A 72089-nucleotide genomic window follows, 5' to 3' on the forward strand; every position below is an offset into this window, starting at 1 on the left:
CATGTAATAAATATGTAGGTAGTTGCATCTATGGAAATAGTTATTTATGTTGATCGTATAAGGAGAAGTGGAAGGTGAGTAACCTGGGGTTCCCAGCTGCGATGCACTTCATGAGATGAGCACATGGTGGATCATGTGAATGTAAAAAATGCTCCCAACAATTTTGTTGAGGATGACCATGTGGCATAAGATAATGTTGTCCCATCATTAACCACATAACCACCATCAACCATAGTCTAAGCTACAAGTTTAGGTAAGAAAATCGATGCTATAAGAGGTTGGAAAAAAGAAGACATGTTAGATGCAATTAATGATATAGACTTTAATCACTATTCAATTTAGGAATTTGCAAAAAACCATGGTATTTCTCCCTCATCAATACATTATTGGATAAATGGGCTCACTCATACAAAATGTAGAAGGCCTCTTGTAGTTATGACTAAAGAAGAGGAGGCCAAGACGATTAATTGGTGTAAGGAGATGGCCTAATTGGGACATGGTCTATAGTTTATACAACTGAAATCCATAGTTTCTCAAATCTTTCGGGGGAGGCCAAGCTCATTTAGACATAGGTTTCCTGGTAAATCCTAGTGGTTTGGATTTTAAAAAAGGCATCCGAACCTTGTATTTCATACAAGCGATGGCCTTCACATAGACAAATATTTAAATCGATGCCATACAATTGTGTCTAAGATCTACGAAACTCTTTATAGTGCACATGAGAAACATTCTTATGCTCCAAACTATGGAACTGTGACCAAACCTGTTTATAGGGAGGAAGGAATTACGACATGCATGTAATTTCCAAGAGAGGGAGCCGAAACATGCCAAAGATTTTTCCGAAGAGAAGGAAGTGGATAACTATTCTATGTTGTGTCAATGTAATTGGTGCTTCAATCCTAGGATTTTATTTATTCAAGGGTGAATCTCAACTGAAAAACTATATACCAAATTGTGAACTAGGTTCACACATTATTGCTCATCCCCATGCATAGATGACTAAATAACTTCTTTTGAATTGGATTTTTCAGTTTTTAGCATTTATAGCAAGTGGTGTCTCACCTGATAATAGACCTCTATTGGTTTTAGATGGACATGGAAGCCACATTGTTGTGAAGACAATTGAGGAGGGTAACAATTTGGGCATTGACTCGTAACAATTCCTACTCATGCCACTTACATATTTCAACCCCTTGATGTGAGTGTCTTTTGGACTTTCATGAACTATTTCAAGTCAAAACGAGCTTATGGATGGAAAAAAATTGAGGAGTTGAGGTGAAAAGGTTTGAACTAGTAGAGATTCCAAGTAAAGCCTTTAAAAGGGCTCTCACACCATGAAATATCAAGGTTGGATTTAGGACTGGAATCTAACCAATAAATAATGACACTCTTATGCATGATACTAGTTGCAGCGAGGCATTTCATGTGGGTGGTCAAGAAGAAAGGAATTTCCAAATAGATGTTGAAGTGCAAGAAGAAGTGGATGAATAGGAAGATGTAGTTGTAGCTGATAATATGATTTCCCTCTCTTAAGGACACTTATATAATGATGATGATGACCATTTAAGTGAAACACAATATAATAATGAACCAATTGACAATTGCATGCATTTTTTTCTACCAACTGAAGCACATGAAACTTCTACATGTGATATTATTAATGACTTTGTTGATCATACAACTAATAATGAGAAGTGGTTGAAAATGTGGTTGAGAATGACATTGTTGAAATTGCACTGGGATATTGAAAGGCAAGTGTCAATAAATGACATGGAAGTGCTAGGGAAGAAGTAGTTACTTATTAAGTTCTTGAAGCTACTAGTAAATAGAGTGTCAATGAAGGAACAATAGGTACTCTTCATTTGGATTGAAGTTCAAAGTTACTCAGCTCATAAGACTATATAAAACTATTAGTTGAGTATGAGAAAATGAAACTTGAAATTCAAGAATTAAAACATAAAAAGAAGCATTTAGCTAATGCAATACCCTCCTCCCTCATCTACCCACGTAATTGGCCATCTGGGGGAAACATGTGACGAGATGCCACTATGATATGATTTGACCTCCTAAGTCAAATTAGGGAAGTGGAACTGATAGAAACACACCATAACGACATCCAACATCATCAAGAAAACCCTCAAAGGACATGTCATACACTCAGACAGCCTATACCTTGGTCCCAATATTGTTTTAGGTCTCTTGGGCCATATTCGATCTCATGATATAGGCAAGGAAGTGACCAAAAACCCAAATTCTCTCTCATAGGTATGCCTGCCAGTGATTGTGGACCAGAATTGCCAGTGTTGTGCTAGCGACCCCGGGATTTAAGCCACTTTTTTAGGCTCAAAGCCCAGGTCACTGCTTAGAATTGATCCCTCTCCTCAAATCAACAATATAACATGGAAATGACAGTACTAAATAAAATACCTATTCAATACCTTGACTAGACCCCCACTCGCCATGACAAGCATTTCGTAAAACATATTGCAAATATGTAATCTACAGGTGTAATTCACAATTCTGAGCATAGGGGTCTTATACTTAGTTGAGAATCGTTAAGAACCATTGTTGCCTCAACGCATCACCTGCCATTGCAATCATTAGGTCATAGATACATTGATAATCTAATTATAAGTAAAAAATGATGAGAGCCACACATGGTTTTTGTCATAAAACACACACATAACCAACATAATAAAAGAAGAAAATACTCATGAAAATACAACCATACAGATCACATATAATCCATCAAAATTATCATAGAAATACAAGGAGAAATAACCTTTCATTAATCATTCAAAATCCAAACCTGGGATGGGACTTCCATGCTCCACCTGACTGTAGAATGGTTGAGCCAAATCTCTCTTCAATCATTCACCCTCATACCATATTCCAAGAATGAATGTGGGATCTCATAGAACACATCAATCAAAACTCATCCAGGGCTTCCAGAGCCCATCCACCTCAACTGATCAAACAATGATTCCACCTCATGGTCAGACATCACAAAACCATCATCACAGTCAACTCCATCCAAGCTTTCCAGGGCTTCCAGAGTGTTCATTCCAACCAAGGCTTCCAATACTAGTATCTCAACCCACAACTACTGCCGAGCTTCTAGAGCGTTTGTCCAATCAAGGCTTCCAGGATTAGTAACTCAACCCACCAAGGGCTTCTAGAGCATTTGTCTAGCCAAGGTTTCTAGGACTAGTAACTCAACCGAAGTTGTTACATGGCTTCCAGATCGTTTGTCCAACCAGGCTTCTAGGAACTAATAACTCAACCTAGGTAAAGGAAACATGAGAACCAACCCAAAACAAATAATGAAAGTGAAACCAAAATCACCATGGCTATCCAGGAAATGGCAAGACTATGAAATCTAGTGTCAATCCAGGAAATCCTCCATGCCAATGACAGATCACAACAAAGAAACCACATGCATGTGCCATGCATGCCAAAACTAGTGAAGGAAACATACATGCAACTCGACACCTGCAAGAAAATGTGATGTAGCTATTGATCCTAATGCCTCCTTATGATTTCCTGCTTTTCCTTTCCTTTCTTTCTCGAAGAATCCAAGTATGACACACCCTCCAAAAGTTCTCCAAGAAAACTCTAAGTGTCCAAGAGTATGAAAGAGAGAATGATGAGAGAGAGTTCCAACACTGAACTGACAAAGGTTACCAACTGACCCTCGAAACCCTTTTTATGGATGAGGCCTCTATTTTCTTCATTTTCCATTATTTTCATAAATAATTGAGCTAAAAATGCCATTTTTCCTTTGCAAATGAACACCCCCTACGATGTTTTTCCCAACATTCAACTTGGAATATGTGTCCCATCAACCGCGATTAATTCTTCTTAACTTTTATTACATGCAAGTTTTCACTAGGGTTGTTACAGAACCCTCCCCCTTGGGTGACATTATCATCGGTGTTCAATCACACATATACCTCAAAAACCTACTGAAAGAAGACATACTTCTTATGGATCTTTATAACACAATTCGATGTAGCATTTACAATGAAAGATCTGCTCAAGTGAAAAACAACATGAGAACATACCACATAGTGGAGCTTTAAAACACAACTCATTATGGTATTTACAAAGATCATCTTGCTGAATGCCAACTCATATAACATCATAACATTATGATAAGATAACCACATGATAGCATAATAACATGACACCTATAATGCATAGTGGATCTTTATAACATATTTGGTTACAGTATTTACATCAATACGTGGGTGTACATATAGTAACATCATCAAAAAATAGATACCATATTATATGCCAAATCATATACCAAAGCATATATCAAAACATATACTAAAGAACATGTCTAAGCATATATGAAAACATCATATAGCATATATGAAACAATCATAAAGTATATATCAACCACTATAAAGTAATAGCAAAGCATCATAAAGCATATACCAAACCATCATAAAGAAAATACAAAACCACCATAAGAAAATACCAAACCATCATACGAAAATACAAAACCACCATAAGCATATACCAAACCACCATGTCAAGCTGCTTTGCCTAACCCAACAAACAAGGAAGGATACATAGTCGACATATGATCTGCCATCTCCCATGTAGCTTCATCGGTTCCAAAGTGCTTCCATTGCACTTTAACTTGCTTGATTTCTTGGTTCCAGAGAATGAGCACCTTTTTCTGCAATATACACTGAGGCTTCGACTCGAATTCTCCATCTGGTTCCACTTGCAATACAGACTAGTCAATTACATGATCAACATTCTTAACATACTTCTTAAGAAATGAGACATGGAAAACATCATGGAATTTCATTGTCAGAGGCAGTGCAAGTCGATAGGCTACTAGCCCAATCCTCTCAATAATGTTGAAGGATCCAAAAAACCATTATGCCAGCTTGGAACATTAGACAATCCGTAAGAAGCTCTTCTTCAGTTTGATGTGCAAGTACACCTATTCCCAAACTTGGAACTCCTTGAACAACCTATTCGTATCTGCATAACTCTTATGCCTATCCTGTGTTTCTTTTAGATTCTTCTTGATTGCCTGCATTTCTTGTTCCATGTCTGCCAACATATATGGTCCAATCAATACCCTACTAACTAGATCACTGTAGCTGCTAAGAGTGTTACAACTCTGCCCATACAGTGCCTCAAAAGGACTCAACCTCAATGAATCCTGATATTCGTTGTTGTATGTGAAATCTACCAAGGGGAGATACTCTTCCCATTTCCACTACTGATGCATCACATACATCTACAACATGTCCTCTAATATCCTGTTGATCCTCTCTGTCTGTCCATCTGTCCGTGGATGATAACTTGTGCCAAAGGCCAACTTTGTGCCCAAACCTGCAAACAAAACTTTCCAAAACATGGAAGTGAACTTCGCATCCCTGTCTAATACAATATTCTTTGCAACATTGTGCAGTCTAAACACATCTCTGATGAATACCTGTGCCACATCCGTAGCTAAGAACATAGAATTCACTGAAATGAAGTGTGCAAACCTTTGTTAACCTATCCACAGTGACCATGATGGAATCATGTTGCTTCATTTCCTTTGGAAACCCTATGAAGAAGTCCATGTAAATGACCTCCCATTTCCATTCCGAAATCATGATTAGATTTAGCAGTCCACCTGGATGTTTAGACTATTTTCTCTTATTGACAGCAAAACATATAGCCAAAAACTCTACTATATCCCTCTTCAAGTTTGGTCAATAGTAAGGTCTCTTCATTTTTGTCAGTGTCTTCTGGTAACCTGGGTGACCTGAATACGGTTTCTTATGAAACTACCTCAACATCACCTTCTTGAGATCACTGTCATCTAACACATATATACCATCTCGGAACCTGACCAATTCATTTGTTGTAAAACAGTAGTCTAACTCCTGTGCACCTACACCTATACCTGTAACACTACCTGTACATGTACTTGCACCTATACCTAGTACCATCACATGTACCTGTACCTATACTCTACTACAACCTGTGCAAAATCTCCATATATTTGACATCATGTTGTCTTGCCCACAATATCTTGTCCTGTAAATCTATCCCATAAGAGCTCATAGTTGTTAAGTGATTCACCTGTACCTTCATGCTAAGAGCATTTTTCACTCTATTCTCCTTGCCCTTGATGTATTTGATCTCAAAGTTGAGCTCACTGATCGTGGCCAACCACCAACCCTGCCTACCATTCAGATTTGGTTGGTCAAATACATACCTCAACCCACTGTGATTACTCATCAATGTAAAACTCATTTCTAGAAGATAGTGTCTCCACATCTTCAATGGTTGTATAATTTTTTCCAACTCAAGGTCATGCCTAGAATAGTTATTCTCATTCTCATTCAATTTCTGCAACTCATAGAAGACTACCTATCCATCCTGCATAATAACTCCACCAAGTCCTCTCTTGCACACATCTATCAACACAACAAGCTCTCTGTCTAGGTCTCCAATCTTCAACACTCGTGCATGTGTTAACAACCTCTTGAGCTGCTCAAAACTAGCCTCACATTCCTTTGTCCATTCAAACTTCTTACCTTTTCTTTGCAAAGATGTCATAGGATAAGAAATCTGTGAAAAGTTCCTGATGAACCTCTCCTAATAGCCTTCCAGACCCATGAAATATCTCACCTTATCCACATTCTTAGGAGATACCCACTCCATGATGGATCTTATCTTTTCTATATCTACTGTAATGCCTTCCTTGGAGATGACATGCCCCAAGTAATGTACCTCAGTCTGAAAGAAACTGAATTTTCTAAGCTTATCATACAATTGATGCTCTCTCAACAATTTCAACATTGTTGCTAAATGCTTGGCATGCTCTTTTTCATTTTTAGAATATACCAATATATCATCAATAAACACAATAACAAACTTATCCAAATATGGACACAATACATTATTCATCAAGCACATTAATGTAGCTACAACATTAGTTAAGCCAATTGGAACTACAACAAACTCATAATCCCCATACCTAGTCCTGAACACAGTCTTGTAAATGTCTTCTTCCTTGATGTGTACCTGATGGTATCCAGATCCCAGATCAATATTTGAGAACAGTGTTGCCCCCTTTAGTGGATCAAACAAGTCATCAATCCTCAGCAAAGGGTACATGTTCTTGATAGTCACTTTGTTCAACTCCTTGTTATCAATGAATAATCTAAATGTACCATCTTTCTTCCTCACAAACAAGAACGGTGCACCCCATGGTGATACACTTGGCCTAATGTATTGTTTGTCCAACATTTCCTTAAGCTATTATTAGATTCAGTTCTACCAACTCAGGTGTGCTCATCGCGTGAGGTGCTTTTGATGCTAGAGCTACCGCTCGCACTAACTTAATAGAAAAGTCTACCTCCTTGTGAGGTGCAAACTCTATAATGTACTTAGGAAATACATCCATGAACTTCTATAAAACTCGGCACTTGTTCAACACATCTGCATTCTCAAACTCCTTACCCTTCTTACTAGAAATGTGCATTGTGAATAGCTTGCACCCTTTCCTAAGGCTATGCTTTGCTTGCATAATTGTCACCATCCTAACTAATGTGGCCTTCTTCTTACTTTATAAGAATCTTGGTTCTCCATTATCATCAACACACTCAATAGCTTTGCCATAGCAGTCTACCTTGGTTCTATGTAGATACAAACAATCCATGCCCGATAACATACTGTATGATCCCAACAAATATGCTATTGTAGGCACACCATTTTATTCAAATGTGAAATATCTTACCCAATGATAATATCACTTCTTTATACCTATAGCGAACTTCACTAACCAAGATTCTTTATGGAATTCCTTACTCAAACCACACATATCGACCAAGTCAAGACTAATATATCTATAATTAGATCTAGGGTGAATCAAAATAGAAATAACTTGATCACAAATCTTATTTTCCATATCGATGATAGATGCCTAATGCTCTACCTGTTTGTTATCCAAGGCTACATAGATACGTGGAATACTCTAACCAACATCTCGAACAGTATGCACCTCCTGTGCACTGTATATTTGAGGTCTACCACCGTGATTCTGCAAACAATCTCTTCTGTAATGATCTTTTCCACCAGTCCAACACTCTATAGATTTATTATTTTCTTTAGATTTATGTCCTTATCCTCTATATGATGCATTGAGCCTCTTAGGTGGTGCAACATTCTCCTTCTTATCTTTACCCTATGGTCTTGCTTGCTTTTTATCACATTTTACATTGTTCTTTATATTACCTTTCTAGCTTAGCTTAGTTTCAGTGTTGCGCTTCAATCTTTCATAACAATGCTTCAGCTTTCCAATGGTAACCTCTAAATATCTAGTCTCATCAAACTTAATCACGTCTTCGAATGCAACCGGTAACCTGGTAATGAACCTCTGAATCTTGGCCTTCTCCTCTGTGAGGTAAGTCACATATCTTAGTAACTCAAAGAACTTACTAGTGTACTCGTCATCTGTCATGGAGCCCATCTTTAGTTCATAAAATTATTTTTCTCTTTCATCAAAGGACCTTTCTAACAAGTACTTCTTCTTAAATAGTCGCTCAAACTCACTCCAAGACAAATCTTCCTCATGAATATGCCTAAGATTCTTCACATCTTCCCACCAAATGTTCACATTACCTTTGAGACTAAAGGTATCTACTCTAGCTTTCATGTTCTCTGAATAATCATGCAACCTGAAGAACTTCCTCATGCCAAGAAACCATGCCTCTACATCCCGTGGTTTCTTCATTCCCCCATCATAAGTAGGTGGATTCACTTTCTTAAATTCATTCAAAACATATCCCCTATCACTCCTCCTGTAAGGATGATACTGATGATGATCATATGCTTATCTAAATCTTACATGTGTCTATCCCTTCTCCTCTCTGGAGTGTCCAACAATCTTCCATCTCAGATTGTGTCATCTCTATCTGATCATTGAATGCCATGCGATCTATTTCCATATTCCCCATTAGTTTTTTTCTCCTACTCATGAATGATTCGAAGCGGCCCCTGTCGCTAAAAATCTGACAAGCTCTGAAGTATGACTACATTTACCTTTGCTAGCGTTTCCTGTGACTATATGATTCTATCATCATTTGCCTTACAACTCCTTATCTCCTCCTTTAAGCTTCTTAGTGTCCTTGCTAAATCAAAAGAGTTCCCAACACCATAATGCTCTTCGGATTCATAGGGATAGTCTTTGTTGTCAACCATCTTGCTAGCCATTCGATGTTTCTTCTTGTAAGGTATATCATGTTAGCTAAACCAAATCACAATAAACCAAATACCTTATTATATCTTGGGGAGGATACCTTGTCTACAAGATCAACAAATCAACATGATACATGTATAGCATAATCATAACAATATACACAAATAATACATAAGGATATAACCACACAACAGTCATTCTAGCTAGGGTCAAGTCATCAATACATGACCTTAACACCACACACACTACAATCTCATGCATGACAACATACACTACATCACAGAACACTTGACCACATGCTAACATGAAAATGCATAAGCATTAAATAACCATACATACCATGACCTTATGCATGATGACATAAACCATACCATTGTATGTGGACCATTCACAACCACAATGTAGACAATACACCAGCCTACATGCAGAGATCACTCAAGCACGATTACGGGCTGTTCCCACACATAACACATAAAATCAAGCATAATTGAACAACACCCATATGTAGCATAATGTAACCCAACACACAAGAATGATACATATGACCAAAAATACAACAACGTAACCAAGAAACCCCATGATACATGTAAGTGATATATAACAACACATAACCAACCATATACTCACAGTGATGCATCCTGCAAAATCACACTAAGTTCCTCATGACGACATCAACACAAGAATGATCAACATCGTGCAATTACAACAAAATATGTAATGCAAGTGTGAGCGAAACACATGTAATTGACATGCATGCATGACCAACACATAGGCCATCCAGTTTGAGGGGTGAACCATGCTCTGATACCACTTTGTACTAACCTCCTCTCACATCTACCCAAGCAATCATACAACAAGGGTAAACATGAGATGAGAGGCAACTATGATATGATTTGACCTCCTAAGTCATATTAAGGAAGTGGAATAGATGGAAACACACCATACCTACATGCAACATCATAAAAAAATACCTCATAGGACAAGTCAGCCACTTAGAGTGTAGGTTTTAACCCCGTACAGAAATTACCTGCATACAAATTCTAAAAACACAGAAAAATAAACAATGCGAGAGAATAACACATAAAACACATATACACAGAGATTTTGCCAATGGATACCAAAACCGGGACTACCAGCTTGATTTTTCATTATGTTCCTTTCAATGTTATAATACATAGTTATACATGCCGAAGCATCCAATACCATGGACCGAAAACCATCACATCCAATACCATGGACTGAAAACCATAGCATCCAATACCATGGACCGAAAACCATCGCATCCAAGGCACCGAAAAACCATCACATCCAAAAAACATATGCGAAAATCATGCACAAAACCGTAGGTGGGTCCGCCCAATCTAACATAGGGTCCAAAATCAAAATTTTCCGAGCACTTCCCTGGACCCCATAAAGTGGGGTTACGGGTACCCCTCAAACCCCCTGTTAACTATGTGGAAAGAATACAACACAACCCAACATTCTCCCACTTGTTGTTTTCTTTCCACAAGGGACCACGGGAGAGCTTAGTCATTTTTCCAGCCCTGAAATGCCCATTGTTTCTCTACACCAGGAGAACTTCTCAGAGCTCACAGATTTTGTCAATGCATCTGCAGTATTCTTCAAAGTGTCCACCTTTACCAACAACACCTTTTTGTCTTCTATCATATCCCTCACAAAGTGATACTGAACATCAATGTGCTTTGTCTTTGAATGATAAGCAGGGTTATTTACCAAGAAATTGCGTTTTGGCTATCACAATCTATCCTTATAGCTCCCTATACTAACCCCATACTTGAACACAATCTCTGCAACCAAATTGCTTCCTTGCTTGCATGAGTGGCTACCATGTATTATGCCTCTGTAGTTGATAGTGCCACTATAGATTGTTTCTTACTCATCCAACTGACTTCACCTCCAAATAGGTTAAAAACATACCCACTTGTAGATCTTATCTAATCCAAATCTCCAACCCAGTTTGCATCAACAATCCTGGTCTTCCTTGGTAGCACAAACCATAATTACCAGTGCCACGCAAATACCTGAAAACCCGCTTCATTGCTATCCAATGCTCTTTCCCTGGTTTTGACATAAACCTACTCAATACTCCCATTGCATGTGCAATGTCTGGTCTAGTATAGATTACCGACTACACTTGCATATGGAACATAGGACATGTCCTCTTCCTCTTCTTGTGTCTTGGGACACTATTCAGCAGATAACCTCACACCTACAGGAATAGGAACCTTCACCGGTTTACTATCCTATATATTAAACCTCTACAGTATTGTCTCAACATACTTCCTCTGGTTTAACCAGAGCTTCCTCTTTTCCCGATCTCTTTTAATTTCCATTCCCAAAATATAGTTTGCAGCACCAAGATCTTTCATGTTGAATTTGGAGGACAATTGGGTCTTCAAATCCTAGATAATTTCTTTCTCATTTCCAACCAGCAACATATCATTCCACATACAAGACCAAATAAATAACACGGTCCTCAATTAATTTAAAATAAACACAATGATCTGCTTTGCTTCTATTAAAGCCAAGTCTCTGTATAAATGTATCAAATTTCTGATACCATATCCTTGGTGACTATTTTAACCCATACAGAGACTTCTTTAACTTGCATACCAGTTCTTTCTTACCCTTCACCGCAAAGCCTTCAGGTTGCTTCATGTAGATCTCCTCTTCTAGATCCCCGTGAAGAATTGTTGTCTTCACGTCCATATGTTCTACCCCAAAATAAAAAGCAACAACAACAGATAAAAGTAATCTAATAGAAGTTACCTTGGCAACAAGAGAAAAAATATCACCAAAATTAATTCCCGGCACCTAGGAATAACCTTTTGATACCAACCGAACTTTGTATTTCTCCACTTTTCCTTCTGCATTTGTCTTCTTTTTGAATGCCCATTTGCTACCAATGGGTTTCCTTCCAGCTGACAACTCCACCAGATCCCAAGCCTCATTTTTGTTCAAAGATGCCATTTCATCAACCATGGCCTCTTTCCAGAGTTTTCCATCCTCTGAATCCACTACTTCCTTCATGGTTTTGGGATCATCGTCAGTAACAGAAAAAGCAAAATTTGAACAGAAAGCAGATGGACTATACCTTTCTAGCTACCTTCTTTCTCGAACCGATCTTCTCACAGCCGGAGTTTGTGGCTCTTCATCTTCTGATTCCTCCTCTACTATAGAGTCTGATTCTTCCTCCTTTAGCTCAAACTCTATCTTCTCAGGTTCCTTTGGTTGGTATTCATGTTTAATAACATATTTTACCTCTCTGAACACCACATCTCGGTTGTACACAACCTTCTGTGTGGCTGGGTTCGAAAGCTTATAACCCTTTAAACCATCCTTATACCCAATAAAGATGCACTTTTCAGATTTACTATCCAACTTGGTTCGTTTCTCCTTTGGAACATGTACATATGCATCACATCCAAATACCCTTAGATGTGAAAGAGAGGGTTTCTTACCAGTCCATACCTCTTATGGAGTCGTATCCTCCAACGTTGATGAAGGTGACCTGTTGACCAAGTAACATGTAGTATCCACCACCTCTGCCAAGAATTCATGTCCTAACCCAACACCACGAAGCATACTTCTTGCCCTTTCCATCAACATCTTATTCATTCTTTCTACAACTCCATTTTGCTGAGGTGTATATGGAGTAGTCTTCTGTCGTGGTATACCATACTTCTTACAAAATTCTTCAAATTCCTTGTTGCAAAACTCTCCACCATTATCTGCCTCAACACCTTTATCTTCTTCTCTGTCTGATTTTCGACAAGAGCCTTAAATTCTTCAAACCTGTCAAAGAATTCAGATTTCTTCTTAAGGAAATATATCCATGTATTCCTTGAGAAGTCATCTATAAATGATACATAGTACACAGACTTACCGAGTGATGGAACCTTCACAAGTCCAAACACATCACTGTGCACACGCTCTAATATCTGTTTCGCTCTCTTACCACCAGAGGGGAAACTCACCCGATTCGGCTTCCCATATACACAATTTTCACAGAAATCAAAATCCAGATAGCTATTACTCATACCTTCTACCATACCTTTACAATGAAGTATTTGAAAGCCCTTCTCTCCAATATGTCCAAGCCTTTGATTCCACAACATGGTCTTCTCTCCAGAGACCACTAGATTTTCTGCTCCACTTTCAGGAACCACATAACTGTTGCACCCATCAACAATAGAGATAACTTGTAGCTTGTACAGAGTTCCAATCTGAACTCCATGCATCAATACCAGTGCTCCCCGAACCATCTTGCAGGTATCCTTCTCGAACACTGTTTTTACACCTGTATCATCCAGCTTGCTAACAGAAATCAGATTTCTGGCTAATGCAGGAATATGCAGAACACCCAGAAGTTTTCTAACCCTTCCACCTTGCAGCTTCAACTTTACTTTTCCACAACCAATGATTTTAGCCTTCCTGTCATCCCCTAAGAAGACATCACCATCATCATATTTCTCATACTAGTAGATCCACTCTCTATGGGAGTGAAGTGAAAGGATGCACCCGAGTCAATCAACCATGCCTTATGATCTATATGTGTACTTGAAGAAGCCAAGTACACATCCCCACCTTCATCTGAGGTGGTTTTCGCCTCTGCAGAAGGAGTATCATCAGATCCCTTTCCTTTATCAGGAGCTTTAGATTTATAGTCCCTTTTGTAGTGGCCTTCCTTTCCACATTTCCAACACACCATCTTTACAAGTTTTCCGGGAGATTTAGATCTCCCACTCGATGACTTATTTTCGTTTCTATTCTGGGACCGTCCTCATATAGATAAGGCATCAAAATTCTGGCTCTCCATATTTTTCCGTCTGATCTCCTCCATCAGCAAGGCTGAGACTATTTCATCAAACTATAAGGCAGTTGCATTGCTACCTATTGCAATAACTAGACTATCCCACGAATCTAGTAGAGAACACAACAAACTGATGCACTTATCTTCATCTGAAATTTTAATATCAACAGATGCTAACTGACTTACCACAGTATTAAATGCGTTCAGATGCTCTATCACCAAGTCTCCATCTTTCATCCTCAGGTTATACAACTTTTTCTGCAGGAACAGTTTATTCACCAGATGTTGGGTTGTGTTATATTCTTTCCACGACTAACCTACATAGTGAACCAGGGGGTTAGAGGGGGGTGGAGCCCCCCCTTCATTGCATCGATTTCGCAGCGGGGAGGTCACACGGGGGTTGGCAGCCCCCCTGTCCGGGGGTTTTGAGGGGGGCGGGTAGCCCCCCTCTACGAGGTCCGAGGCAGCGCCCTGGGAAAAATTATTTTGGACCCTATATTAGGCTGGCGACCTACCTATGGTTTTCATTCCATGGTTTTGGATGCGATGGTTTTTCGGTCCATGGTATTGGATGCTTTGGCATGTATAAATATGCATTGTAACATTGAAAGGAATATAATGAAAAATCAAGCTGGTAGTCCTGGTTTTGGGATCCAGGGGAAAATCTCTGTGTATATGTGTTTTATGTGTTATTCTCTCGCATTGTTTATTTTTTTGTGACTTAGAATTCGTATGCAGGTAATTTCTGTATGGGGTTAAAACCTACATTTGGTATCAGAGTTGTTTTGGCTTCAAGGGGACGCCTTTGTTGCTGAGGGGTTTCGCTCGGGCCTGTGGTAGACCCTGTTCAGTGGGAGATCTGCGAGATCGATTCTGGTGGTGAAAGAAGATGGCGAGCAGCGGAAAGATAGAGATCGAGAAGTTCAATGGTCAGAGTTTCGAGTTGTGCAAACTCAAGATGGAGGATCTGTTGGTGGATAAAGATCAGTGGATCGCGGTAGATCTGGGTACTAAACCAATGGGAGTGACCGATGAAGAATGGAAGAAGTTGGATCGAAAGGCAAAGAGCACAATACGATTGTGTGTCTCAGATTCAGTATTTTTGAATGTATCAGGGGAAGCTACGGCGAAGGCTTTGTGGGAAAAGTTAGGGACTTTGTACCAATCTAAGTCTCTGGTGAATAAATTGTTCCTGCGGAAAAAGTTGTATAACTTGAGGATGAAAGATGGAGACTCGGCGACAGAGCATATGAACGCATTTAATACTGTGGTAAGTTAGTTAGCGTCTGTTCATATTAAAATTTCAGATGAAGATAAGTGCATCTGTTTGTTGTGTTCTCTACCAGATTCGTGGGATAGTCTGGTTATTGCAATAGGTAGCAATGCAACTGTTTTGCAGTTTGATGAAATAGTCTCAGCCTTGCTGACGGAGGAGATAAGATGAAAAAATATGGAGAGCCAGAATGGTGATGCCTTGTCTGTACGAGGACAGTCCCAGAATAGAAACAAAAATAAGTCATCGAGTGGGAGATCTAAATCTAGAGGGAGATCTAAATCTCTAGGAAAACCTGTAAAGGTGGTCTGCTCGAAATGCAGAAAGGAAGGGAACTTCAAAAGGGACTGTAAATCTAAAGCTCCTGATAAAGGAAAGGGATCTGATGATGCTCCTTCTGCAGAGGCAAATACCACATCAGATGAAGGTGGGGATGTATACTTGGCTTCTTCAAGTGCACATGTAGATCATGAGGCATGGTTGATTGACTTAGGTGCATCCTTTCACTTCACTACCCATAGAGAGTGGTTCTGCGAGTATGAGAAATATGATGGTGGCGATGTCTTCTTAGGAGATGATAGGAAGGCTAGAATCATTGGTCGCGGAAAATTAAAGTTGAAGTTGCAAGGTGGAAGGGTTAGAACACTTCCGAGTGTTCTGCATATTCCTGCATTGGCCAGAAATCTGATTTCTGTAAGCAAGTTGGATGGTGCAGGTGTAAAAATAGTATTTGAGAAGGATACCTGCAAGATGGTTTGGGGAGCACTGGTATTGATGCGGGGAGTTCGGACTTGAACTCTATACAAGCTGCAAGGTAGCACTGTTGTTTATGGGTGCAACAGTTCTATGGTTCCTGAAAGTGGAGGTGAAAATCTAGTGGTCTCTAGAGAGAAGACCATGTTGTGGCATCAAAGGCTTGGACATATTGGAGAGAAGGGCCTTTGAATACTTCATGGTAAAGGTATGGTAGAAGGTATGAGTAATAGCTCTCTAGATTTTGATTTCTGTGAAAATTGTGTATATGGGAAGCAGAATCAGGTGAGTTTCCCCTCTGCTGCTAAGAGGGCGAAACATATATTAGAGCTTTTGCACAGTGATGTGTTTGGACCTATGAAGGTTCCATCACTGGGTAAGTCTGTGTACTATGCATCATTTATAGATGACTTCTCAAGGAGTACATGGATATATTTCCTTAAGAAGAAATCTGAAGTCTTTGACAGGTTTAAAGAATTTAAGGCTTTGGTGGAAAATCAGACAGAGAAGAAGATAAAGGTGTTGAGAACAGATAATGGTGGAGAGTTTTGCAGCAAGGAATTTAAAGAATTCTATAAGAAGTGTGGTATAGCACGACAGAAGACTACTCCATATACACCTCAGCAAAATGGATTCGCAGAAAGAATGAACAAGACGTTGATGGAAAGGGCAAGAAGCATGCTCAGTGGTACCGGGTTAGGACAGGAATTTTGGGCAGAGGCAGTGGATACTGCATGTTACTTGATCAACAGGTCACATTCATTAGCGTTGGAGGATAAGACTCCACAAGAAGTATGGACTGGTAAGAAACCCTCTGTTTCACATCTGAGGGTATTTGGATGTGATGCATATGTACATGTTCCAAAGGAGAAACGAACCAAGTTGGATAGTAAATCTGAGAAGTGCATCTTTATTGGGTATAAGGATGGTTTAAAGGGTTATAAGCTTTGGAACCCAGTCACACGGAAGGTTGTGTATAGCCGAGATGTGGTGTTGAGAGAGGTAAAAGATGTTATTAAACATGAAGTCCAACCAAAGGAACCTAAGAAGATAGAGTTTGAGCTAAAGAAGGAAGAATCAGACTCTGCAACAGAGGAGGAATCAGAAGATGAAGAGCCACAAAATCCAGCTGTGAGAAGATCAGTTTGAGAAAGAAGGCAGCCAAAAAGTTATAGTCCTTCTGCTTTCTGTTCAAATTTTGCTTTGTCTATTACTGATGATGATCCCAGAACTGTGAAGGAAGTAGTAAATTCATAGGATGGAAAACTCTGGAAAGAGGCCATGGTTGATGAAATGGCATCTTTGCACAAGAATGAGGCTTGGGATCTGGTGGAGTTGCCGACTGGAAGGAAACCCATTGGCAGCAAATGGGTGTTCAAAAAGAAGACAAATGCAGAAGGGAAGGTGGAGAAATACAAAGCTCGGTTGGTAGCAAAAGGATATTCCGAAGTGCCGGGAATTGATTTTGGTGATATTTTTTCTCCTGTTGACAAGGTAACTTCTATTAGATTACTTTTATCTGTTGCTGCTGCTTTTGATTTTGAGGTAGAACAGATGGATGTGAAGACAACATTTCTTCACGGTGATTTGGAAGAGGAAATCTACATGAAGCAACCTGAAGGCTTTGCGGTGAAGGGTAAGAAAGAACTGGTATGGAAGTTAAAGAAGTCTCTGTATGGGTTAAAATAGTCACCAAGGATGTGGTATCATAAATTTGATACATTTATATGGGGACTTGGCTTCACCAGAAGCAAAGCAAATCACTGCATGTATTTTAAATTGATTGGTGACCGTGTTATTTATCTGGTCTTGTATGTGGATGATATGTTGCTAGTTGGAAATTACAAAGAAATTATCTAGGATTTGAAGACCCAATTGTCCTCCAAATTCGACATGAAAGATCTTGGTGCTGCAAACTATATTTTGGGCATGGAAATTAAAAGAGATCGGGCAAAGAGGAAGCTTTGGTTAAACCAGAGGAAGTATGTCGAGACAATACTGCAGAGGTTTAATATGCAGGATAGTAAACCGGTGAAGGTTCCTATTCCTGTAGGTGTGAGGTTATCTGTTGAACAGTGTCCCAAGACACAAGAAGGGGAACAGGACATGTCCCGTGTTCCATATGCAAGTGCAGTCGGTAGCCTAATGTATGCAATGATCTGTACTAGACCAGACATTGCACATGCAGTGGGAGTATTGAGCAGGTTTATGTCAAAACCAGGGAAGGAGCACTAGACAGTAGCGAAGCGAGTTTTCAAGTATTTGCATGGCACTAGTGATTATGGTTTGTGCTACCAAGGAAGACGAGGATTGGACAGAGTGTTGGATATTCATGGCTTTGTTGATGCAGACGGGGCTGGAGATCTGGATCAGAGAAGATCTACAAGTTGGTATGTTTTTAACCTATTTGGAGGTGTAGTTAGTTGGATGAGTAAGAAACAATTTGTAGTGGAACTATCAACTACAGAGGCAGAATACATGGCAGCCACTCATGCAAGCAAGGAAGCAGTTTGGTTGCAAAGATTGTGTTCAAGTTTAGGGTTAGTACAGGGAGCTATAAGAATAGACTGTGATAGCCAAAGTGCAATTTTCTTGGCAAAGAACCTTGCTTATCATTCAAAGACAAAGCACATTCATGTTCAGTATCACTTTGTGAGGGATATGATAGAAGAAAAAAAGGTGTTGCTGGTAAAGGTGGACACTTTGAAGAATACTGCAGATGCATTGACAAAATCTGTGAGCTCTGAGAAGTTCTCTTGGTTTATAGAAACAATGAGCATTTCAGGGCTGAAAAAATGACTAAAATCTCCTGTGGCCCCCTGTGGAAAGAAAACAACAAGTGGGAGATTGTTGGGTTGTGTTATATTCTTTCCACGACTAACCTATGTAGGGAATCGGGGGGTTAGAGGGGGGGCGAGCCCCCCCTTCGTTGTGCCGATTGCACAGCGAGGGGGTCACGGGGGGGGGCAGCCCCCCCTGTCCGAGGGGTTTGAAAGGGGCGGGTAGTCCCCCTCTACGGGGTCCGAGGCAGCACCCCGGGAAATTTTTTTTGGACCCTATATTAGGTTGGGCGAACCTACCTATGGTTTTCAGTCCATGGTATTGGATGCTTCGGCATGTATAAATATGTATTGTAACATTGAAAGGAATATAATGAAAAATCAAGCTGGTAGTTCCGGTTTTGGGATCCAGGGGAAAATCTCTGTGTATATGTGTTTTATGTGTTATGCTCTCGCATTGTTTATTTTTCTGTGATTTAGAATTCTTATGCAGGTAATTTCTGTACGGGGTTAAAACCTACACCAGAGACTTAGATTGGTACAAAGTCCCTAACTTGTCCAACAAAGCCTTCGTCATAGCTTCCCCTGATACATTCAGCAATACAAAATCTGAGACACACAATCATATTGTGCTCTTTGCCTTTCGATCCAACCTCTTCCATTCTTCATTGGACACTCCTGCTAGTTTGGTACCCGGATCTACCGCAATCCACTGATCTTTATCCACCAACAGATCCTCCATCTTGAGTTTCTACAACTCAAAGCTCTGACCATTAAATTTCTTGATCTCTATATTTCCACTGCTCGCCATCTTCTTTCACCACCAGAATCGATCTCGTAGATCTCCCACTGAATAGGGTCTACCACAAGCCTGAGCAAAACCCCTCAGCAACAAAGGCGTCCCCTTGAAGCCAAAATGGCTCTGATACCAAATGTAGGTTTTAACCCCATACAGAAATTACCTGCATAAGAATTCTAAAAACATAGAAAAATAAACAATGCGAGAGCATAACACATAAAACACATATACACAAAGATTTTCCCACTAGATCCCAAAACCGGGACTACCAGCTTGATTTTTCATTATATTCCTTTCAATGTTATAATACATATTTATACATTCCGAAGCATCCAATACCATGGACTGAAAACCATTGTGTCCAATACCATGGACCGAAAACCATCGTGTCCAAGGGACTGAAAAACCATCGCGTCCAAAAAACATGTGCGAAAATCATGCACAAAACCATAGGTGGGTCCGCCCAACCTAACATAGGGTCCAAAATCAAAATTTTCCGGGGCACTGCCCCGGACCCCATAAAGTGGGGTTATGGGTACCCCTCAAACCTCCTGTTAACTACGTGGAAAGAATATAACACAACCCAACATAGAGAGCTTGTCCCTAGGTCCCACTATTGTTTTAGGTCTCTTAGACCATATTCGCTCTCATGTTATGGGTGAGGGAACAACCAACAACCTAAAGTCGCTCTCATAGGCCTGTGTGCCAGTGACTGTGGACCAAAATTGCCAGTGTTGTGCCAGCAACCCCGAGATTTAAGCCAACTTTTCAATCTCAGAGCCCAGGTCAATGCCCGTAATTGGCCCATCTCTTCAAGTCAACAGGATATCATGGAAATGACAATACTAACGAAAATATTTGTTCAAGGCCTTGAGTATACCCCTACTATCCATGAAAGCATTTCGTAAAACATAATGCAAATGTGTAATCTACTAGTGTAATTCACTGTTCTAAGCATAGGGGTCTTATACTTAGCTGAGAATTGTTAAGAACCATTGATGCCTCAACGCATCAACTTCCATTCCATCCATTATGTCATAGATACATTAATCATTAAATTATAAGTAAAAACATGCTGAGAGCCACACATGGTTGTTTTCATAAAACACATACATAACTCGGATAATAGCAGCAAAAAATACTCATGAATGTATAGCCATATAGATCACATATAATCCATCAAAATGCTCATAGAAATACAAGGAGAAATAACCTTTCATTAATGATGCAAAATCAAAACATAGAATGGGACTTCCATGTTCCACCTAATCGTAGAATGGCTGAGCCAAATCTCTCTCTAGCCATTCACACCTGTTTCATATTCCAAGCTTAAATGTGGGATCTCATAGTTTAAGACATCAATCAAAACTCGTCCACAACTTCCAAAGGCCATCCACCTCAATCCATAAAATAGTGATTCGACCTCATGGTTGGACATCACAAAACCATCATCAGATTAGTCTCCATCCAACCCTTTTATGGATTCTAGAGCATTTGTTCCAACCAAGTCTTCCAGGACTAGTAACTCAACCCACAGCTCTGTCAGTCTTCCATACCGTTTTTCAAACTAATGATTCCAGGACTAGTAACTCAACCCAAAGCTCTGTCGGGCTTCCAGAGCGTTTTTCCAACCAATGATTCCAGGACTAGTAACTCAACCCACTAAGGGCTTCTAGAGTGTTTGTCCAACCAAGGCTTCCAGGACTAGTAACTCAACCCAAGTTGTTACTGGGCTTTCAAAGTGTTTGTCCAACCAGGCTTCCAGGAACTAATAACCCAACCCAAGCTAAGTAAACATGAGAACCGACCAAAAACAAACAATAAAAGTAAGCCTACAATCACCATGGTTATCCAGGAAATGGCAAGGCTAGGAAATCCATTGTTAATCCATGCAATCCTCCATGCCAATGACAAATCACAACCAAGAAACCACATGCATGTGCCGTGCATGCCAAAACTAGTGAAGGAAACATAAAAGAAACTTGGTACATGCAAGCAAATCTGATGTAGTCGTTGATCCTAATGCCTCCTTGCAATTCCCTGATTTTCCTTTCCTTTCTTTCTCCAAGAATCCAAGTATGCCACACCCTCCAAGAGTTCTCCAAGAAATTTCTAAGTGTCCAAGAGTATGAGAGAGAAAATAATGAGAGAGAGCTCCAACACTAAACTGACAAAAGGTTACCAACTGACCCTCATAAGCCTTTTTATGGATAAGGCCTCTATTTTCTTCATTTTCTATTATTTTCCTTCATTTTCCTTGTCACATGCAACTTGTGACCTTTCACATCATTTTTCTCCTAATTTCCATTATTTTCATAAATAAATGTGCCAAAAATGCCATTTTACTTTTCCAAAGCCTTAGCCATTGCATTTGCCAATTTCCTTAGCCATAGAGAACCAAATGAGCACCACCAAGGATGTCTTGCCCACCATTCAGCTTGGAATAAGGGTCCCATCGAATGTGGTTATTTTTTTAACCTTTTATTACATGGAATTTTTCACGAGAGTTATTACATCTAAGGAAAATGAGGAAGCAATGATTTTTGCAGCACAACATCAGGTAGAGGAAAGGCTTGAAAGAGAGAAATTAAGGAAATATAAGGACCATAAAAAATAATTGGAAAGCGAGAAAAATGAATCAAGAAAGGATCAAGTGCTTCAAAAATAAAACGAGATTCAATATAAGGATGACAATAATGCAAGTAGAGCTAATGAAACCAGGATGATTCCAAACACATTGGATCATACTGCAGATAGTAGACCATTATTCAAATACCTCATAAACATCCAAGTCTTTTAAGTATAGGGATCTCTACTTGAATGGTTGATAAGGCACAATACTTGCTAAGGTTTTGCAAATGGGGTAGCAAGCTAAGTGGGCTTGATTGTGGGGAAAACTCCACAGTTAAGCGCGCTTGAGCCAGAGGAGATCTGGGATGGGTGACCTCCCAGGAAGTCCTAGTTACCGGGTGCAAGCCCTGGAAGTGATGATTGATGCTATGTGATTTATTTCACCAGTTTCAATCCCACTTCTTCACCCCTGTGAGCATCGTGCTAAGTGAACTATTCAAATCATGAGAAAAGTCACTTACGACTACCTCTCATGGAAATGGTCATACGTGAATGACTTACTTAACGCAGTTGAAGCCCAAAAAATGATATCTAATCCAAGTCTTTTGCTATCAAAATGAAGGTTTTCCAACTTGCATATTCCTACTAGTGCATGTGAAATCTAATTTATGATTATTAGACACCTTCACTTAATGTTAGGGATAGTAGTGCAAGTGTGAGCTATGGTTACTCAATTCCTCCATGGATATAAGGGGAAAATTGGAATCAATCATATCTCAAGAATCCAACAAATCCCAATCAACCATTAATAGGTAGTTGAACCTACTTGGTTCAAGCAGGAAACTCAACAAGTTTTGGCACTGCAGATTTCGGAGGCCATCAAGCATAGGGTTATCATATTTTTTTTGTTGTAACCACATTAGGATGTGGATTTTAGATGTACTACCTCTTTTCATTGTTACATGAGGCTTTGATATTAAATCCTAGGTCATTTTATTTCATACTAATTGGGGCATTGTAATCAAAAGCCATTTTAGAAGCAACATTCATAGTCTATTATAATGGAGAAATTCTAGTTGAGAACAAAAATTGATTTTTTTTTCTTCCTATACATACCAAATGATTTAGAACAAATCATTTTTATTTGAGTTGTTAAATAAATGAAAAGTGAGGGAATAATGAAATCTTGAACAACTCACTTCTTATAATTTGAAAACTCCATAAAACAGTGAACAATAATAGTAAACAATAACCATATCAGTAGCAGTAAACAATAGTTGTAACCGTGAATTGGTTTCAACATGGCTAGAGGCTCACTAACCACATGCCCTAGCCTTTAAATAGTGAAAAATAAGAGTAAAGAGTGAGAAGTAACAGTAAATAGTAGCCATAAACATGAGTGGGTTTTAATATGGCTAGAGGCCCGTTAGCCCAATGCCCTAACTCTCACATGGATAGGTTGTTTATGAGTGGAACATGGTCCTATATGAAGAACTCCCCTTCTTTGGCTTATATTTGGACCTTTGAAGATAAATTGACATCAAAGAGTCTTCCACACAGATGTGTTCATTTGGAGCATCATATGAAATTTAATTTCAGTACTTCATGATTCAAAATAATTCATGAATCACACAAATTTACAAAAGATAATACAATACTGGGTTGCATTTTGCTTCCATTTGACAAGATGGCTTATGATAGAGGTTCATATTTCAGGAGGAGGAGAACAATATTTTGAATTATAGATATTTCTTGTTTGTAGACTGATATTATGGTCGTTCAAGCTCAATATCCATCCAATGCATTCATCCTAGAGTTTCTTTTTTGTTCTTTTAATTTAAATCAGTATCAATATATTTTATTATTAAAATAAGATATATATTAGAAGTGCAGGCCAAAATTTGGCCTGAAAAAGATTAAGAAGCACATCATGTCACATCGCTTATAAACACACTCAACAAAGGTAAATACATCAAGCAACATAAGTTTGTTCTCTCTCCTTGTGGACTCCATCGATCGGGTAGATCACTCGCTTCATTTCTTCCTATGTACACCAATGAACACAACTAGTTGTATTCCTTCGGTTCACATAAACTAGAGAATTAGAAACCTCTATTTTTCTTCTCTGAATGGGATGAATGATAGATACTCAGAGAAGAAATAAGGATTGGTTTAATATACAATTGTTGCTTATGAATGAATAAAGAAAATGAAGAACACTTATATGGGATATTAGCCAATAAAAGTCCATTTCTGCTGCGTTTGATTAGTGATGCACAAAAAAGAAAGTAATATTCATCTATCTCTATCATTTGGGAAAAAGAGAGTGAACTAATTTTCCAAACATGCGAGTAATAAAGAACCCTATTTGAAATTCTTGAGCCAACTCTCATCATTGATTTGATGATATTTTTCATCCTTCTGATGTGTTGGAATTTGTTATTCTTTCATAGTGACATTTTTGGTTCCTCGTGACATGTTGGATGTTCTTATTCAGTCATAGTGATATTTTTGTTATGATGCAGGTTATGTAAATTGCTAACCATCTTTATGAGTTCACAATTCTTTTGTGATGGTGAATTCTATCCCATTTTTTCAACTTATTGTCCAACATTCTCTCCCATCTCTCCCATCCTAAATACTTTTATTTCCATACTTCTACATTTTTTTTCTTGCAATAGGATGTGCCCAATGGAAATTACCACCCAAGACCAAAATCATAGTGTATGCCTGAAGCTTTTCTGAAAAAAAACTATAGTGTTTATGATCTTAACGCTGGAACTTTCACAACTTTTGAAAAGATGTTTCATTTTTTGAATATAGTCCAACATTCCACTGTTGTCATATTTTCTTCTTTAGGATTCCCTAAATGTGAATCTTAGATTGATCAATAGTGCAGAAGCAAAAACGATGTTCTCTCACATCAAAACACCATAGACATAACGTGAAATGAACTTACGTGCCTACAATCTTGGATCTAGCCATAACATGAAATGAACTTATGTGCCTACAATAGAGGCACACTCCTGCTCCCATCCAGTTGGACAATCGTTTCTAGTTTTTGAAGTTTGCAGGTGAGATGAATGACGAAATGGTTAATTCATGGATACCCAGTCTCTCTACCTACTTTAAGACAACTCCATATCTGGATGAGGAAGTTAAGCTCTAGATTGATAGCCTTCATCTTGAAGCCATTGCTCAGACTAGTTGAGGTGCTCAATTGGATTAGCCTCGTTTGGTGGTGGATTTGTAGTCCATTTATTCCTTGACCTCTACCTCCCATCCTCTCCATACTTGGGAAAATTTCCGCCAGGCCTTGGGAAACCACTTTTATCCACTAGGGCATCGACAAAACTTGATGTCTAGTTGGTTATAGCTTTGACAACAGAATGGTCAGTCAGTGTAGAATTACTTCGACCTCTTTTTCACGCTCCATAGCCACCTCCACATCTATGATCCAGAAGGGGTACTTATACACAAATTTCATTATGGTCTACAACTTATGTTTCAAGAGAACTTGAGCCCTTTTACAGTACCACCTTGGACAATGCCTTTCTATGGGCTCTTGTTGTTGACCGCAAAGTGTCTCCCTAGCTTCAATCTCCTCAATCTTGCCCTACTCCTTCTTCCTCTTCAAACCCTGCATCACCCACCTCTCCCAAATCTTGAGCTTGGTGTACCTTCCACCATTCTCATTTTCACTCTTATGCTGAGTGTCGGCCACCCAAGAGTCAACATCCTACTAAAGCACTATTTTCTTATACTCTTGAGGCCTCCACTAGTACTCCCTCACCTTCTAAAGTATTTTCACTCAATAATAATATAGCCCCTGACCCTTCCTTGCTCCTCATGACTATTGAAATGATGCGACCTCCATGACCCCCCTATTTACTCACAATTGTAAAATGAAACACATTCTTGCTATGTGGATTTAGGACAATGGGTGTTAGTAGAATCTTGTCACTCAAGACCTAGGGCAGCACCTTGATCTCCCCACCACTCCTCACCTAATGCCTTATCAACTGGGATGGGTCCATAAGGATGGCCCTTGCGTCATGGTATCCTAACGTTGTGTCATCTCTTTCGCTATTGGTCCCTTTCCTGATACCATGGTCTATGATGTGTCTCATCTTGATTGTGTTGACCTTCTACATGGCATTCCCTATCAAACTCAATGCCAAGCTATCTATCACACCCGCACTAATCAGTATCACCTTCAGTAAGATGGCCGAACATTCTTCCTCACCTCTTTACACTAAAGACTCCTTCTCTCCTTTAAAAAAATGAGGCCATTCACCAAGTCATTCTTAACAGATTCATCTCTCTATTTCTGGTGTGCCTTATTGAACCTAATAATGCTACCCGCCCGGTTCCATAGGACATGGCCCCTTTAATCTTTGGGTTCACTGATGTCCTTGAGCCTCCCATAGGCCTCCCTCCTCCTTGTCCCATTGAAAATACCATCGATCTCATCCTTGGAGCATCTTTACCCAATGCCCCCTCATATCGCCTTGCTCCTCGTGAGGCTGAGGAGATTGAACACCAACTCGAGGAGCTATTGTAGTTGGGTGATAATGAACCACAATCATCTCTTTGTTCCTCTAATGCCTTCATCATTCTGAAGAAGTAGAAGTAGATCAATGAATGGTTCCTTGTGACTGAATACTAGGCCCTCAACAAAGCCACTGTAAAAAATCAATACTATTTGCCCTGGATAGATGATTTGCTAGACCACTTGCATGGGGCTCACTTCTTCACCAAGATGGATGTGATTTTTGTCTACCATTAAGTTCAGATGGATGCTTCTCACAATTGGAAAACAACATTGAAGACCAAGTTCGGGATCTATGAATGGCTAGTGATGCCATTCACTCTCACTAATGCCCCTACAATGTTTATGCGACTTATCAATGATGTTTTCAGACCACACCTTGGGAGTATGTGATAAGTCATTCATTCTGGCCACCAACATAAACTGTAGATTAAGTAGTGTAAATCATTCTTTGGCCAAACATCAATGTAGTATTTTGGATTCATAGTTAATCAAGAAGGTGTCCGCCTTGATTCAGCCAAGGCTTGGCTAACTAGCCTCCTCTAGCCACCACCGCCACTCTGAATAGCTTCCTGGATGGTATCAATTTTTTTCAGAAGTTCATTCATAACTTTTCTTAGATTTCTTAGCCTCTGCATCAAGTTGATAATCAATCCCCTTTTTCCTGGATTTCTATTACAATGGATCAGTTTACTTGCCTCAAACAAGCTCTTTATTTTGCACCTATCCTACATCTTCCAAATTTGCACCAGCCTTTTGATATTGAAACTTACACTTTCCAATATGTAATTGTAGCTATGATTAAACAGGGAAGACATCTAGTGGCATATCACTCTGATACTTTCTCTCTAGGAAAAGATCAACTATAGCACCTATGACAAGGAATTCTAGAGTCTCGCGTAGGATTTGAACCAATGGCACCATTACATCTTGGGCAAGGAAATTCTCTTGCATATAGACCATCATCTGCTTATTTTCATTAACTCCCAATCTAAGTTGTAGGAAAAACACCACCTTAAATGGACCACACATATTCAACAATTCCATCTACTGATTAAGTATAAGTTTGGTATAACTAATCTAGTGGTAGACCTTTTGAGATACCCTCCTGTTCTGGTTTTGCAATCGCTAGAATTTTTTTGCGCCAATTATGACAGTTGGAATGATCTTTATCCCTCGGATCTGCATTTTTCACCTATCTGGAATGCTTTTCTCCAACCTATAGAGGTAAATCAACCTCCTTTTTTGGAGTACAACATCTAGGATGGTTGGTTATATAGTATTAACCCGTTGTGTGTGCCCTAGAAAGATGACCCCCTGCTTCTCATTCGTGAGGCCCACTCCTCCTCTTATGGGGCCCATTTTGGCACTACAAAGACTCTTCAGGATCTTTAGTGCCACTTATTCTAGCTAGCTATGCAATGCCAAGTCGATAAGTATGTGTGGGCTTGTTCATTGTACAATCAAAGTAAGCCCTCTAACCGAAAACATGGTCTATGCTAGCCCTTACCCATCCCATTTTTCCCTTCGAATCTATCAATATGGACTTCCTAGGTGGACTTCCTATGACCTTGCGCGAACATAATGCCATTTGAGTTGTTGTTTGCTGCTTCTATAAGATAACCACTTATGCCTTGCAGACCACTCAGTTGGTTTTCACCCATGTCATGCCACATTTTGGCCTACCCACCAACATCATTTCTGATCAGGATTCCAGGTTACTTAGCACCTTTTGGAAGACTCTTTGGTCACTCCAAGGTTATCATTGTCGTTTTCCAACATCCTTTTAGCCCCAGTTTGATGGGAAAACAAAATTCGTTAATTGTACTTTGGTCCACGCCCTACGTATGTACTTTTATAAGAATTGACAATGGGTGGCGTGCTAAGGAGATCACAACTAAGACCTACTATTTCAATTTCTTCAAATGGAATATGACTATATACATTGGAAGTTGGTTTTTTATCACCTCCATCACCATATTAGACATTCCTAATATTTGTCTCTTTGCCTCTTCCTCTCTCTATTACATTCCTAATCCTTGTCTCTTTGCCTAAGAGACTTCTTCTCTCCATTTATTTCCTTCAATGTTCTCTACAGTTCACTTCCCCCTCTTCCTTTTCTCTTCATCTTGTTCTCTAACACACCTTACCCTATTGATTTGGGTGGGAAAGGTTCCATTCGTTCCTCCTAACCTCCCTCTATAACCCAATTGACACAATCATATATATATATATATATATATATATATATATGAAAAATATCATTATATTCTAAATAAGGAATATATGTGTTCTCTCCTCAACAAAGTATTCATTTTCAACAACAACAATATAACCATTACATAAAAATTCATCCTACCACTTGTATCAATTGAATGGATGAGGAAAATCCCAATCATTTCTCCCAACCACCACAAGTATACTAAATTAACAACATGATATAATCATATTATTAAAACATTATTAATTTATTTTAAAATTTAACTATATTATTTATTATTTCTTCTTATTTAAATCATCTTTCCTTTTATAGGAAATAATTTTTTTTGGGTCTATTTCTTTCCTAAATAGTTAACTTTTTACCTTCTTCTCTATATATGTAATTTCTACGATACTTAAAGTATCAGATAAAAGCATTCGAAATAATTTTCTCAAAATTATGGATAATTTTTTATAAATTATACATAATTATGGACAGACGTTGGCTGACACATGCACACATTTTACATGCATTCCCACCACTATTAATGTATGCAAAGCGGCAAAGGCACTCCTTGGTCATCAATTTTCATTTTAATTCATCCGCTGGTTTTTCCAACAGATCCCTGAAAATAATATCATTGTCCTAGGAGGCTCATCAAGATATGCTAAGACCCGCATTCTCTCTACCTTGTGCAAATCCTCACTTCGAAAAATATTTGATGCCTAATCGGCTCTCTCTATGGAATAATGACTCCCATCCATCAGTATCATAGCTCGAGCTTTTCAGTGGCAGTATCCTAGGAAAACTTGGAAGTGAACTCCGCATCCCTGTCTGATACAATCTTCTTTGGAACACTGTGCAGTCTAACCACATCTCTGATGAATACTTATGCACAAACTGTAGCTGAGAACATAGAATTCACTGAAATTAAGTGTGCAACCTTTGTTAACCTATCCATAATGACCATGATTAAATCATGTTGCTTCATTTCCTTTGGAAATCCTATGAAGAATTCCATGGAAATGACCACAATATCCTGTCCTGTAAATATATCCCATAAGAGTTCATAGTTGTTAAGTGATTCACCTGTACCTTCTTTCTAAGAGAATTAGCCACTCTATTCTCCTTGCCTTTGATGTATTTGATCTCAAAGTTGAGCTCACTAATCGTGGCCAACCACCGACCTTGCCTACCATTCAGATTTGTTTGGTCAAATAGATACCTCAACCCACTATGATCACTCATAAATGTAAATCTGATGTCTAGAAGATAGTGTCTCCACATCTTCAATGGTTGTATAATTTTTTCCAACTCAAGGTCATGCCTGGAATAGTTATTCTCGTGCTCATTCAGTTTCCGTGACTCATAGAAGACTACCTATCCATCCTGCATAATGACTCCACCAAGTCCTCTCTTGCACGCATCTATCAACACAACAAGCTTTCTCTCTAGGTCTGCAATCTTCAACACTGGTGTATGTGTTAACAACTTCTTGAGCTATTCAAAACTAGCCTCACATTCCTCTGTCCATTCAAACTTCTTACCTTTTCTTTTCAAAGATGTGATAGGATAAGAAATCTGTGAGAAGTTCCTAATGAACCTCTGCTAATAGCCTTCTAGACCCATGAAATATCTCACCTTATCCACATTCTTAGGAGATACCACTCCATGATGGATCTTATATTTTCTATATCTACTGGAATGCCTTCCTTGGAGATGGCATGCCCCAAGTAATGTGCCTCAGTCTGAAGGAAACTGCATTTTCTAAGCTTATCATACAATTGATGCTCTCTCAACAATTTCAACATTGCTACTAAATGCTTGGCATTCTCTTTTTCATTTTTAGAATATACCAGTATATCATCAATGAACACAATAACAAACTTATCCAAATATGGACACAATACATTATTCATCAAGCACATTAATGTAGCTGCATCATTAGTTAAGCCAAGTGGAACTACAACAAACTCATAATCCCCATACCTGGTCCTGAATGCAGTCTTGTAAATGTCTTCTTCCTTGATGCATACCTGATGGTATCCAGATCTCAGATCAATCTTTGAGAACACTGCTGCCCCCTTTAGTTGATCAAACAAGTCATCAATCCTCAGCAAACGATACATGTTCTTGATAGTCACTTTGTTCAACTCCTTGTAATCAATGAATAATCTGAGACTACCATCTTTCTTCCTCACAAACAAGACCAGTGTGCCCCAAGGTGATACACTTGGCCTAATGTATCCTTTTTCCAACATTTCCTTAAGCTATATCTTCAGTTCTACCAACTCAGGTGTGATCATTGCGTAAGGTGCTTTTGATGCTAGAGCTACCGCTCACACTAACTTAATAGAAAAGTCTACCTCCTTGTGAGGTGGAAACTCTATAATGTATTTAGGAAATACATTCATGAACTTCTATAAAACTCGGTACTTGTTCAACACATCTACATTCTCAAACTCCTTACCCTTATCACTAGAAATGTGCATTGCAAATAGTTTGCACCCATTCCTGAGGCTACGCTTTGCTTGCATAATTATCACCATCCTTATTTATGTGGCCTTCTTCTTACCTTGTAAGAATATTGGTTCTCCATTGTCATCAACACACTCAATAGCTTTGCCATAGAGGTCTACCTTGGTTCTATGTAGATACAAACAATCCATGCCCGATAACATACTATATGATCCCAATGGTAATACATTTAAATGTGCTATTGTAGGCCTACCACTTAAGTCAAATGTGAAATATCTTACCCAACAATAATATCACTTCTTTATACCTGTAGCGAACTACACTAACCAAGATTCTTCATGCAATTCCTTACTCAAACCATACATATTGACCAAGTCAAGACTAGTATATCTATAATTAGATCTATGGTGAATAAAAATAGAAATAACTTGATCACCAATATTACTCTCCATATCAATGATAGATGCCTAATGCTCTGCCTGTTTGTTATCCAAGGCTATGTAGATATGTGGAATACTTTGACCAACATCTCCAACAACATGCACCTCTTGTGCACTATATATTTTAGGTCCACCACCCCGATTCTGCAGACAATCTCTCCTGCAATGATATTTTCCACCAGTGCAACACTCTATAGGCTTCTAGCCTCTATTCTTATTATTTTCTTCAGATTTTTGTCCCTGTCCTCTATCTGATGCATTAAACCTCTTAAGTGGTGCACCATTCTCTTTCTTATCTTTACCCTATGGTCTTGCTTTCTTTTCATCACATTTTACTTTTTTCTTTATATTACCTTTCCAGCTTAGCTTAGTTTCAGTGTTGCGCTTCAATTTTTCATAGCAATGCTTCAGCTTTCTAATGGCATCCTCTAAATATCTAGGCTCATCAAACTCAATCACATCTTTGAATGCAACCAGTTATCTACTAATGAACCTCTGAAACTTGGCCTTCTCCTCTATGAGGTAAGTCACATATCTTAGTAACTCAAAGAACTTATTAGTGTACTCATCATCTATCATGGAGCCCATCTTTAGTTCATAAAAGTATTTTTCTCTTTCATCAAAGTACCTTTCTGACAAGTACTTCTTCTTAAATAGTCTCTCAAACTCACTCCAAGACAAATCTTCCTCATGAATATGCCTAAGATTCTTCACATCTTCCCACCAAATGTTCACATTACCTTTGAGACCAAAGGTATCTACTCTAGCTTTCATGTCCTCTGAATAATCATGCAACCTGAAGAAATTCCTCATGCCAAGAAACCATGCCTCTACATCCCATGGTTTCTTCATTTCCCCATCATAAGTAGGTGGATTCACTTTCTTAAATTCATCTGGAATGTATTCCCTATCACTCCTCCTGTCAGGATGATACTAATGACGATCATATGCCTATCTAGATTTAAATCATACTTGTGTCTATCCCTTCTCCTCTCTAGTGTGTCCAACAATCTTCCATATTGGATTGTGTCATCTCTATCTGATCATTGAACGCCATGTGATCTATTTCCATATTCCCCATTAGTTTTTTCTCCTACTCATGACTAATTCAAAGCGGCCCCTGTCGCTACAAATCCGACAAGCTCTGAAGTATGACTACATTTACCTCTGCTAGCGTTTCCTATGATTATATGATTCTATCATTATTTTCCTTACAACTCCTTACCTCTTCCTTTAAGCTTCTTAGTGTCCCTGCTAAATCAAAATATTTCCCAACACCTTAATGCTATTTAGATTCATAGGGAGAGTGTTTGTAGTAAACCATCTTGCTATCCATTCAATGTTTCTCCCTGTAAGGTATATCATGTTAGCTAAACCAAATCACAATAAACCAACTACCTTATTATATCTCAAGGAGGATACCTTGTCTGCAAGATCAACAAATCAACATGATACATGTATAACATAATCATAATAATATATACAAATAATACATAAGGATATAACCACATAACAATCATTCTAGCTAGGGTCTAGTCATCAATACATGACCTTAACACCACACACACTACAACCTCATGCATGACAACATCCACCACATCACAGTACACTTGACCACATGCTAACATGAAAATGCATAAGCATCAAATAACCATACATACCATGACCTTATGCATGACAACATAAACCGTACCATTGTATCTGGGCCATTCAAAACCACAATGTAGACAATACACCAGCCTACATGCAGATATCACTCAAGGACGATTATGGGCTACTCCCACACATAACACATAAAATCACGCATAATTTAACAACACTCATTTGTAGCATAATGTAACCCAACACACAAGAATGATACATATGACCAAACATACAACAATGTAACCAAGAAACCCCATGATACATGTATGTGATATATAACAACACATAACCAACCATATACTCACAGTGATGCATCCTGCAAAATCAAGCTAAGTTCCTCATCACGACATCACCACAAGAATGATCAACATCGTGCAATTACGACAAAATATAGAATGCAAGTGTGAGAGACATGCATGTAATTGACATGCATGCATGATCAACACAGAGGCCATCCAGTTTGAGGGGTGAACCATGCTCTCATACCACATTGTAATAACCTCCTCCCACATCTACCCAAGAAACCGGCCATCAAGGGTAAACATGAGATGAGAGGCAACTATGATATGATTTGACCTCCTAAGTCATATTAAGGAAGTGGAACACATGGAAACACACCATACCTACATGAAACATCATAAAAAAAAACTGCAGAGGACAAGTCAGCCACTTAGAGAGCTTGTCCCTAGGTCCCACTATTTTTTTAGGTCTCTTAGACCATATTCGCTCTCACTCTATGGGAAAGGGAACAACCAATAGCCTAAAGTTGCTCTCATAGGCCTGTGTGCCAGTGAATGTGGACCAGAACTGCTAGTGTTGTGCCAATGACCCTGAGATTTAAGCAAATTTTTCAGGCTCAGAGCCCGGGTCAATGCCCATAATTGGTCCATCTCTTCAATTCAGCAAGATATCAAGGAAATTAAAATACTAACGAAAATATTTGTTCAAGACCTTGAGTAGACCCCTACTATCCATGGAAATCATCTCGTCAAGCATATTGCAAATGTGTAATCTACTGGTGTAATTCATTGTTCTAAGCATAGGTGTCTTATACTTAGCTGAGAACTGTTAAGAACCATTGATTCCTCAACGCATCAACCTCTATTCCATCCATTATGTCATAGATACATTGATAATTAAATTATAAGTAAAAACATGATGAGAGCCACACATGGTTTTTTTCATAAAACAAATACATAACTAGGATAATAGCAGCAGAAAATACTCATGAATGTATAGCCATATAGATCATATATAATCCATCAAAACGCTCATAGAAATATAAGATGTAATCACCTTTCATTAATGATGCAAAGTCAAAACTCAAGATGGGACTTCCCTGTTCCACCCGACCGTAGAATGGCTGAGCCAAATCTCTCCCTAGCCATTCACCGTCGTTCCATAGTCCAAGCATAAATGTGGGATCTCATAGTTTAACACATCAATCAAAACTCATCCACAACTTCCAGAGGCCATCCACCTCAATCCATAAAATAGTGATTCGACCTCATGATCGGACATCACAAAACCATCATCAGATTAGTCTCCATCCAAGCCTTTCAGGGATTCTAGATCATTTGTTCCAACCAAGTCTTCCAGGACTAGTAACTCAACCCAATGCTCCGGGCTTCCAGAGCGTTTTTCCAACCAATGGTTCCAGGACTAGTAACTCAACCCACTAAGGGCTTCTAGAGTGTTTGTCCAACCAAGGTTTCCAGGACTAGTAACTCAACCGAAGCTGTTACAGGGCTTCCAAAGCGTTTGTCCAACTAGGCTTCCAAGAACTAATAACTCAACCCAAGATAAGGAAACATGAGAACCAACCAAAAACAAACAATAGAATTAAACCTACAATCACCATGGTTATCCAGGAAATGGCAAGGCTAGGCAATCCATTGTTAATCCATGCAATCCTCCATGCCATTGACAAATCACAACCAAGAAACCACATGCATGTGCCATGCATGCCAAAACTAGTGAAGGAAGCATAAACGCAACTTGGTACCTGCAAGCAAATCTAATGTAGTCGTTGATCTTGATGCCTCCTTGCACTTCCCTGATTTTCCTTTTCTTTCATTCTCCAAGAGTCAAAGTATGCCACACCCTCCAAGAGTTCTCCAAGAAAATTCTAAGTGTACAAGAGTATGAGAGAGAAAATAATGAGAGAGAGCTTCAACACTAAATTGAAAAAAGGTTACCAACTGACACTCATAAGCATTTTTATGGATGAGGCCTCTATTTTCTTCATTTTCTATTATTTTCCTTCATTTTCCTCGTCACATGCAACTTGTGACCTTTCACATCCTTTTTCTCCTACTTTCCATTATTTTCATAAATAAATGTGCCAAAAATGCCATTTTACCTTTCCAAATCCTTAGCCATTGCCTTTGCCAATTTCCTTAGCCATAAACAACCAAATGAGCACCACCGAGGATGCGTTGCCCACCATTCAACTTGGAATAAGTGTCCCATCAACCATGGTTATTTTTTTAACCTTTTATTACATGGAATTTTTCACGAGAGTTGTTACAGCTAAGGAAAAGAAGGAAGCAAGGATTTTTGCAGCACAACATCAAGTAGAGGAAAGGCTTGAAAGAGAGAAATTAAGGAAACATAAGGATCATCAAAAATAATTGGAAAGCGAGGAAAATGAATCAATAAAGGATCAAGTGCTTCAAAAACAAAACGGGATTTGATAAAGGGATGACAATGATGCAAGAAGAGCTAATGAAACCAGGATGATTCCAAACACATTGGATCACACTGCAGATAATAGACCATTATTCCAAGACCTCATAAACATCCAAGTCTTTTGCTATCAAAATGGACGTTTTGCAACTTTCATATTCCTACTAGTGCATGTGAAATCTAATTTATGATTATCAGACACCTCCACTTAATGTTAGGGATAGTAGTGCAAGTGTGAGCTATGGTCACTCAATTCCTCTATGGATATAAGGGGAAAATTTGAATCAATCATATCGCAAGAATCCAACAAATCCCAACCAACCATTAATCGGTAGCTGAACCTACTTGACTCAAGCAGGAAACTCAACAGGTTTGGGCACTGCAAATTTCGAAGGCCATCAAGCATAGGGTTATCATATTTTTTTGTTGTAACCACATTGGGATGTGGATTTTGGATGGACTACCTCTTTTCATTGTTACATGAGGATTTGATATTAAATCCTAGGTTATTTTATTTCATACTCTTTGGGGCATTGTAATCAAAAGCCATTTTAGAAGAAACATTCATAGTCTATTCTAGCTGAGAACACAAATTGAAGTTTTTTTCTTCTTGTACATACCAAATGATTTAGAACAAATCATTTTTATTTGAGTTGTTAAATAAATGAAAAATGAGGGAATAATGAAATTTTTAACAACTCACTTCTTATAATTTGAAAACTCCATAAAATAGTGAACAATAATAGTAAATAATAACCATATCAGTAGCAGTAAACAATAGTTGTAACTGTGAATTGGTTTCAACATGGATAGAGGCCCATTAACCACATGCCCTAGCCTTTAAATACTGAAAAATAAGAGTAAAGAGTGAGAAGTAACAGTAAATAGCAACCATAAACATGAGTGGGTTTAACATGGTTGGAGGACCATTAGCCCAACGCCCTAGCTCTGACATGGATAGGTTGTTTATGAGTGGATCATGATCCTATATGAAGAACTCCCCATATTTGGCTTATATTTGGACCTTAGAAGAAAATTAACATCAAATAGTCTTCCACATGGATGTGTTCATTTGGAGCATCATATGAAATTTAATTTCAGTACTTCATGATTCAAAATAATTCATGAATCACACAAATTTACAAAAGATAATACAATATTGGGTTGCATTTTGCTTCCATTTGACAAGATGGCTTATGATAGAGGTTCATATTTCAGGAGGAGGAGAACATTGTTTTGAATTATAGATATTTCTTGTTTGTAGATTGATATTATGGCCATTCAAGCTCAATATCCATCCAATGCATTCATCCTAGTGTTTCTTTTTTGTTTTTTTAATTTAAATAAGTATCAATATATTTTATTATCAAAATAAGATATACATCAGAAGTGCAGGCCAAAATTTGGCCTGAAAAGGATTAAGAAGCACATCACTCACATTGCTTCCCATAATGATAAACACACTCGACAAAGGTAAATACATCAAGCCGCATAAGTTTGTTCTCTCTCCCTGTGGACTCCATCAATCGAGCAGATCACTCACTTGCTTCATTTCTTCCTCAGTACACCAATGAACACAACTAATTGTATTCCTCCTGTTCACATAAACTAGAGAGTTAGAAACCTCTCTTTTTCTTCTTCGAATGGGATGAATGATAGATACTCTGAGAAGAAATAAGGATTGGTTTAATATACAGTTGTTTCTTTTGAATGAATAAAGAAAATACAGAACACTTATATGGGATATTAGCCAATCAAAATCCATTTCTACTGTGTTTGGTTAGTGATGCACAAAAGAGAAAGTAATATTCATCTATGTCTATCATTTGGGAAAAAGAGAACGAACTAATTTTCCAAACATATGAGTAATAAAGCACCCTATTTGAAAATCTTGAGCCAACTCTCATAATTTATTTGATGATATTTCTCATCCTTCTAACGTGTTGGAAGTTGTTATTCTTTCATAGTGATCTTTTTGGTTCCTCGTGACATGTTGGAAGTTTTATTCATTCATAGTGATATTTTTGTTATGATGCAGCTTATGTAAATTGCTAACAATATTTATGAGTTCACAATTCTTTTGTGATTCTGCATTCTATCCCATCTTTTCAACTTATTGTCCAACATTCTTACTCATCTCTCCCATCCTAAATACTTTTATTGCTAGACTTCTACATTATTTTTTGCTCGCAATAGTATGTGCCCAATTGAAATTACCACCCAAGACCAAAATCATAGCGTATCCCTGAAGATTTTCTAAAAACAAACTAGAGTGTTTATGATCTTAACACTGTAACTTTCACAACTTTTGATGAGATGTTTCATTTTCTGAATATATTTCAACATTCCACTGTTGTCAGATTTTCTTCTTTAGGATTCCCTAAATGTGAATCTTAGATTGATCCATAGTGCAGAAGCAAAAACTATGTTCTCTCGCATCAAAACACCATAGACATAATGTCAAATGAATTTATGTGCCTACAATCTTGGATCTAGCCATAACATGAAATGAACTTATGTTCCTATAATAGAGGCACACTCCTACTCCCATCTAGCTGGACAATCATTTCTAGTTGTTGAAGTTTGCAGGTCAGATGAATGAGGAAATGGTTAATTCATGGATACCCAGTCTCTCTACCTACTTCAAGACAACTCCAGATCTAGATGAGGAAGCTAAGCTCTAGATTGCTAGCCTTCATCTTGAAGCCTTTGCTCAAACTAGTTGAGATGCTTAGTTGGATTAGCCCGATCTAGTGGTGGATTTACAGTCCATTTATTCCTTCACCTCTGTCTCCCATCCTCTCCAGACTTGGGACAACTTCTGCCAGGCCTTGCGAAACCACTTTTATCCACTGGGGCATTGACAAAACTTGATGTCTAAATGGTTGCAGCTTCGACAACAGAATGGTCAATCATTGTAGAATTACATCGACCTCTTTTTCAAGCTCCATATCCACCTCCACATCCATGATCCAGAAGGGGTACTTATACCCAAATTTTAAATATGTTTCAAGAGAACTTGAGCCCTTTTACAGTACCACCTTGGACAATGCCTTTCTACGGGCTCTTGCTGTTGAGCGCAAAGTGTCTCCCTAGCTTTGATCTCCTTAATCCTGCCCTACTCCTTCTTCCTCTTCCAACCCTGTGTCACCCACCTCTCCCAAATCTTGACCTTGGTGTACCTTCCACTGTTCTCATTTTCACTGTTATGCTGAGTGTCGAGAACTCAAGAGTCAACATCCTAGTAAAGCACTCTTTTCTTATACTCTTGAGGCCTCCACTAGTACTCCCTTGCCTTCTAAAGTATTTTCACTCAATAATAATATAGCCCCTGACCCTTCCTTGCTCCTCATGACTACTAATGATGACACGACCTCCACGACCTTCCTATTTACTCACAATTGTAAAATGAAACACAATCTTTCTATGTGGATTTTGGACAATGGGAGTGAGTAGAATCTTGTCACTCAAGACCTGGGGCAACACCTTGATCTGCCCACCACTCTTCACCTAATGCCTTATCAACTGGGATGGGTCCATAAGGGTGGCCCTTGCGTCATGGTGTCCTAACGTTGTGTCATCGCTTTCGCTATTGGTCCCTTTCATGATACCATGGCTTGTGATATTTCTTCTCTTGATTGTGTTGACCTTCTACATGGCATTCCCTATCAAACTCAATTCCAAGATATCTATCACACCCGCACTAATCAATATCACCTTAAGTGAGATGGTCGAACATGCTTCCTCACCTCTTCTTCGCTAACTACTCTCCTTTAAAAAAATGAGGCCATTCACCAAGTCATTCTTAACAAATGCATCTCTTTGTGTCTAGTGTGCCTTATCGAACCTGATAATACTAACCACCCAGTTCAATATGACATGACCCCTTTAATCTTTGAGTTTGTTGATGTCCTTGAACCTCCCATAGGCCTCCCTCCTCCTTGTCCCATTGAACATACCATCAATATCATCCTTGGAGCATCTTTACCCAATGCACCCTCATATCACCCTGCTCCTCTTGAGGCTGAGGGGATTGAACACCAACTCCAAGAGCTATTGTAGTTGAGCCATAATGAGCCACAGTTGTCTCTTTGTGCCTCTCATGCCTTCATCATTCCGAAGAAGTAGAAGTAGATCAATGAATGGTTCGTTGTGACTAACTACTACACCCTCAACAAATCCATCGTAAAAAAGTGGTACTCTTTTCCATGGATAGATGATCTGCTAGACCACTTGCATGGGGCTCACTTCTTTACAAAGATGGATGTGATTGTTGTCTACCATCAAGTTTAGATGGATGCTTCTCACATTTGGAAAACAACTTTGAAGACCAAATTTAGGATCTATGAATGGCTAGTGATGCCATTCACTCTCACTAATGCCCTTGCAACATTTATGCGGCTTATCAATGATGTTTTCAGACCACACCTTGGGAGCTTTGTTATCACCTATCTGGATGATATTCTAGTCTTGAAGAACACTTAGGAGAACAACATTGAACATGTTTATTCAGTCTGGGAGCTGTTGCACCAACATAAACTATAGATTAAGTAGCGTAAGTCATTCTTTGGCCAAACATCAATGTAGTATTTGGGATTCATAGTTAATCAAGAAGGTGTCCACCCTAATTCAGCCAAGACTTGGCTAACTAGCCTCCTCTTGCCACCACCGCCAATCTGAATAGCTTCTTGGCTGGTATCAATTTTTTTCGGAATTTCCTTCATAACTTTTCTCAGCTGGCTCAACCTCTGCATCAAGTTGCTAATCAATCCCCCTTTGCCTGGATTTCTATTACAATGGATCAGTTTACTCGCCTCAAAAAAGATCTTTGTTTCGCACCTATCCTTTATCTTCCAAATTTGCACTAGCATTTTGATATTGAAACTTACACTTTCCAATATGTAATTGGAGCTATGCTTAACTAGGGAAGACATCTAGTGGCATATCACTCTGATACTTTCTCTTAGGAAAAGATCAACTATAGCACCTATGACAAGGAATTCTACAGTCTGGTGTAGGATTTGAACCAATGGCACCATTACATCTTGGGCAAGGAATTTCTCTTGCATATGGACCATCATCTACTTATTTTCATTAACTCCCAATCTAATTTGTAGGAGAAACACCACCTTAAATGGACCACACATATTTAACAATTCCATTTATTGATTAAGTATAAGTGTGGTATAACTAATCTAGTGGTAGACCTTTTGAGATGCCCTCCTGTTCTGGCTTTGCAATTTCTAGAAGTTTTTTGCACCAATTGTGACAGTTGGAAACACCTTTTTCCCTTTTATATGCATTTTGTACCTATCTCGAATGCTTTTCTCCAACCTACAGAGGCAATCAAACTCCTTTTTTGGACTACACCATCTAGGACAGTTGGTTATATAGGACTAACCCGTTGTGTGTGCCCCAGATGGAAGACTCCCTGCTTCTCGTTCGTGAGGCCCACTCCTCCTCTTATGGGGCCAATTTTGGCACTACAAAGACTCTTCAGGATCTGTAGTGCCACTTATTCTAGCTAGCTATGCAATGCCAAGTCGATAAGTATGTGTGGGCTTGTTCATTGTACAACCAAAGTAAGCCCTCTAACCGTAGACATGGTCTATCCTATCCCTTACCCATCCCATTTTTCCCTTGGGAATCTATCGATATGGACTTCCTATGACCTTGCGAGAACATAATGCCATTTGAGTTGTTGTTTGTTGCTTCTCCAAGATAACCACTTTTGTCTTGCAGACCACTCAGTAGGTTTTCACCCATGTCATACCACATTTTGGCCTACCCACCAACATCATTTCTGATCAGGATTCCAAGTTACTTAGCACCTTTTGGAAGACTCTTTGGTCCCTCCAGGGTTATCACTGTCGTTTTCCAACATCCTTTTAGCCCCAATTTGATGGGAAAACAAAATTCGTTAATCGTACTTTGGTCCATGCCCTACATATGTACTTTTCTAAGAATTGACAATGGGTGGGGTGGAGGGAAAGCTAATGGGTGGGGTGCTAAGTAGATCACGCCTAAGACTTACTATTTCAAGTTCTTCAAATGGAATATGACTATATACATTGGAATTTGGTCTTTCATCACCTCCATCACCACATTAGACATTCCTAATATTTGTTTCTTTGCCTCTTTTTCTCCCTATTACATTCCTTATCCTTGTCTCTTTGCCTAAGAGACTTCTTCTCTCCATTTATTTCCTTCAATTTTCTCTACATTTCCCTTCCCCCTCTTCCTTTTCTCTTCCTCTTGTTCTCTGACACGCCTTATCATATTGGTTTGGGTGGGAAAGGTTCCATTCGTTCCTCCTAACCTCCCTCTATAACCCAATTGACACAATCATATATATATATATATATATATATATATATATATATATATATATATATATATATATATATATATATATATATATATATATATATATATATATATATATATATATATATATATATATACATATATACATATATATATATATATATATATATATATATATATATATATATGGAAAATATCATTATATTCTAAATAAGGAATATATGTGTTCTCTCTCCAATAAAGTATTCATTTTCAACAACAAGAATATAACCATTACATCAAAATTCATCCCACCACTTGTATGAATTGAATGGATGAGGAAAATCCCAATCATTTCTCCAACCACCACAAATATATTAAATTAACAAACACAATATAATCATATTATTAAACCATTATTAATTTATTTTAAAATATAACTATATTATTTATTATTTCTTCTTATTTAAATCATCTTACCTTTTCCTGGGTAATAATTTTTTTTTGGGTCTATTTCTTTCCTAAATACTGAACTTTTTACCTTCTTATCTATATATTTAATTTCTACGATACTTAAAGTATCGGATAAAAACATTCGAAATAATTTTCTCAAAATTATGGATAATTTTTATAAATTATACATAATTATGGACGGAAGCTGGCCGACACACGCACACGTTTTACATACATTCCCACCACTATTAATGTATGCAAACCGGCAAAGGCACTCCTCGGTCATCAATTTTCATTTTAATTGATCCGCTAGTTTTTCTGACAGATCCCTTAAAATAATGTCATTGTCCTAGGAGTTTTATTAGGATATGCTAAGACCCACATTCTCTCTACCTTGTGTGAATCCTCACTTCGAAAAACATTGGATGCTTGATCGACTCTCTTTATGGAATAATGACTCCCATCCATCCGTATCATAGCTTGGGCTTTTCACTGGTAGTATCCTAGGAAAACTTGGAAGTGAACATCACATCCCTGTCTGATACAATCTTCTTTGGAACACTATGCAATCTAACCACATCTCTGATGAATACATGTGCCACATCCGTAGCTGAGAACATAGAATTCACCGAAATGGAGTGTGAAACCTTTGTTAACCTATCATAATGACCATGATGGAATCATGTTGATTCACTTCCTCTGGAAACCCTATGAAGAATTCCATGGAAATGACCTCCCATTTCCATTTCGTAATCGTGATTAGATTTAGCAGTCCATCTGGATGTTTAGACTCTGTTTTTTCTTATTGACAACAAAACACATAGCCACAAACTCTGTTATATCCCTCTTCAAGTTTGGCCAATAGTAAGGTCTCTTCATTGTTGTCAGTGTCTTCTGGTAACCTGGGTGACCTGAATACAGTTTCTCATGAAACTACCTCAATATCACCTTCTTGAGATCACTGTCATCTGACACATATATACCATCTCGGAACCTGATCAATCCATTCGTTGTGAAACAATATTCTAAGTCCTATGCACCTACACCTATACCTGTAACACTATCTCTACCTGTACCTGCACCTATACCTAGTACCATCGCATGTACCTGTACCTATACTCTACTGCAACTTGTGCACAATCTCCATATATTTGACATCATGTTGTCTTGCCCACAATATCCTGTCCTGTAAATCTATCCCATAAGAGCTCATAGTTGTTAAGTAATTCACCTATACCTTCGTGCTAGATACCTCAACCCACTGTGATCACTCATCAATGTAAATCTCATGTCTAGAAGATAGTGTCTCCACATCTTCAATGGTTTATATTTTTTTCCAACTCAAGGTCATGCCTAGAATTGTTATTCTCGTGCTCATTCAGTTTTTGTGACTCATATCAGACTACCTATCCATCCTGCATAATGACTCCACCAAGTCCTCTCTTGCACACATCTATCAACACAACAAGCTCTCTGTCTAGGTCTGCAATCTTCAACACTGGTGCATGTGTTAACAACTTCTTGAGCTGCTCAAAGCTAGCCTCACATTCCTATATCCATTCAAAATTATTACCTTTTATTTTAAAAGATGTGATAGGATAAGAAATCTGTGAGAAGTTCCTGATGAACCTCTACTAATAGCCTTCCAGACCCATGAAATATCTCACCTTATCCACATTCTTAGGAGATACCCACTCCATGATGGATCTTATCTTTTCTATATCTACTGCAATGCCTTCCTTGGAGATGACATGTCCCACGTAATGTACCTCAGTCTGAAAGAAACTGCATTTTCTAAGCTTATCATACAATTGATGCTCTCTCAACAATTTCAACATTGCTACTAAATGCTTGGCATGCTATTTTTCATTTCTAGAATATACTATTATATCATCAATGAACACAATAACAAACTTATCCAAATATGGACACAAAAAATTATTCATCAAGCATATTAATGTAGCTGCAGCATTAGTTAAGCCAAGTGGAAATACAAAAAACTCATAATTCCCGTACTTGGTCCTGAATGTGGTCTTGTAAATGTCTTCTCCCTTGATGCATACATGATGGTATCCAAATCTTATATCAATATTTGAGAACACTTCTTCCCCCTTTAGTTGATCAAACAAGTCATCAATCCTCAGCAAAGGGTACATGTTCTTGATAGTCACTTTGTTCAACTCCTTGTAATCAATGAATAATCTAAGAGTACCATCTTCCTTCCTCACAAACAAGACCGGTGTGCCCCATGGTGATACACTTGGCCCAATGTATCCTTTGTCCAACATTTCCTTAAGCTATAGCTTCAATTCTACCAACTCAGGTGTGGTCATCGCATAAGGTGCTTTTGATTCTAGAGCTGCCGCTCACACTAACTTAATAGAAAAGTCTACCTCCTTGTGAGGTGGAAACTCTATAATGTACTTAGGAAATACATCCATGAACTTCTATAAAACTCGGTACTTGTTCAACACATCTGCATTCTCAAACTCCTTACCCTTATCACTAGAAATGTGCATTGTGAATAGCTTGCACCCTTTCCTGAGGCTACGCTTTGCTTACATAATTGTCACCATCCTAATTGATGCGGCCTTCTTCTTACCTTGTAAGAATCTTGGTTCTCCGTTTTCATCAACACACTCAATAGCTTTGCCATAGTAGTCTACCTTGGTTCTATGTAGATACAAACAATCCATCCCCGATAACATACTGTATGATCCCAACAGTAATACATTTAAATGTGTTGTTGTAGGCATACCATTTAAGTCAAATGTGAAATATCTTACCCAATGATAATATCGCTTCTTTATACTTATAGAAAACTTCACTAACCCAGATTATTCATGCAATTCCTTACTCAAACCACACATATCGACCAAGTCAGGACTAAGATATCTATAATTACATCTAGGGTGAATCAAAATAGAAATAACTTGATCACAAATCTTACTATCCATCTCGATGATAGATGCCTAATGCTCTACCTGTTTGTTATCCAAGGCTACGTAGATACATGGAATACTCTTACCAACATCTCCAACTGTATGCACCTCCTGTGCAATGTATATTTGAGATCTACCACCCTAATTTTGCATACAATCTCTCCTGAAATGATCTTTTCCACCAAGTCAACACTCTTTTCCACTAGTCCAACACATAAACCAGGCCCTGCAACCGTTAATGTTACCAGTTACTCGAAATCTGGTATGTCCCACTGCTATTGCTATTTCAGAAGAACATATGAGTGATAGAAATAGTATTACTTCTTCGTGCCCAATTTGCCACGATGATTTTCGACGGTGGGCGGAAGCGGGTCAATTCCATTGCGGTCACATATTCAACCAAATTTGCATTGCACGATGGATAACAATAACCAACACCTGTCCTGTCTGCCACACAAAATTTCAGTAGTACTCATTAATAGCATTAGAAGTGGTTGTTGGCATTTCCTTTCTAATTTAAATTGTATTGTTCTTTTAAATGTTTATATATAAATAGTTAAAGGCATCTGTACGATTTTTGGTTTCGAACCCACCTCTCTACACATTAGAATCGTTCAATGAATTAAACAATAAATTAAAATATAAAAATAGTTAAGTTATTTTTATCTATCAATATATAATTAAAATAATAGAAACATAATACTAAAAATAATAAAATAATTTTAATCTTTCTATTAATTAATGAAGTGTAGATTTTTTGTTTTATTTGATTGTTCTTTTATTTTCTTAATTTTTGTTGTTTTCCCACATCATATTTAACAATAGTTGCTTATTTCCAACGTGAATTTGTTATATATTTTAGAATTAAATATTATATATGTTTTGTAAGTATTATGAAACATATATAACTAGCATTTGCACCAGATGTTGCAAAGGAAACGTGTTAAGGCATAAATGTAAATGGTCATTGAAAATAAAAACTAATAAAGACATGGTTTTGCAACATTAACAACAAGAACCTACATTCCAATACTCTGCAGAATAAGCAGTTATGCACACACCTTTGAAATGATCAAAAACGATTATACAAACTCTATAATAACAAGTGATTCCCTCGAATCTAAAGTGGTTTCCAAGTTCCTCAAGTATAGGGATAAAGTTACTTTAACAGAACCACCACTAGCGACTTGTCAAGAAGACATCATTCCAAAAAAAAATATGTATTCCACAAACAAAATAGAGGCACACAGATATTGAACAAAATTGAGATTGGGAGTCAAGGACTACACACTCAACTTGGTATGATCAAAAGACATTCCCCTAGAACCTATATGGTTACCAAGTTCTCTATGCATTGATAAGTTTCTTCAACGACATCACCACCAGCATTTCTGCTAAATAATGGAATTGTAGATAAAGGAAGAAATCAGCATTTAAGAAGATAATAATTTAATCAAGCCAATAAAGAAAAACTCTATAAAAGCTCATATTCCTACGTTAGATTCCAGTGTCCCTATCATAGTGGATAAAGGCTTTGTGCATAGAGCATTCCATCTCATCCAACATGTAATCATTAGCACACCTCATAATATTATGGAAACCTAATTTATCACGCATGTGACCAGTGATCTTAGGCAGTTCCAAACTACCTAATTGAATATAGTCATCACTATTGTTAAAATCTCTTTTTAGCACAACACCAGTAATGATGCACAACCCAAGAAGATAATTGTGCTTTCCATAACAAAATTACAACATTAATCAGTTTTACTACTCTTGAACTGTGTGCTCTATTGAAGATAATTGTGCTTTCCATAACAAAATTACAACATTAATCAGTTTTACTACTCTTGAACTGTGTGCTCTATTGATCAAAATGACATCAATCAACAATGCGCTCCGCTCCTCTTCAACCTCACCTGCATGTCCAAGGAATGATGGATCAACTGTTTTACCCCATAAATTTACCTGACTATTATTATTACATAAATCAGACAACCTAAAACGTGGATATAAATTTATTGGGTTATTGTTATTACAAAAATCACACAATGAGAATTATTTACTTTTTACTATTTTCATGGAACGTTACATTAAAAAGTATTGAAAAAATAGAAAAAATATGTGTCAGCTAATATATATTGTATATGTAAATATATGTGTAATGTTACTTGAAAACCGATATATACAATTTAAAAATAGATCGATTAGCTTATTCATTGAATAACAAAGAAAATTAGGTGAAGGAAGTGGATGATTCAATTGGGCATATTGGTTGGTGATTTCGGTTTAGAATTATTTACTTTTTACTATTGTCACGTAACATTAAAAAGTATTGAAAAATATGTAATGTCACATTACAAAATATTAAAAAAATATATGTGTCCTCTAATATATATTGTGTATGTTGAAGATATGTGTAACGTCACTTAAAAGAAAAAATTAAATAAAAAAGTAATATTAACATACTCAATTGTGAAAACGATATCTATACAATTTAAAAACAGATGGATTATCTTATTCATCGAATAACAAACAAAATTACAATTTAAAAATAGATGGATTAGCTTATTCATCGAATAACAAACAAAATTACGTGAAGGAAGTGGATGGTTCAATTGGGCATATCCTGTAATAATATCCAGGTATATTTCAGGTTGCTTTTAGGTTTTCAGTTGTAGGAAAGTAAACTCAATATAATGGAAGGTAGTAGGAGTGAGGGGAAATACTAAGTAGAATGTAATATTTAGGGTGGGGTGTGACCCGAAATATTAGGTAAAATTTAAGAATATTACAATTTAATTAGTATTTTTTTTTTATCTATTAGTCTAACCTAAGTACCCATGGGGGATTTGAACCTCTGACCTATAGCAGGGAGTGCCTTAACAACGCACCCATTCATTGTGAATCCAAAGCCGCGTGTGCACATTTTAATTAGTATTTCTCACCACCCCTCGCCTCTATTTATTAGGTGGGGGTGTTATAAATATTTGGTAACATATAATATTGTAATATTATATTTTATGTAATCAATGTATTTGTAACACTTAATATAGATGTGTTCCATTTATAAATTTAATTAATAAGTTAATAAAACTTAATATTTACAATATGACAAGATTTTTAATCATGAATATTTACCATGGATATTATTAACTTCTAAGTAGGTTTTTTTACAATACCATGGGCCAATACCGACAAGAGAAAGAGAGAGAGAGAGGAGGGAAGAAAATTATACTACCATGGTTTATCAATACCATGAACCATCTAGACTTTGGATTATTATGTTATGGATCTAGGATTTTAATTGCTACAATACCATGGGCTATCAATACCACATGCCAAAAAATATAGCCTATTTCAAAATAAAAATATTTTATTTTAATTTAATTTAATAACATTTTTTAATTAAATCCAAGAGAAAAAGTGTTATAATTACTTTTGAGGTATATCTAAACCCTCCATCCTCATGACTACTAACAATATTTTTATAGAGATTAAATGGAGGTTTTAATAAAATAAAAAATGAGAATACTTTTATGTATACATGTGTGGAATTTATATAATATAAAAAATAGTATAAAGAAGTAGGATAGATGCATCTTAACGAAGGATCCAGGCAATGAGAAAGAAAAGTAATTAACAATGGTAGAGGAAAGATATTGCATGATTTTTTTAATTTTTTTATTATTGTATTTTCTTTAACATGATTGGTTCAAAATATAGGTTTAACATTTAACAACCAATTATTTTTTTATTAATTTAGATGCTTTCTTAAATACAATACAATGGGATCATATTCAAGAAAGAGAGTGAGATGGAAGGGGGAATAGAGTGCGGGAGAGAGACATAGAGGTGAGAGACATAGTGAGAGAGAGAAAGGAAGAGAGAGAGGAGGAGGGAGAGAGAGGGAGAGATATGGATTTGGAGGGGGAAAGAGAGGGAGTGACAAGGAAGAGATGAAGATCAAATGAGGGAGAGACGAGACGAGGGAAGAGAGAGAAAAGGAGAGGATAAAGATAGGGAAAGAAGGGGAAGCAAGACAAGTGGATACATCGATATGGAGGGGGTAGAGAGGAGGAGAGAGAGGAGGAGATAGGGAGGGAGATAGTGACGGAATTGGAGGGTGGAGAGAAGGTGTGTGTAGGATGGGGGGAGAGATGGAGGGAGGTGGGATAGAAGGGGATAGAGAGGAAGGAAAAAGGGAGAGGACTTGAGAGAGAGGAGAGGGAGGTGAAGAGACATAGATGGATTTGGAAGGTGAAGAAAGACATAGAGAGAGAAAGGTGGAGAGGGAGTGAGAAGAGAGAGATGGAGAGTCTGTGTGTGTGTGTGTGTGTGTGTGTGTGTGAGAGAGAGAGAGAGAGAGAGAGAGAGAGAGAGAGATATTTGTATGTTTTGGGGGTGAGAAGGAGAGACAAGGGGAGATAGAGATATAGATGGGGCGGAGGATGGGGTATAAGAGAGAGGCAAAGAGAGGGAGGGAGGAGGAGGGATAGATGGGATATAGTGATATAGATGGAGGGGGTAGAGAGAGAGAGAGTGTGTGTGACATATGTTTAGGGGGTTGAGATAGAGAGATAAATAAGGAGAGATGGAGGGAGGTATAAATATAGATAACATGGGGAGAAAGGAAGGAAGAGAAAGATAGAGAAAATTAGGGAGAGACAGTTAGAGTGAGACGGGGAAGAGAGGGAGGGGAAGAAAGAGAAGGAGAGGGGGAGGGAGATAGACATATATTGGAAGGTTGAGAGAGAGGGAAGAAGAAAGAGGCTCACAGAGACAAATATAGACATAGAAGTTAGATCTAGAAAGTGATGAGTATTTTAGATTTTCAATGTGGTTGTTGATTTCTAATCCTATTTTATCACATGCAATATATGCATTGATTTTAGTGTAGATGTTGATTTCTACTCCTATTTGATTGCTTGCACATGATGCATTGGTTTTAGTGTAGATATTGATTTCTAATCATATTTGATCGCTTGCACTAGATGAATTGATTTCAGTTTAGATGTCGATTTCTAATCATATTTAATACCTTACAATAGATGCATTGATTTCGGCATAGATGTTGATTTCTACTCATATTTGATTGCTTGCATTAGATGCATTGGTTTTAGTGTATATAGTGATTCCTAATCCTATTTGATTACTATAAGGGGGTATTTATTTTTCTTTTTATAAGCCCACCCAATCAATTTCGTAGTAACTGTTGTATAGGGAAAAGGGGTACTCCAATTTCCAACTATCTAAGAAGCATTGGACCAATAGCCCTTCCCCTTTATAAGTAGGGTTGGGGTGAACTCGAATATTCCCCTAGTATTGTTGACTCAAATATCCTCAATTTTAGGTGTTAGCACTCATCCTAAATAATGGTTCATTTTTGAATCCGTAGACAAGAGACTCGGCCAATCCCCCCAGTTAATATGAGGTTTAGAGCTGAACAACAAGACCTAGCTCTTTAGAGGCATTCGACTGGCGAACTCAAATTATTTTCGAGATAGATGAGCACTATGTTGCTACCAAATATTTTAGCTGTTCAGCACGATTGTTGGCGCTCATATTTCCAACAGAGGGATACCTTGTCCCTTATCCCTTCAAATGTTGGTCGAGCAATAGAAACTTCTTTCTACAAAGCAAGATGAATCAATCTACTTGGATATAAATAACCCATTTCCGAAATCGGTTAATCAGCAGAATATGGTCTTCTAGTAGTAAGAGCCATAACATCCCTCTATGCTAAGCTTTCCCATGTCTATCACAATGGGTCACATTTCATTCATTTGCTCTACCTCACCGTTAAGTCATTTATTGGCTTGGACCTAAGAGCAGGGCCCTACTATTATAATAAGGGTATGCAGTTATTGGTGGAAAAAACCAAATCATGGTATACACTTTGGTGTACCGTCTAAAGCATTGTATATGTATGGAGCGAATAAGGTTATCCTCCACACCCAGGAAACCCCATAGTTGCTTCTATTCCATGCCCCAATAGCACAAATTAGGGCAATTTTAGGGCTTTCTATAGATGTGTAACCTTGTGAATTTTACCAAACATCTCACTTTTTTGTTTTGCGATTCCCTCCTTCGTAACAGGCAAATGACTAAGAAAGATGTTTTCGTGTAATTACATAATAACAAGAGAGGTATGCTGAGCCAATTGTTCCATCATCTAACACCTCAGGAAAGTAACTCAAACATATCTCAAGCATAATCGAATAAGCTACTCAGTTAATAAAGAAGTCAGAAACTGGTCAACATATTAGTGCCATTCCTTCATGCAAACGTGCCTTTGAATGATGCCCATTCTTGACCAGAGAGAAATAAGGAAAAAGAAATAGAAGCCTTAGAAGTAGAGGCAAGGATGAATAGAGAAAAGGTGGGGCCTACTGACATGCCACCTTACCACTCTTAAATTTACCATATCCATACTCTCATCGCTTCCAACCACTTTCAACCAAAAGCATTGTCAAACGCCACTTTCCCAGTCCTAAATTTTCCACTTGAAGATACCGAAATGATGGAACCATTCTTTGAGCATCCATATCTGAGATTGGCATTGATAGACCAGTGGATCGAGTACCAAGCAAGCAAGAAGACAGTTAAGTCTCGAACTAGTCTTTAGGGTGGGAAGTCATTATGTTCTGGAGTGCATCAATGCAATGCTTATTATCAGTCCCAATCGGTGATAAATGTACTTTCCTAATCAAATAGTAATAAGACAAGCTTGGGCGTAGCAGGATACTAGGCAGTGATTTTCATGGCACCCAAGACGAGGAATAAAGAAGGAAGATCAACGTCTCTGTGGCGATATAGTATATCAATGAGAAGTAGTACTTTCTATCTAGTAGTTCTACTCGTAAGCTATGACCTATCCTAGTGAGAAGGAGGAAGGTGAAATGTTGTACTTTCCATGGAAAGGATGTAGGGCTCTAAAGATATAAGGAGGGCGAGAACATTTCTATGTGATATCGTATATCTATTATTGATGTAGAGATCTAGATAAAAGGTAGTGTCATTTCGGCCAACCACTGTTTCGACATCCATGTTAGGCTTTCCCCTCTTGTCCAAAATAAGTATCCGTGCACACCTAACTCACTTCGTCAGGATGGGTGATTGAACGTATAACGTATATATGTGAGTATCATAGACTTATGATTGGCTCCTTCTGACATTCTATGTGTAGGTCTGGCTGCAATGGCTAGGTCTCTTGGTTAGGTATCCCGAAATGTATGGATATCCCACGGGCTCATCAATGACTAACTCACTATTGTCCTAACTCACCTCACCTGATAGTATAGTGCAAACACCTATGCGGTAGTGGAACCTCCCCGGTCTTGTCGTCTCTATGGCAGCAGGTTCCATTGCTCCTGGGTCTTTATATAGAGGTATAGCTCCATCTTCATGCTCCATCGGGGATATGCCTCATGGGGAATATGGTAGTAGTAGTAGGCTATCCAACCAACACACCTAGGGAAAGCTAATGGGTGGGGTGCTAAGGAGATCACGCCTAAGTCTTGGCACAACAACGTGCTAAGACTTACTCCGAAAGTGAGTTGGGGGTCTACATTCAGGAAGGTAAAGGAAAGTATTCCTCTGATAGGGAGGTGGTACGGAATTCTTCTTCACCTTCAGGTGATTTTTTGATCCTAGATGAAACGCAAATCAATTGGATCAACGACGATCCCGCTCGCTTAGAAGGAGCCCACAACTTGTGCTATAAGAGAGTCTAAACTGGTTACATACTTACCATGTCAGTAGCATACTTCTAGCTCATAGAACTTCATCTTGTAGATTAAGTAATTGAACTTCATTCACTTTTGCTACAATTACTTAGAGGAATGGGGCCAGATATAACTGTCATCTTCGTCCGGCCAAACGATGTTGAGGCACCTTATTTTGTAGCTTTTAAATAGCTTTATATTGGTGATAAAAGAACGAGAAGGACTCTGATTTTGGCTTTTATTTCCACCTCCAGCAAATGACAAAGACTCAGGAGAAAATTAACTTTGTGCAAAGGTTGGAATGCCCTATGTTCCCAGCTACCACTGGAGAAGAATTCGAAAATGTCTTTTGGGGATACAAACCTCCAATAATTGAGTGCCCGGAGCTTGTCTAGCAGGAAGAAAATCACGGTTGCCAAAGCTGCCAAATTGGTGTTGCTTGAGTCCAGAAAGGGAATAACACGCCTTACTCCACCAAGCATACGAGCAACTAAGGAAGATCCTAATGGTAGCACTTCTGACCCTACCAAGCCGAAGAGGAAAAAGACCCACCCCCTAAAAACCCTAAGCTACTAATTGCATAACTCCCTGGCCGCCCATGTGACATACTCTTGGATAATTGCTCCCCACTGACCCAAGAATTATGCACTAAAAAATCTATCTGCCCTGCCTCTATCTTCTCACAAGCTCTCCCTCACCCTTATTCTTGTATTTAGAGTGAGGAATAAATGACACGAAGACCAATCGTAGTTCTGGGGACAACGCTGATATGCTTTTTCCGTAGCAGAGTAGGTTTGACATGCTCATAAGTAATAGTGATAGAGATGCTATCGTCAACTAACGACTTTCGCGGCTGGCTCATATCGCCAACTTTTATCCACTAGCGGGGCAGTTCCAATGATATAGATATATACACCTTTAGGGATCGCCTGAAATAGGCAGTTTGGGTTGGTGAGAAACGGGCTTCACCTTTCCCACTTGTTTCTATAATTGCTGAAATTCTATGATCACCACATTATTGATCTTTAAAGCAAGGTTAGGCATCAGTCCTAATTACTTTTGGCCATGAACATCAATAGATTGGATAGATAAAGTCAAGATGATAAATCCCTTACCTGTGACTTTGAATTGAAGGAATACGCTTACTAATTAGCTCATAAATAAGCTCTCAGGTAATAAGCTTAACAGGCGAACATCGTTATCGGGATCACATGACTTCTCGGTTGATGATAGATGACCACAAGGAGATGGACGATGGAGGGATGGATGGGTAGTCTTTCACTATAGGCCACCAGTTGTGAATTTACCAACTACTCATATTTGATCAATTCTGAAATAGCGTAATTACGTATCTAAAATATAGGAAGCATGCTTTCTTAGGGGGTTGGGGGAACAAATCCATTCAAACCTGGGTCAATCGCTTCAATTTACACATTTGGGAGGGAGTTCATAACATATTCCTATTTATGTGTGTGGGGAAATTGCAAGGCAGCTGGCTGGGATTCTTATGGCTTGAAGCTAGAACAGGTATAGGAGAATTCTTGCTCACCAAATGTGTCGAGAGGAGGCTAGGTCAACCAGGTTTAGTGCTTCCAGACCCAGACAAATTTGGTTTTGTGGGGTCAGGGACGTAGTCTTGACTCTAGTAGCCTCATTTTTCTCTATGATCCTAACTTTTTATTGCCGGAAGTTGATGTCCATGATCCGCCTTATATTTTAGCAGCCCTCTATTGCCAATTAGTGGGTTTCCCCGATTGCTATTTAATACCTCCTGCCAACCTTTTCTTTTGGTTTATAAAACCTTAGTCCTGAGCTATCCATGCCATGAACCTGAAGTTTGGGTTGATGGACCAACTATGGGTGCCTTTTTAGGGCAAGGATCTTGATAACAAAACCTTTTGATGAGTTGCTATTCTTTTGAACCCACCCTCCAAAAGTGGTGCCAGTTTCAGATGGGGATCTTCTTTATAACCCTGACCTTTGGAGGACATCAAATTCAAGTTACGATTATGCTGAGGTGATCATACATCCCCCACATAACCTGAAAGTTTAAAAAGGTTGAAGCCATCCAGATAAATCCCTTGGTGGCAAAACCTTTACCATTTCATGCGTTCAGGCTTCTTCTTGAATCACCTTCTACTTGATCTTCCCTATTCATAACTTTTTGATTTAGTCATTCATATGCATAGAAGTTATGGGCGAAGGACAACTTGATTATATACGTTTTTGTCTGCAAAGGGAAGGGTCTTTGACCAGGGGAAATCAAGCCATTTTGACCTGGGTCAATTGGACGCTTCGAATTAACCATCGAGTCGTGGGGACCATACCCCTATTTATTTGGGTGGAGACATGGCAAGGCAAGGTAGCTTGCTTGGACTATTATCACGAATGAATGTGTTGAGAGGAAGGAGACCTGGGAAAGCACGAACATACCCATCCCTTTAGTGGATTGAGAGATCTTCTTTACGAATCAACCTTTTTCCCTATCTTATTTAGAAAAATTCTTATTTGCTTTATTTAGAACCCACGCACCGAGGATAGATTCTTTATCACATAGGAATTTCTTTAGAATTGAACGAACCTTTTGTTTCTTATTCTTTAGTACCCCAAATTTTTGGTGTATATGGGGCTCGTATTTATAAAAATGAATTTTTTCCAAACGTGGTCAAAAGAAAGTTGAGATAGATAGACAGTAGGACAAGGTTCAGGCCAGACAGACCCACACCTTCCAGACCGACCCCCTTACCCATTCTTGTGTTCTCAGGCTTCTAACAAACTTATAATTTTATATATTAAGAAACTTTGAATTATGTCATATCTTATTTATGAATATTATTATGATTTCTTTACAACTCACACTCCCGTCTTCGCACAACCCAAGCAACTTCAATGCTTCTAGATTCAAACAACTGAAACACATGCCCTTATTGCATGGAGGGAGCCACCTGGTTCACCTTACTTGAGGAATTTTAGTTTGACAAATACCACCATAGTCATGGGATCATCGGAACAACCCTCTTGGATTGATTCCCGACAGTCGGACTCAGGAGATTGTACGGTCTTGAGTGGGCTTGGCTTGTGAAAAGAAGGTAAATAAAATAACTCCCTATACTTCCTATACTTTCTATACTTCCGAGTAGTCATATTATGAACGAACTTCTACACTTTTGTGGCTAGAATTGACCATTTTTGTTAGTGAGCAACTTCAAAAACTTTGTTAGTGAAACAATTCGAACGAACTTGGCCCATGGACCTTGAAAAGCCCTTTTTATAAGTACTAAATTGTTTTCTCTCTTTTGACATATAATAGATGGCGGCGATGAGGAGGGATTTTTTTAGGAAGCCGCCAGTAAGGTTAGAGCGGTGGTGATGCCATTTTGGTGCCGAAACTCAGGCCACCAATTCAAGTCTATTATAAGCTACCAATTCATTATATTAGTTAATAAACTCCTTTGGTTTGTATAATAATAAGGGGAAAGCTCTCTCTGCTTCTTTACTCCTGAGCAATAGTCTGCCATTTCTTCTTTCCAATAGCTAACTTCAGAATTTTCCCCCTTACTTCTCAAAAAGTATAAATATTATCTATCATACTATAATAGACAAGCATTAGGTCTCTCTGAAAAATAGTATTAAGATCCTTGTCTGGCTGTAATATCTAAGGGTGACACAATGAATATATTCTGTTATGTATGGTGACACGGTGAATCTTTTCTATTCTGTTATAGAGGACCCGCAACCCCTATCTATAAATGGTTCATGGTCATGTTGTACGAGGCATGTATCCGTAACCATCTAAGCTAGTCTGTTGAGTTTCCCTCATCCTCTAATGCCGTATAATGAATAGTAATGGAGGTAATATGCTATCTCTCATTCAAGCACTAGTGATCCGAGCATGTGGTCCATTGATCGGGAATGGTTTCATCATGTAAAGTGCTCTGGGATGTGAACATATCCAAGTCATCCTAGGCCAATCAATATCTAGTAATCCAATGATTGCAAAATCTCGTATATAGTCTAGGCGCAGCTCATGTGGTAGGTCCTAAGGTTCTAGGTGACTAGAAGTAAGTCATTTTTTCTTCTTCCCTGTCATCCTGCGTAGGCAATATAAACAATAAAAAAAGATCTAACTTATACCGTTTCGAATCAAATAAGATCTAACTTGGATCGTTGTTCTGAATATGCATAAGATCTTCCCTCTGTAATAATCATACTAGTAGTAGCAACAACTGGACTGGCTCGGCCTCCGGAGGACACTCATTGTAAGGTTCTAACTAAAAGCTATAAAGGTCAAATCTCCCCCCTAAAGGGCTCAGCCTCCGGAAGACATGCATGGTAAGGTAAAAAAACTCATATAAGAAGAGTGTCTATGTGTGACCATATTATATACGTTAAAACAATGCCTACATGTAATACTCCCTCCTCCCTCCCAGTATTTCCTCCCTGTTTTTCTAGTAGTGTTGATATAAAGTTGGGGTAAGTAAGAGTACCATGGAGTAATCCCAGCCAGCTGGAGACCAATCCTAGAGCCCAGCTTGAATCCCCAGACTAGTCCCAGTGACCATAACGAGGAGCCACTCCAGGACCGGCAATATGTCTCTTTGACTATGATATATACAGGTGATATAGTTCACCTTGTAGGTCATATATAAACAAGATACCATATATAGTAGTTGATCGGATCATATGGTAACTCTATCTTCCCTCTTTTCTTTCTCTATGACTAAGGTATAAGTCCTTGCTAGCATTCATAAAAAGGTCCTCGGTGTGTTGTTCCATGCCATCTTCCATCTCATGACTTCCATCAATATCTATCCTATCTAGGCCTAAAGAATCACTAAAGGGGCAAGGGGTTGGGTGGGTGGTCCCATTTACTTCTTCAAACTATTTCATAATATATCTAATAAGAGTATCTACAATCATGAGTTATGCATTCGAAAAGGTCAAAATATATCTCTCTCTAACTTGAATCAATACGGGTACTCAATTTCAAGTATTAGGGAATCAATCAACAAAATAACAAAATAACGTATATAGTCTAGGCTCAGCTCATGCGGTACAAACTCAGGTTTTGTTCCCTCTAAGTAATTCAATTCTGCTTCCCTTTCATCCTCCTTCAGTCGTATCTTTAATAGCTAGTGAGCGCAGGCAAGCCGTGTCATCTAAACTCGCACGTGTCATCATATATTATCTTCTTTGATAATCTCTTTTATCATATCTGATCTGATCTTTTCTAGCAGCAAGTGATCTGATCCAAGCATGTGGTGCAGTGATCCGGGAAAATGGTTTCTTCATAATGGCCAGTGATCGGGGTCTAATCAATCTTCATCGTTATCTAGCTATCCCATCATTTGGATAGTGCGTTGGTATGTCCCATTCCCTCCCACTGAGATGCCTCCTGTCCCATCCCCTCCCCTCGGTAGTAACCTATCTTATACTATGTAATACCAGAAGGGTAAAAAGCCATCTGTTTTGTAATCTAATCTTAGCAATCATCTATCTAAGTTCATGAGAGAAAAGAGATGTACAGGTGCAGCCCCTAGAGGGCACAAACATCCTAATGGGCTTGGCCCCTGGAGGGCATAACTGTAATTTCTGGTTCAAAATACTACCTAATAAGACATAATATCCTCTCCTCATGGCTCGGCCTCCGGAGGACACATGAGTAAGAAACAAATGCTTTCCATCCTTCCTTCTGTTCTCTTGACCCATGTTCCTCTCCTTTTGTCGAGCCTTCTTGGGAATCCTCTTCTAATTGCCATATTTTCCTCTAATAATAGTGCGTATGTGTTCTCAGATAATATACATAATAGCAGTGGCTATGTGCAAGGCATCTATCCTCCTCCTTCCCTCCCTCCCTCTGGTGTATAGTGGGATTGATCAGTCCCAACAGCCACTTCAGGACCAGCAATAGTGGGCTCTCCTTCCCATCCCTTACCATCATGTTCTTGGCCTACCATACCTGGCTCTTCGACCACCCACCTTGATTCGACGAGCTCGATGCCTAATATAACAGAATATATACGGGTTATATCGTGAACTAGTAGGCAATCTAAAACCTAAACCCCCCCATATATAGGCAATGTAGTACCTAAATAACATATTATATAGTAGTGACGTCTAATAAGAATGGAGAACTCAGGGCATGGTATCCCAAAGGCTGTTTCACTGCCCTGTAAGCCTCCGCAGTCCGTTTCATGAAGCCGCTAGTGAAGCCAGATGTTGGCCAGTGTTCCGGCACGTACCGGTTCCGCTCTTCGCTGGTTTCGCTCAATGCATATAGAAGCTGGTTCCACTTCACCCTCACGCTTCCATATTCCCCACCCGAATCAACCAACCTTCTTTCACCGCCGAATAGAAGCAACAAATGGATCGGGCCATAAACCACTAGCCTATCTTCATTACTGGATCAGCCATAATAGAGGTCCTGGTCCATACTAAAGCGGCCAGGTCTTTAAGCTTTTCACATCTGCTGGCTGCACGGTTCGGATCTACCTGCCAATTGTTTTGATATTGCCCACCTCCCTCCCTCAAAGATCTAAATTCTACCACACACTTATGGAGACCCTCTCCTCTCCTCTTGAAGAAAGCGTGACCGGTTAGGTGCTGGAAGGGCCTAGAATGGCCTCTGAGGTGTTTTTCGTAATCCCTCTTCGTTTCAATATCGTGATCAGATCTAGAATTTCAAGAGATAACATGCCCATAAAAATAAGGATTATGATTCAATTATGCTATCAGTTCCATTAATCATAAGAAAGAGGAAAAGGAACGAAGTGTGACTAGTTTCATCTTGTGGAAGTCTATTACTACTAGATATATAGAATAGAAAAATCGTACGGCTACAACTATATTACAAACAAAAGCCACTAAAATACTTGGATAAGGAAGGTAGTTAGGGGTCCGGGTCATGTCTCAATCCCTTTCAGAGGAGCAACCTAAACTCGTGCTATGACTGACTTAACTGAAATCCCATCGGAGAGAACGGAGTGCAGTGAGCACTCTTTAGATGTGAATTCTATGGAGATATCCTTCGTCCATTTATCTATTGGTGGAATGCTATGCCATCTTTTTCTAACATAATGAAACAAAAACGTTAGTTGCTCCCGTGTCAATATTGTAGAGAAGTGGCCAAAAATAAGTAGTTGCGACGTCCGTCCACCACGATCCAATACTTATTCGGTGATGGTCAAACGCTATTGTGTGTCCGCCAGAATGGCTGATTAAAAGACTCTAATATCCAATCCAGCAGGGCCAGGTTGTAGCAACTAATAACTAGTATTGCCTGCCTATAGTGTAGTGAGTGAAGGGAGTGCATGATGGATGAAGGATGAAAAGAAGTCGTCGCAAAAGAAAAAGGTGGAGAACTTATAATTGATCCACTAGTTTTTCCGACAGATTCCTTAAAATAATTTCGTTGTCCTAGGAGGTTTATCAGGATATGCTAAGACCCACATTCTCCCTACTTTGTGTGAATCCTCACTTTGAAAAATATTGGATGCCTGATCTGCTCTCTCTGTGGAATAATGACTCACATCCATCAGTATCATAGCTCAGGCTTTCCAATGGTAGGCAAAGCCCTCATTGATTCCCACTACGTCCCGCTTCCTTCCCTCCAGAAGTATTGTAGGAGTGTTAGGTTGAAGTATTTAAGGCTCAATCCCCTTTCCTATGTTCTCTCAGTAAATAACTCCCACTCGTGCATCACAGTATTAAAGAGTGATAGGAACTTGATAAGTGCAACGATCCTTTCACTCATTTCATCACGCTAGTGATTTTAGGCTCCATTGCTAGTAGGTTAAGCCAGTTCGATCAGTTAATAACTCCCTATCGGCTATAAGACAAAGAAGGGATGGGACTATACCTTGACTAGTTATATCAGTTAAGCTAGTTCAATTAGTAACCTTCGTTATCCCTTGGCCTTCGGCCTCGAGAACACAAATCCTACTCCTTACATGACTAGCCTTACTTCTTGGTTCAAGAGATGGTGGGGAAATGTTCTATAGTGGTAGCTCAATCTATCTTGATCTATACGATCATGGCCCTCCTCTAAATAAGTATACATCTATGGTTGTTTCTTAAGCAATAAGAATCTATCCATCCTATGAATGGAACATCCTTCTTATCTCCGTTACTTATTATCGAAACCATCTTTTCCCAACCTTCTTATCTACCCATCTTCTTATCTATCTGCCTCGCCTTCTTATCTACCATCCTATGAATGGAACATCCTTCTTATCTTCGGATCACAAACAAATGTTCACACTATAGGTATTCACCCTTGATTCTTAGGGACACCCTGAGGGGAGTGATCATAGACCAAGCACAACGAGTTCCCAACTCTAGGGATATGAATAAAGGCAAGGTGCGGGTTCCTATAGACTACAGGGTGTGGAGAATGACATGGTGTGAACGAGTAGACATATCCATGCCTTACATGTATCTTTCCCACCCGGATACTCTTGATTCCCACAGATTCCCATGTTCTGGAGATTCCTGAGTTCCTTATCTTGTCCAAGCATTATGAATGGGTTATTTATCTTATCCAAGTGTTGGGCCTGACTTACTTATAGGAAGGATAAGCTCATATATAATAGGTTGGTTTCGACAGGGTATTGACCTGAAAACACATCTGCTTCTTATTCACTCTTTACTCTACTCCCACCCACCTTATGAATTTCAGCGCTGGTCCATAATTCTCACAACCTCTGGCATCAGGTCCATTATCTCTCCTGCTAGTCTTGGCTGAGAAAAAGAAACATTCTCTCTATCTTATCCCACTATATTATCCCAGCTCAGGAAAGAGATATGTCACAAGCCCTACCCTTCCTTCTAAAGCCCTACCCTTTCTTTACTTACCTAAAAATTTGGGGTCACTGTATAAAGAAGTACTTACTTACCGAGATATTATATACGATTCACCATCAACCTTTTTCTCTAGTGAGTATTGGGGTTGTGATTTCCTTCATACATAAGGTAACGAGTTCAACTACTGGATCTGCTTCTATTACTAAAGTGAATTTTGTACTACTCAAGAAAGAAATAGTTATGATACTAAGCTCATCTACAGATGAGTAAGACACCACTAATAGGTAATCATGGATATTGCGTGCGTGCAGAGACTTTATTCCGTAGACAGTCCCTTCAGGCAGGGCAGGTGGTTTCCGTGTCTAGTCGAGTGAGTGGTGGCCCCTAATTGGAGGAAGGTGAGGAGCTCTGTATGGCCTCGGTCAAACCATCCGTGTGCTACTACTATAGTGAGTGGAGAGACAATGCCATTTTTCGCAACCAAATGAATCAGGCATTTAGAGGATAAGCACGTGGTGAAAGGAAGTCGGGGTTTTGTTTTCTGTTATTCCTTCAGAAATGCTTCATGTGTCTGGCATCTCTTAATGCAAGAAAGCAACCTGTCAGGAGGGCTAAACGAACCATCGATACCGGGGGGGCCGCGTATGTGCCACAGTGCTGTGGTGCCAACCATTCCCGCATTTTCTGATAGAATCAAATAATAGGGATTTCGCGCAGAACCAATTCCTAGAGTGCCATAGGCATGTGTGAAAAACAACCGATTCACTCTGCATGCCTCTGCATAGGTAGATTGATTACATGGGAGAGGGAAAAGCGGGATCTTCCCCCTATTGGAATCGATCCAAAGCACCAACACCCCTAGATAGATAGGTGGTTTCATTATCCCATGAATCTTTTTCAATCCTCCCAAAAAGAGAATCCGAGAGGAAGACTCCACCCAGTACATGGGTTTTGGAAGTACAGTGATCGATCAACCTACCCATAAAGGAAGGTATGCGTAGAGCGGTTCATTCCCCCGTTTTTTGGTGAGTCGTGCACTACCCCTCCCTTCGTTCCTCACTGATGGTTAGTCGATTGCAGCCCTCTACCTCTATCTATAAGCGATTCTAATAGTGTGGCCCTATACTTTTACACATACCACACGTGATTCTTTTCTTGTGTGGCTCGCCCTATTATCTTGTTTTGACCTAAATGTAGGAAAAAGCCCAGGCCATAAGGAATGAGGACTTGACGTCATCAAAATGACTCTACTTGTTAATACTACTATAATAAACTCTAAAGGAGTTTACTATTTGTTTATGAAATTTGATAGTACGAAGTCGCTCGTTCTATAATATCAGGAGAGGAATACCTTTCAATAAATAACCCTTCCATTACGAATACGAATGAAGACCTTTCCTATTAACGTCAGCAAATGAATACTATTCTCCTCTATAGCTAGCCGTCGTGAATGGTGGTACTTCTATAGTTAATAGCTAGTCATCAGGGGTACATCTCTTTTCTTAAGCTTGAGGTTGATCATTCAAGCTTGACAGGTAGAGGCGGGTTCCTTTAAGATATCCATTGGTCCTTAAGCAGGAAGCCCCGCAGCCGGCAATAGAACGCAGAAGGTTATAACTTACTTTCATAAATGAAATTAAGTTAGGAGGCGAAGCACACTATAGACCATATTTCTTATGACCTATTTATCTATTCTCACCCAACCTGAGACAGGACGTATTCTGATAATATGCTATTTATTCCAAGATGACTATAATGAGTAGTGCTACAGACCAAATCGACATAAGGACTTACAACTACGATCTATAGTTATATAATTTCTTTAGCATAGTGAAGCGAAGGTTATCCCTAAACTGTCCAGGGTCTAGATCGATCGTAGTTTCCTAACAAATTTTGAACACGAATTTCGTTCGAACCTTTTTGTGTAAAGGCCCTTCAATAATATTTTCATGTCTTAGTTAGTGCCGCCCAAAAGACTTCATAGAGGTAGGTCATTGATGCAAGTATACAACTGAATTCTAAACTTATTTTGGTGTCTCAGTTAGTGCCGCCCAAAATACCTCATAGAGGTAGGTCACTAATGCAAGTTTACAACTAGGCTACATAGCTTTCAACCTTCTACAATATCACTAGAAGGTATGGTAGAATGGGAAAAGCGTAAAGACATATAGATATCTATTATAGAATGACTGGAAAGAATGAATCGAAGAAATGGCCACTATAATTGAAGCAAAGAGTCACATGCAAGCACTCCCCTCTCGGGAAAGTATGGTAGGGAGATTAGATATGGGAAATGAGAGATGGGAGTAATTACATATAAATAATGACTTGGATAAATGGACTTACATTTGAAGAAAGAGACACTTTATAAGTGCTCTTTTAGGGGGTGGCCCATCGAGAGTAAAACCTCTGTGGGTCAAACCTATCTATATCAATATATGGGAGGCGATTCACTCCAATGCCCCCACTAGCCCAATCATACATTACTGATCGTGCATCTTGCTAAGCCCTTTCTACCTTGTCCCAAGCTCTAGGCAAACAAGCACTACCTAAAGTCAGTGACAAGCACTTTGTTTGCTCCTTGGAAGAAACCAACCAGTACCCCCTTGACCAATCACCCCCCGATCAATTGACTAAGTAAGGTCTCTGAATGCTTCATTCATATCCCATGGTTTCTGTACACCTTCAATAAGCCTCCCAAACAAGAAGCAACCTCTGAGGATTCTAATTATGGGTCATCTTCTTCAATCCTGGATCTAGCCATAACGTGAAATGAACTTATGTCCCTATAATAGAGGCACACTCCTACTCCCATCCAGCTGGACAATCATTTCTAGTTGTTGAAGTTTGCAGGTCAGATGAATGACGAAATGGTTAATTCATGGATACCCAATCTCTCTACCTACTTCAAGACAACTCCATATCTGGATGAGGAAGCTAAGCTCTAGATTGCTAGCCTTCATCTTGAAGCCATTGCTTAGACTAGTTGAGATGCTCAGTTGGATTAGCCCGATCTGGTGGTGGATTTGCAGTCCATATATTCCTTGACCTCTGCCTCCCATCCTCTCCAGACTTGGGACAATTTCCACTAGGCCTTGGGAAACCACTTTTATCCACTGGGGCAATGACAAAACTTGATGTCTAGATGGTTGCAGCTTCGACAACATAATGGTCAGTCAGTGTAGAATTAAATCAACCTCTTCTTCAAGCTCCATATCCACCTCCACATCCATGATCTAGAAGGGGTACTTACACCCAGATTTCATTATGGTCTATTAATTATGTTTCAAGAGAACTTGAGCCCTTTTACAGTACCACCTTGGACAATGCCTTTCTACGGGCTCTTGTTGTTGAGCGCAAAGTGTCTCCCTAGCTTCTATCTCCTCAATATTGCCCTACTCCTTCTTCCTCTTCTAACGTTGCATCACCCACCTCTCCTAAATCTTGACCTTGGTGTACCTTCCACCATTCTCATTTTCACTATTATGCTAAGTGTCGGGCACTCAAGAGTCAAAATCCTACTAAAGCACTCTTTGCTTATACTCTTGAGGCCTCCACTAGTACTCCCTCGCCTTCTAAAATATTTTCACTCAATAATAATATAGCCACTGACCCTTAATTATTCCTCATGACTACTGATGACGATGCGACCTCCACGACCCCCCTATTTACTCACAATTTTAAAATGAAACACATTCTTGCTATGTGGATTCTAGACAATGGGAGTCAGTAGAATCTTGTCACTCAAGACTTGGCAGCACCTTGATCTCCCCACCACTCCTCACATAATGCCTTATCAACTGGGATGGGTCCATAAGGATGGCCCTTTTGTCATGGTGTCCTAACTTTGTGTCATCGCTTTCGCTATTGGTCCCTTTCATGATACCATGGTCTGCAATGTGTGTCCTCTTGATTGTGCTAACCTTCTACATGGCACTCCCTATCAAACTCAATGCGAAGCTATCTATCACACCCACAATAATCAGCATCACCTTCAATAAGATGGCCATACATGCTTCCTCACCTATTTTGTGCTAAAGACTCCTACTCTCCTTTAGAAAAAAGAGGCCATTCACCAAGTCATTCTTAACAAATGCATCTCTCTATGTCTATCAAACCTGATAATACTACCCACTCGGTTCCATAGGACATGGCCCTTTTAATCTTTGAGTTCGTTGATGTCCTTAAGCCTCCAATAGATCTCCCTCCTCCTTGTCCCATTGAACTACCATCGATCTCATCCTTGGAGCATCTTTACCCAATGCCCCCTCATATCGCCTTGCTCCTCGTGAGGCTGAGGGGATTAAACACCAACTCCAAGAGCTATTGTAGTTGGGCCATAACGAGTCACAGTCATCTCTTTGTGCCTCTCATGCCTTCATCATTCCGAAGAAGTAGAAGTAGATCAATGAATGGTGTCTTGTGACTGATTACTAGGCCCTCAACAAAGCCACTGTAAAAAACCAATACTCTTTGCCCTAGATAGATGATCTGCTAGACCACTTGCATGGGGCTCACTTCTTTACCAAGATGGATGTGATTGTTGTCTACCATCAAGTTCAAATGGATGCTTCTCAAATTTAGAAAACAACTTTGAAGAGCAAGTTCAGGATCTATGAATGGCTAGTGATGCCATTCGCTCTCACTAATGCCCCTGCCACGTTTATGCAACTTATCAATGATGTTTTCATACCACACCTTGGGATCTTTTTTATCACCTATTTGGATGATATTCTAGTGTTGAACAACACTTGGGAGAACAACAATCAACATGTTTATTCAGTCTTGGAGCTGTTGCGCCAACATACACTGTGGATTAAGCAACGTAAGTCATTCTTTGGCCAAACATCAATGTAGTATTTGGGATTCATAGTTAATCAAGAAGGTGTCCACCCTGATTCAGCCAAGACTTGGCTAACTAGCCTCCTCTAGCCACCACCGTCGATCTGAATAGCTTCTTGGTTGGTATCAATTTTTTTGGAAGTTCATTTGTAACTTTTCTCTGGCTCAACCTCTGCATCAAGTTTCTAATCAATCCCCTTTTGCCTGGATTTCTATTACAATGGATCAGTTTACTCGCCTCAAACAAGCTCTTTGTTTCGCACCTATCTTACATCTTCCAGATTTTCACTAGCCTTTTGATATTGAAACTTACACTTTCCAATATGTAATTGGAGCTATGCTTAAATAGGGAAGACATCGAGTGGCATATCACTCTAATACCTTCTCCCAGGAAAAGATCAACTATAACACCTATGAAAAGGAATTCTACAGTCTGGCATAGGATTTGAACCAATGGCACCATTACATCTTAGGCAAGGAAATTCTCTTGCATATAGACCATCATCTGCTTATTTTCATGAACTCCCAATCTAAGTTGTAGGAAAAACACCACCTTAAATGGACCACACATATTCAACAATTCCATCTACTGATTAAGTATAAGTGTGGTATAACTAATCCCGTGGTAGACCTTTTGAGATACCCTTCTGTTCCGGTTTTGCAATTGCTAGAAGTTTTTTGTGCCAATTATGACAATTGGAAAGACCTTTGTCCCTTTGATCTGCATTTTGTACCTATCTGGAATGCTTTTCTCCAACCTACAGAGGTAAATCAAACTCCTTTTATGGACTACACCATCTAGGATGGTTGGTTATATAGGATTAACCCGTTGTGTGTGCCCCAGACAAATGACCCCCTCCTTCTCGTTCATGAGGCCCACTCCTCCTCTTATGGGGCCCATTTTGGCACTACAAAGACTCTTCAGGATCTGTAGTGCCACTTATTCTAGCTAGCTATGCAATGCCAAGTCGATAAGTATGTGTGGGCTTATTTATTGTACAACCAAAGTAAGCCCTCTAATAAAAAACATGGTCTATCCTAGCCCTTACCCATCCCATTTTTCCCTCGGGAATCTATCGATATGGACTTCCTAAGTGGACTTCCTATGGCCTTGTGCAAACATAATGCCATTTGAGTTTTTGTTTGTTGCTTCTCCAAGATAACCACTTCTCCCTTGCAGACCACTCAGTTTGTTTTCACCCATGTCATACCACATTTTGGCCTACCCACCAACATCATTTCTGATCAGGGTTCCAGGTTACTTAGCACCTTTTGGAAGACTCTTTGGTCCCTCCAGGGTTATCACTGTCATTTTCCAACATCCTTTTAGCCCCAATTTGATGGGAAAACAAAAGTCGTTAACCATACATTGGTCCATGCCCTACATATGTACTTTTCTAAGAATTGACAATGGGTGGGGTGGAGGGAAAGCTAATGGGTGGGGTGCTAAGGAGATCATGCCTAAGACTTTTTAAAGTTCTTCAAATGGGATATGACTATATGCATTGGAAGTTGGTCTTTTATCACCTCCATCACCATATTAGAGATTCCTAATATTTGTCTCTTTGCCTCTTTTTCTCTCTATTACATTCCTAATCCTTGTCTCTTTTCCTAAGAGACTTCTTCTCTCCATTTATTTCCTTCAGTTTTCTCTACATTTCCCTTCCCCCTCTTCCTTTTCTCTTCCTCTCGTTCTCCGACATGCCTTACCCTATTGGTTTGGGTGGGAAAGGTTCCATTCGTTCCTCCTAACCTCCCTCCATAACCCAATTGACACAATCATATATATATATATGGAAAAGATCATTATATTCTAAATAAGGAATATATGTATTCTCTCCTCAACAAAGTATTCATTTTCAACGACAAGAATATAACCATTACATCAAAATTCATCCTACCACTTGTATGAATTGAATGGATGAGGAAAATTCCAATCATTTCTCCCATCCACCACAAATATACTAAATTAACAAACATAATATAATCATATTATTAAACCATTATTAATTTATTTTAAAATTTAACTATATTATTTATTATTTCTTATATTTAAATCATCTTACCCTTTCTAGGTAATAATTTTATTTTTTTTGGGTCTATTTCTTTCCTAAATAGTGAACTTTCTACCTTCTTCTCTATATATTTAATTTCTACGATGTGAACGTTTTCATGAGAAACTTCCTGAGCAAAAGAATAACAGAATTGGGTGAACGATGTGAATGTTAAAGTATTCATTTTCAACGACAAGAATATAACCATTACATCAAAATTCATCCTACCACTTGTATGAATTGAATGGATGAGGAAAATTCCAATAATTTCTCCCATCCACCACAAATATACTAAATTAACAAACACGATATAATCATATTATTAAACCATTATTAATTTATTTTAAAATTTAACTATATTATTTATTATTTCTTATATTTAAATCATCTTACCCTTTCTGGTTAATAATTTTATTTTTTTTTGGGTCTATTTCTTTCCTAAATAGTGAACTTTTCACCTTCTTCTCTATATATTTAATTTCTACGATGTGAACGTTTTCATGAGAAACTTCCTGAGCAAAAGAATAACAGAATTGGGTGAACGATGTGAATGTTTTTCTGAGCAACTTCCAGCATAACGTTTACAAAGGAGAATACCAATAATGATTTTTGCAGAATATGTAATGAAAATTTTCTGTTTGGAGATGTGGGATGTCACCTTCCATACGGTCACAGGTATCACCAGACATGCATCTTTGCGAGGGCCCTGCAACCATTAATGTTACCAGTTACTCGGAATCTGGTACGTCTCACTCATATTGCTATTGCTATTTCAGAAGAACATATTAGTGACAACAATAGTATTACTTCTTCCTGCCCAATTTTCCACGATGATTTTCGACTGCGGGAGGAAGCGAGTCGAATCCATTGCGGTTACATATGTGAAAGAAAGAAAATTACGTGAAAGAAGTGGATGGTTCAATTGGGAATATCCTGTATTAATATCCAGGGAAATTTCAGATTGCTTTTAGGTTTTAAGTTGTAAGAAAGTAAACTCAATATAATGGAAGGTAGTAGGAGTGAGGGGAAAAATTGAATAGAATGTAATACTTAGGGTGGGGTGTGACCCGAAATAATAGATAAAATTTAATAATATCACATTTTAATTATTATTTCTCCCCACCCCTCACCACTATTTATTAGGTGGGGGTGGTTATAAATATTGGGTAACATATAATATTGTAATATTATATTTTATGTAATAATATATTTGTAACAATTAATATTTACAATATGACAAGATTTCTAATCATGAATATTTACCAATACTATGGGCCAATACCCACAAGAGAAAGATAGAGAGAGAGAGGAGGGAAGAAAATTATAATCTCATGGGTTACTACCATGGTTTATCAATACCATGAGCCATCTAGACATCGGATTATTATATTACGGATCTAGGATTTTAATTACTACAATGCCAAAGGCCTATCAATACCACATGCCAAAAAACAATAGCCTGTTTCAAAATACAAATATTTAATTTAATTTAATTTTATAACATTTTTTATTTAAATTCAAGAGAAAAAGGGTTATAATTACTTTTGAGGTATATCTAAACCCTCCATCCTCATGACTACTAACAATATTTTCATAGAGATTAAATGGAGGTTTAATAAAATAAAAAATGAGAATACTTATATATATACATGTGTGAAATTTATATAATATAAAAAATATTATAAAGAACTAGGATAGATACATCTTAACCAAGGATCTAGACAATGAGAAAGAAAAATAATTAACAATGATAGAAGAAAGACAGTGCATGATTCTTTCAATTCTTTTATTATTATATTTTCTTTAACATGATTAGTTAAAATATAGGTTTAACATTTTACAACCAATTAGGTTTTTTATTAATTTAGATACTTTCTTAAATACAATACAATGGGATCATATTTAAGAAAGAGAGTGAGATGGAAGGGGGAATAGAGTGCGAGAGAGAGACATAGAGGTGAGAGACACAGTGAGAGAGAGAAAGGAAGAGAGAGAGAGGATGGGGGGAGAGAGAGGGAGAGAGATAGATTTGGAGAGGGAAAGATGAGTGACAAGCGAGAGAGGAGACGAGGGAAGAGAAAAAATGAGAGGATAAAGATAGGGAAAGAAGGGGAAGAGAGAAGTGGATACATAGATATGGAGGGGGCAGAGAGGAGGAGAGAGAGAAGGAGATAGGGAGGGAGATAGCGACAGAGTTGGAGGGTGAAGAGAGAGTGTGTGTATGATGGAGGGAGAGACGGAGAGAAGGGGAGAGAGAGGAAGGAAAAAGAGAGAGGACTTGAGAGAGAGGAGAGAGAGAGGCAAAGAGAGATGGAGTTGGAAGGGGAAGAAAGACAGAGAGAAAAAGGTGGAGAGGGAGTGACAAGGGAGAGATGGAGAGTCAGTGAAGGGGGGAGAGAGATATAGAGATAGATATTGATCCAAAAATGGATCCTGGATAAACTTCTAAGTCTAAAAGACTTCATATAAGAGGAAAAATGTGTCAAATGGCACAAATCTTTTGTAAATTAGAGGAAAATGAAAATCGCAGACTGCTTTCAGAAATAGTACCATTGTAGAGATCTCCTCATTCTGAATCCAACGCAACTTGAATGAGAGAAAAAGGACTCCAAATGAAGAAGTTATCATAAGAAGAGGTTCCCCTTTGTTCCTTGGGAAAGAGGCAAAAGACCTGAAGAAAATAGTGAAGTAAGGCCTATCGGAGGCTTAAACCAATAATGAATAG

Source organism: Pinus tabuliformis, chromosome 4_2 (assembly GCF_031772625.1).
Source record: "Pinus tabuliformis cultivar Carrire ecotype Pingquan chromosome 4_2, CPIR1, whole genome shotgun sequence".
In the NCBI taxonomy this organism is placed as follows: Eukaryota; Viridiplantae; Streptophyta; class Pinopsida; order Pinales; family Pinaceae; genus Pinus; species Pinus tabuliformis.